This window comes from Capra hircus, chromosome 15 (genome assembly GCF_001704415.2).
Source record: "Capra hircus breed San Clemente chromosome 15, ASM170441v1, whole genome shotgun sequence".
NCBI lineage: Eukaryota > Metazoa > Chordata > Mammalia > Artiodactyla > Bovidae > Capra > Capra hircus.
The window spans coordinates 320587-391147 of NC_030822.1; the positions used below are offsets into that span (position 1 = coordinate 320587).

Here is a 70561-nt window from a genome sequence, read left to right on the forward strand (position 1 = left end):
AGGTCTCCCGCATTGCAGGCAGCTTCTTTACCATCTGAGCCACCAGGGAAGCCCCCTTTTTTATTTTAACTTTTAAAAAATGTTCATTCATTTTCTCACTTTATCTCTGGCTGTGCTGGATCTTTCCTCTGTTGTGGTGAGTGGGAGCTCTCTCTAGCTGCGGTGAATGGGCTTCTCACTGCGATGCTTCTCTTCTTGCGGGGCACCAGCTCTCAAGCCAACAGGCTTCAGCAGCTGCGGCTCCCGGGCTCCGGGGCTGTGGCATGTGGGCTCAGTTGTTCCATGTGGCCCGTGGGATCTTCCTGGATCAGAGATTGAACTCGTGTCTCCTGCTTTGGCAGGTGGATTCTTTACCACTGAGCCACCAGGGAAGGCCTGTTTTCCGTGTTACTCCTTGCTATTCTTATATTTGTTATGATTTTAACAGTTAAACCATAAAGCAAATAGTTTCACAAAACTTCCCTTAATGTTCAAATATTACCTTGAGTGTTTCCTAGTTTGTGGCAACCATGTATGGCAGGGCTCCTTAACCTTGACATTGCTGGCATTCGGGGCCTGAAGACTCTTTCCTTAGAAAGTTGTTCTGTGCATTGTAGCATCTCCTGGGGCTGGAGATCAGAGGATGCCTTCAGCTCCTTGCCTATTCAGCGAGGCTGCTAACTTACTTTGGCAAGGAGACTCTCACTGGAGTTGGCTAAGATCAGAAGGATCCGAGAGTTTGCGATAAGGATCTGAGTGTGTGTGACTCAACCAGTGATTTTGGGTTAAGTTTCTGAGGAACTCGCATTTTTAGAAAATCAGGGCTGAGGACTTGGGCGTCTAATATGTTGACAAGTGTCTGCAGTGTCTTCTTGGGCGTGGCTGAAACCTTTCACCCCTTTTCTTACCACAAGTCTCTTAGATCCTCCCTTCAGTGATTCTTGCTAATTGGTTCCCAAACTGAATGCGGTTATGAAGCAGAAAGTAAGGAGCCAAGACGCACTCCCAAATTTCTGACTTTAGAAACTCAGTGGACGGTCACTCCCGCTCCGAAAGACAACCAGGCTAGGGGTAAGGGTTTGGATGAGAGGTTAGCAATGAAAGGTGAAATGTCCTTACCAATCCTCCCATCGGTTTGCAATATTAACCTAGATCATGCTGAATATAATCCTCCAGATATTCTGAAGAAACTTTCTATTAACAGTAGAAAGTAAACAAATAAGAAATAGATCTGGGATAACATACAATTTTATCGTATTGCTTGGCTTATTGGGTAAAAAGAAATCTAAGTTTCTCCAGCCCCAATGTAAAACATTCACAGATACACACACACACACACACACACACACAGACACACACACATGCACGGAAACATTCTAGTTCACTCTAGTGCACTCAGATCAAGAAAAACAGTATCTCCAGGAACCCATAGGCCTTCTAGGTCCCCTTCCAGTTATTACCTGCAAAGTAACCACTCTCCTAACACCCTCAATTAGTCTTGCTTCTGCTTAAACTGTACCCATGGGCTCATCATTGTGGGAGTCGTCTGTCTGGCATACAATTGTGTGTTCACTTGTGTTGGTTTATCACACCCCATTGTTCGTGTGTGTTAGTTGCTCAGTTGTATCTTTTGTGACCCCCGGGACTGTAGCCCGCCAGGCTCCTCTGTCCGTGGGATTCTCCAGGCCAGAATGCTGGAGTGGGCTGCCATTCCCTTCTCCAGGGGATCTTCCTGACCCAGGCCCTGAACCTGGGTCTCCTGCGTTGCAAGCAGACCTTTACCGTCTGAGCCCCCGGGAAGCCCACCCGTTGTCTGCCGCCGCCGCAGTTTTCATTTCTCTCCTGCTCTTCGGCATTTGGACAGCTTCCTTTGGGGCTGTTATGTGCGTCACTTCTGCAGCCATCTTTGTACACGTCGTTCGGAAAGCATGCTGTGAATTTCTGCTGCACATTCCCCTCTAGGATAAGGCCTAAGGCCTAGACCAGGGGACAACATTAGCAACCTCTTTATTGGGTAGTTCAAGTTGTTCACGCCAGTACAGTAACAAAGTTGATTATATTTCTATGTGTCTAATTTCTTGTTTGGCAGAGCCTTCTGGTTAAATTTGATCTTTGAGTTTAGATATTTAAGAATAAAGTTGTTAAATGAGACAGAGAACAGAGGCATATTTAATTGACAGAAATAGAGCCATAGTATTTTAGAAGTATTTTTTAATTGGAACGTTCTTGGAATCTCTGATGTTTAAAATGTAAGCCATGTGAGCATGAAAACACTGCAGAAGCAGGGCCTGCAAAACCGCACGCCTCAGCCGGCTCACACTGGCTCAAGATCACACGTCCTCTCTTCTTCCTGTTCTTTAGTGGAGCTTAGCTGCTTTGCCGCATTGTGTTAGTCTCTGCTGCTCGGCAGCACAGCAGAGCGAGGCAGCCGTCCGCGCACGCCCCCTCTCCGCCACCCCGGAGGAGCGGAGTCCCTGTGTTATGCAGCAGGTCCTGATTACTCGGCTCACCCATCGGAATGCACGCATGTTGACTCCAGTGCCCCAGCTCTTCCTGTTCGACTGGATGAACGCCGGGCTGTTGCAGTAGACCTTTCCCACCAAAAGACAGACGCGTACGCAGCTGCTAAGAGCTCCAGCACCGTGAAGGTGAGCATCACCACCAGGACACCCTGTGAATCGACCCAGGAATGGTTGGTGCCCCGACTCTTGTTCAGGAGACAAGACCGCGAGTGAAGACTCGAACAGTGGAGAGAAGACGGGGCGGTGAGGACCACGCCATCCTCTTCCCTGCTTTTCTTTTGGGTCTCGGAACCAAAGCAGGGAAGTGAATAGCAAGGGTTTCCCTCAAGACCTCGGTATTCCACATTCAGAGATGAGAGTCATCCTTCATTCACCTGTGTGTGTGCGAAAGTCGCTCAGTCATGTTCGACTCCTGGAGACCCCAAACAGTGTGTGGGATTCTCCAGGCCAGAACACTGGAGTGGGGCGTCGTTCCCTCCTCCAGGGGATCTTCCCGACCCAGGGATCGGACCCAGGTCTCCCGCGTTGCAGGCAGACTCTTTACCAGCTGAGCCACCAGGGAGGTCACTCATTTACCTATAGTTGCTCCTATTAGTTTCTCTTTTTTCTTGAGTGCTTTTGGTTGCCACGCCATTCCTAGGTGTGGGCTTGTCTTTCTTAGCCCTGCAACAATCTCAGTGCAGTCCTTCAGTCTGAAACCTCACATCTTTCTTGCATTCTGGAAATGCTCGCTTATCTCTCGTGCACCCTCCCTGTCTCCCAGGCCATCCCACTGGGGCTCATAGGAGGCGTGTCGAGCCTTCTCCCTTCACTGCGTCCTCCGTCTTTTAACTTCTCACTGATATTTTCTGAATTTTTATCTTAGTGTATTGTGTTCAGTGTGGTTTAATCCGACCTATAGGTTGTATCTCCTATTTAACTGGTGCTACGTTCTTAATTTCAAGTATTTTAATTTTCATTTCTAATCATACTATTTGGCTCTTTTTCAAATCCACTTGTTTTTTTTTTTTGTTGTTGTTGTTCATTGCCATATTCTTTCATTTTGGTTTTAATTCCTTTTTTAATATCTTTAATCGTTTAAAATGTAGTTTCATTACAGCATTTTTTCAAATTATGGTGTCATCTCTAACTCTCAGGTAACTAAATTTCATGTTTGTCCCATTTTCCACAATCCTTCATTTTTTCCCTTATGTTTTTCAAAATATTTTCATTCTTAGATAACTTCAGTGTGTGGGTGGTGATGGTGAAGTGTTCTTTGGTATGTAGGAGACTCATACCTTGGACTTACAGACGTCTCCGTTGATGAAGACTCTTGAGAGTCCTTTAGATTGCAAACAGTCCATCCTAAAGGAAATCAAGCCTGAACGTTCATTGAAAGGACTGTTGTTGAAGCTAAAGCTCCAATAGTTTGGCCACCTGATACAAAGAACTGACTCACTGGAAAAGACTCTGAAGCTGGGAAAGACTGACAGCTTCAAAGGGGACACAGAGGATGAGATGGTTAGACAGCATCACTGACTCAGCGGACATGAATCTGAGCAAACTCCAGGAGACAGTGGAGAACAGAGGAGCTTGGCAGGCTGCAGTCCATGAGGCTGCAAAGAGCTGGACATGCGTTAGTGATGGAGCAACAGTGACTCTTGATGGGAGTTGGGTTTGATTCTGATAGTACCTTAGGAGTTTCACAGATCCAGGGACAATTTTAAGGTAGTCATTTTAAGTTCCTCTATTTTATATGTAATTTTGGATTTGGGTACCCTATCTGCACAAGGCTTGGTGAGATGGTTTCATCCTATAAACCTTATGGAAGAGTTTCTGGAAGCTTCTTGAGACGCAGGACAGAGTGTTTTCCTTGTCTTATTTCTTTTTTTTTTTGTCTTATTTCTTAAATAGGCTAAATATTTAGTCTCAGCTCCTAACATTTTGCAGGGCACTCGGTGTGAGCTTCCTGCATCCGGCGTCCCTGAAGAACCTCAAATCCTATCATGGGAATTAAGATCCCACGAGCCCAGCCTCCAACACCTATGTTCCTGTCCAGGCCACCTGGTCTTCTGATCTCTGCTCTGGCTTCACTACCCTTCTTAGTTTCTAGGATGTGAGATGGCCTTCCTGCCGCCCTCCCTTCTTCCCTTCTTCCATCTCTCAGTATGTGTTTTGACCTGCACTTCTGTTACTTTCCCCAGGTAATCTAAAGAGAGCGGACTTTGAAGTCCGCCTGGTCTGCCGAGTCGTGGCTTCTCTGATGTTGCAGGAAGCTCTCTTTGGCCCTAGCTACCTGAGCGGGGGAGGCAGTTTGAGATGCGTTTTCGCTGAATTAGGCTCTGATTACCCACGGAGGGAGAGCGCCTCTCCCGTTCTCCTTGCTTCGCCTGGCCTTTCCCGTGCGCCAGAGTTGTACTGTCTGCTGGGCTTCCTCAAGCTGAGCCCCAGCCAGATGAGTCTGTACCCTTCCACTTCCTCAAGCTCCTGGATCAAAGCAGATGCTTTCGGCAACCTCTGGGTCCCACAGGCAACCTCACAGAAGGCTGTGAGTTCAGAAACGCACACACATTCTCTGCGATTCAAGAGACAGATCCAAGGGAATGAGAGAGGCTGCCTTGGTCTCCCAGCTCAGACAAGGAGGAGTCACACAGTGAGTAACCCCTCTCCTAAAAGGCCAGAGCTTATGGCTTCCAAACTCAGAGCCTGTTTATAGAGGGCTGACTAGGCCAAGAGGGCCATAGTCAACAGGTGGCAACCATCAGGTTTGGGGGAAGCGTGGCAAGAAGATGGTGCCCAGGGATGCTGGCATTCCTGCTAGGAGTCACATCCCTGGGTAGACTGTCTCTCATTGTCTGCAACCCTGCTGGGCCAGCCTAGTAATTATGTGCTTGGGCTTAAGGTTCAAGTTCCATACCAACTTTCCATATGATGCATTAATCCCAAATCAAATCAAATTCAAATCGAAAGGAAATGTTTCTGTCCGTGCTGGGGGCAGTGGGAATGCTTGTTCAACAAGGGGGCACTTTGAGGGCTAAAGCTATTGAGAATGGGGTATTTATCATTTAGGAAGGACGTTCAAACGGGCCGCAACACACAGCCCTTCTTGATTCCCCGTTTTGACTTCGCACAGTGCTTCACCCGTGTTACGCAGCCTGGTGACCAACCTCTTTCAACCATAATCATTGCCTTTCCTGTTTGCTTCCAGACATTCAAACCAGCAGGGCTGGAGACTGCTGAAAGGGCAGAAACGTCTGCAAAGCAGGGGCACTGAGATGTCACATAACAGGAAGTGCAGTCTACTTACCGTTAGACCGACACTGGCCAGGAGACAGTCCTCGACGTCATATACCGAGTAATAGTAGGTCGAATAAGGCAGTGAGGATAGGTAATCCCTTCCGGAGTCACACTGCTGGGAGGCCGTCCTCAGCGTTACCAGGCTGCCAGTGAGGAGAATGAAGCCCGCTCCAGCAGCCACAGAGCTCACTGCACTGAAGGTGAGGCTGTTTATGGCCTGGAAGAGAAATTCTTCACTGGGACCTCATCACGGACGCAGCACGTGACGCTGTTCACCCTCCATCTACTGCGCTGCAATGGGACCTCCCTGCGTCTATTTCCCTCCAACCTGTGTGCTCCTTGGGGACACAGACTGCGTTTTATTTACTCTGTAGGCCCTTCTCACTACCTGGTTTGTTACCTCATATAATCAGTAAAAGTTTGCTGAATGAGAAAATGCATGAACAGCTCTTTCTTAGGGGAAGAGGTCTGGCTCCTTGACTCTGCAGAGCCGCCAAGACGGAGGAGGAGCTGCTCAGGCAACTGCCAGGGTTCCCTGACTTCCTCAGTGGCTTTAGCATCATTCTTTTGCTCTAAGGGCTTCTGGAATATGGCCTTTGGTCCTCCTGGGAGGACCATTCTATGACTCTCTTCCCATCAAGAAGCAGCTTCAGAGAAAAGGCAGAAACCAGCTGCAGCAGTTGGAATACCCATCTGGAGGCGGATCAGACCAATGAGAACCACGGCCGTCACGCCCTCTCCTGGGGTGTATTCTCCATCTTGGGGAAACGGGCTTCCACAGGGTACGATTCCTCTGCAAAGATGAGCCAGGCTTGGTGTCAGGCTCCCCGCGCACCCTCTTCTGTTTTAACATCACAGTGGGATACCGGCTGTTGGGAGGATGGTTGCCCTGTCCTCTTGTCTCTTGTCCCCGTAGCTGCAGGCCTTTGTGTGCTGAGTCCCTGGAGGAAGAGCAGCCTGAACAGGCAGAGTCTTGGCCCAGAGTTGCCCAGTGTAGGCAGTGGAGCCCACGCACCGTCTTGGGTCCCGCCCGTGAGCCACAATGCATCAGCTCATCCCGGTTGTGGCTTGCCTTCTCAGTGAATTCAGGGCACTTGGGAAACCAGCTCTGAGAGCTACATGTTTCTCTTCCGCATGCTAGAGACGAGAAAACTGGGGGCTGGAGAAGGAAGGAACTCTTTGAAGCACATGGAAGTGTCAGCGACAGAGCTCTGGCCCTGTCCAAGGCTGTGAACTCTTCATTTTTCTGTCCACTGGTTGTGGGGTTAAGACGTTTAGCCTCAAGCATCAGGAGCTTATTCTGGCCTCATTCACCGTCTGATGTGCCCTCACCCATAGCTAACCAGACTGTGGATCTTCCTGAGTCAGGATGTGGCTTCTCCCTAGGTCATCTTTGTGGGTGTGTGGCTGTGGGAAGAGGAGCTTGCTATGGAGAGGATCAAAGACCTCAGCGCCTGCCTCCCCTCGCCCCCTCCTGACCTTGTCAGCAAAGTCTGACGGCTGTTTCTAAGGGGTTGGAGGAGATGGCCACAGGACCTAAGCCCACACACCTCTGCCTCTAGAAAAGGATCTCCCGGTCCTAGAAAGGATCTCTAGGCTCTAGCAAGATGGTTGTCTGTCCCCTTCAGGGCCAAGATAGCAAGTCGTAAAGAGCCCGTGGTATATTCAAAATTTTCTACCATTTAACCAAATGAGGTAAACCTTCTACAAGCTTAGAATATGATGCTGGAGGTCTCTTTAGGGCAAAGAGCACTAGTCTAGGAGGAAAGAGTCCAAATTCCCTCCGAAGAGTTAACCCTGAAGTTTCTTTTATTCCAGTCAGCTAAGAATCGATGGTTCTCATACTTACAAAAGTCTCACTTGACTTTTTTCCAGAGACAATTGAGAGGGTTCCAGTAATGGCAAACTGCTCAAAAAAGAGAGAAATGATCAGTTCAGTTGACTTACAGAAATGTGACCACCATGTTACTCTCAGGCAATCAATGTGTGTGTGAGTTGCTCAGTCATGTCCAACTCCTTGTGACCCCATGGACTATAACTCCCCAGGCTCATCTGCCCATGGAACTTTCCAAGCAAGAATACTGGAGTGAGTTGCCAGTTCCTACTCCGGGGGATCTTCCTGACCAGGAATCAAGCCTGCGTCTCTTGTGTCTTCTGCATTGGCAGGAAGATTCTTTACCACTGAGCCACCTGGGAAGCCCCAGCTCAATCAATCCATTATGTCAATTCGTTGGGATCCATAGGGATAGAGACCCCTGATTTTCGCCCCCAGGGTGCCTCCACTGACTGAAGAATCGGCAGGATGCCCAGAGGAGCTGATTTTATGTAAGTGAAATCACCAGGAGCTGAGGAGGCCTGGGAAGGAGCTACACATGGAGGGAGGCGAGTGGTGCTGATGACGAGGCGGAAAGAGAAGAGACTGAGGAGGACCGTGACCTGAGGGCTCAGAAGGACAGGAGCAGCCACCTAATGCACGCAGGAGACAGGCCCCGCTGGCACAGAGTGCAGAAACACACGGGATCGAGCCGCTGCTGTCAACAGCCTGAGTTAGGCTGGGAGTTGAGGAAAATGGGAAGGCCAGATGTGAAGAGTCTTTTAAAGCCCCCTAAGTCCGCATTTGATCCCAGTGGTATTAAGGGTCCAGTTGGTGGAGGGATAATGTTCTGAGAAGCTGAAACATGGGTTAAGCTTGTGGTTTAAACTTGGGATCGGGTGGTCACAGACAAAGACAGTCAAGCGTGAGTCAATTCTAGCTTTCATTAGAGAATGTAGGTGCCCAGACTGTAGGTTAGATAGAAGAGTCAAGGACAGACAGTGCTCTGGGGGCAGAAGCAGGGCTCCCCTGCCTCGACGCACGGTTTGTCCACACGAGGACTATCCCCACAGAGGAGGCGCCATGGTGAAAGTCTGTCTGCCCAGAACGCGCCTTTTTCTCCTCTGTCAGAATGCTGCACGGAGAAGAAGTGGCCTTTTGTGGGAGGTGTGGGGAGGTCCTGGCTAACCTCCAAGGAAAAGGGTCTGCTGGGCCCTTTTCCATGAGCCACTACGTGGAAGGCCTCAAAAAAACTTTCTACCAGATGCTCGGGATTGCCTCTGACAACGTAGCAAGGGTGTCCCTGGTTCCCGTGAATCTTAACATTGTTAGTTTAATCCTCTGCAGGTCTGTGACATCCACCAGCGGTGCTCATTTTATTTAAGAAAAAATGAGCTTTTCACTTTCTGCCGACAGGTGGATTACTCTTAAACTGGAGGGATTCCAAGGGCCTCACCACAGGGCCAAAGAAGGGTGTGAAAGCCTTCCACTTTCTGGAAGTATGTCATGAGGCCAGGTGAGAAATGCATGCCCACGGTGTCACCATTCGGCCTCCTGCCCCAACCAGCCACTCCCTGGGAGGCTCACACAGCCTGGCCAAGACCCTCTGCCACTTTCCCTGAACCAGAGGCACGTGATGTGCGACAGCAACAGAGGGAAGGTGGCGGAACTCAGTCTTCTCCTGCTTCTTGGGATTGAGTCTTTCCGTGGCTTAGCACCCAGTTGGCATTTATAAAGCATATCCTTTCTTGGAGACCCCACTACTCACACACAGAGCTCCTAAAAACGGGTACCCAGACATCAGAATGGTGGAAATTGCTGGGCTGAGCTGGGGAGAATTGGGAGCATAAACCAAAATGAGCCCCAAACTTGAAATCACCAGGAAACACAGGATCTGGATGGTCTGAAAGAAATAAGAGGGAAAAGTGTAAAAAATTCCGGAGAGCACTGTGAACAGATGAGAGCCATCCCTGCATGCACGCTGCGAATCCTAAAGAGCGCAGAGCATACGTCACCATCTGTCATTAAAGGAGCGTGGGGTGTTTCAAGGTGCTGGTGTTAGAGAGAGTCGTATATAGCTAAACTCTTCTATTTCTGATAGAATTATTAACCAAGCAAATCAGGGAGTGCTATATGCATTTTTAACTTTGTTTTGCAAAAGGTAGTTTACAGGTTTTTGTTTCGTTTGGTTTGGTCTAGGGCAAATAGATAGGGAAAATTTTTCTAGACAATGGTCCAGTTAGATGGCTATAGAAAGCAAATTTATCACGGGAATGTTAATAAAGGGCTCAATTTCAGTTGAAGTGAAGTAGAGCAGAGAGTCTTTACTGCCATAATTCATCTTACTTGTCTTTGGATTTTAATAATTATTAATGCTTTTTAATGACACCAATGGTGGTGACAATAGTCTGTATTTGTTGGACACTTTCTACATTTTAGCTCATCTCGTCTCACATATAGATAAGAAAAATGAGGCACGAGAGCTAAAATAACTTGTAGAAACCCATGCCGATGGCCAAAGGGAAGAACTAGGTGTTTAGCCCTATTCATCCGATAGGGAGCTTCGCTCACTTTGCTCACTGTTTAATAGTTATTAAACACTGTTTTAAAACTCACTGTTTTAATCTTTATTGACTGTCCCAGGCATCGGGGAATAAAGCAAGTGAAAATCACTGTCACCTGATGTGCATCACATCCTTTGCTGATGAATTCCTCGGAAATCAAAATGAGTTAAGGGCAAAGCATTAGGAAATGCGCCCTCAGAAGTACTAAGGGTGTGAGACAAGCTACGTACGGCATCGTTGGCTCCTTTCACCAACCTTGCCTGTCGCTCTCAGTGAAAAGGTCAGCCCACTGCACACTTCTGAGAAAGGATAGCACGTGCTCTAATTCACGGTTTTAAAAGATCATCCGTCTGCTGAGTTGAGAGTAGATCGTAAGGAAACAGAGCAGGGGCGTGAATAAAGAGGCTTTTCCATAATTCATATGGGAGATGATGCCAGCCTGGAGGAAGATGTGGGTAACAGAGGCGGTGAGGAGTTCCGTCACTGGGTTCTGGATGCGCTGTGGAGATTAAACCTATCGGGCTTGCTGATGGTGTGGATGTGGATTATGAAGAAGGGATGAAGGGTGCCTCCAAGGGTCTTGGCTTGAGTATCTGAAGTGATGGTGTCAACACTGGTTTAAATTGGGCCATACTGTATAAGGAGTGGGCTTGGGGGTGGAAGGTCAGGACTTCAGCCTGGGGCAGACTAGGGAGAGGCGTCGAGCAGATATCCAAGTGGAGACGCACAGCGACTTTTAGATATGTCAGTCTTAAGTTGGGAGAAGAGATCCTGGCGACAGATACAGCCTTTTTGTCCCAAGTTGTAAGTGAAGATAATATTTAAACCCCTATTACCAGATGAGTTCTCCATTGTAACAGATATGGAAAGAGAATGGAGTCAAGGACTGAGCTGTAGAGAACCCCAAATTTAGGATCAGCAAAATAGAAACATAAAAAGCAAGACCCAGAAGGAAGGAGGAAACCCAGGAGGACTGATGTCCAAGAATACAAAGTGAAACTCGCTCAGTCGTGTGTGACTCTTTGTGACCCCATGTACTATACGGTCCATGGAATTCTCCAGGCCAGAATATTGGAGTGGGTAGCCTTTCCCTTCTCCAAGGGATCTTCCCGACCCAGGGATCGAGCCCAGGTCTCCCACATTGCAGGTGGATTCTTTACCAGCTGAGCCACACAGGAAACCCAACAAGACTGGAGTGGGTAGCCTGTCCCTTCTCCAGCTGATCTTCTGACCCAGGAACCGAACTGCAGTCTCCTGCATTGCTGGCAAATTCTTTACCAACTGAGCTATCAGGGAAGCCCATCCAAGAATAAATACAGTATTTCAGGTAGGAGAGAGTGATCAGCTGCACCAGACCTTTCATTAGTTTGAGAAAATCAACACCAAAGACCTGGGAACTGGGTTAGCAGCGTGGAGCAAAGGGGACAGACACCACCAGATACGTCTCAAGAGAGAGTATCATCCAACAGTAATCAGAGACACTGGCTTCCCACCACTAGGAAGTGCTCCTGGGAATGCAAGGGGAGAAGGGGGCATTAGCTGGAGGGTGTGTGAAGTTAAAAGTATTTGTTTTTGCTTTTTGTTTGTTTGTTTTCAAGATGGGGAGAAATTGCAGTAAGATTCTGCCCTCATGGAATTGATAAGAAAATTTTCAGAGAATTTCTGGAGCAAGTGATAAGAGTTGGGATCTGCTGCCCCCAGAGAGGAATATCCTAACTAGAAGGTGGGCATTTATCTTATCTTTAGCAATGGGGAGGAGGTAAAGAACATATGGGCACAGATGCGGATAATGATAGATGTGTAGCAGCTTGCAGGCTTTCTCACCAGAGAGGCTCAGTTTTCTCAGCCTTTTAGGAAGCGAGGTGATCAATGGAAAAGGAAGACTCTGGAGGTTTTGGGGGCGGGGGAGGGAAAGAATCTATGAAGCGGTTTTCTGGGGTCATAGGAAAGGGAACAAATGAAATAAATGCATGCGCATTTCAGGCAGCTTTGACAGTCCACGTGGGCTCAGAGTCATAAGAAGAAGTGATGTGTATGTGCGCATGTGAGTGTGTGTGTGTTTTCAGGCATGTGAGTGTGTGTGTGTTTTCACACACTCACAGGCGTTTCACACACTCACAGGCATTTCACACACTCACAGGCGTTTCACACACTCACAGGCATTTCACACACTCACACACATGTGAGTGTGTGTATGTTTTCAGGCGTGAATTCAAGTACAGATTAGGCAAATGGGGCAGCGTTAGAGTTAAAACAATGTCATAGGTTTTTTCCTGGAGAGTGTGCTATGAGGATATGAGGATGAGGTTGTTGAGGGCATCACAAGAGAGAGAACTAAGGGGGTCATGGCTGGGAGAGGAAGGCTCTGTGAAGAAGGGTTATTATCAGTAAGTTTCAGCAAGGTTAAACAAAGAATCAATGGAAGTCGGAGGGAATGACCTTGAGAGATTAGAGTTTGTGGCTGTAGTATGAGATTCTTGAAAAATAGATAATGATTGTGAAAGGTTGTTGCTGAGCCATGAAAGACACCAGGATTCTTGGCCTCCAGACGAGAGGAATTTGATCAGGGCCCAGAGATGAGGTTGATCGCTCAGAGCTTTTGTGTGATAAAGATTTATTAAAGTATAAAAGTGATAGAGAAAGCTTCTTACATAGACATCAGAAGGGGACAGAAAGAGTGTCCCCTACTAGGTTTTAGCAAGAAGCTATATACCTATTAGCAGGTTGCTAATTAGAGAAAGGACATGTCTCAAAACTCAGAGTGGCACCAGGCTGCTCACCCACAACATGCATTCTGAGATAACATTGGCACCAGGTGAGTCATCCCAGGACATAAGACAGTTGACATGAATCTTGAAGAAAGGCAGGTTTCCAAGCAAATACATAGTCTCATTTACACAAGTGAAAGAGGAGAGTGAAAAAGTTGGCTTAAAGCTCAACATTCAGAAAACGAAGATCACGGCATCCAGTCCCATCACTTCATGGGAAATAGATGGGGAAACAGTAGAAACAGTGTCAGACTTTATTTTGGGGGGCTCCAAAATCACTGCAGATGGTGATTGCAGCCATGAAATTAAAAGACACTTACTCCTTGGAAGAAAAGTTATGACCAACCTAGATAGCATATTCAAAAGCAGAGACATTACTTTGCCGACTAAGGTCCGTCTAGTCAAGGCTATGGTTTTCCCTGTGGTCATGTATGGATGTGAGAGTTGGACTGTGAAGAAGGCTGAGCGCCGAAGAATTGATGCTTTTGAACTGTGGTGTTGGAGAAGACTCTTGAGAGTCCCTTGGACTGCAAGGAGATCCAACCAGTCCATTCTGCAGGAGATCAGCCCTGGGATTTCTTTGGAAGGAATGATGCTAAAGCTGAAATTCCAGTACTTTGGCCACCTCATGCGAAGAGTTGACTCACTGGAAAAGACTCTGATGCTGGGAGGGATTGGGGGCAGGAGGAGAAGGGGATGACAGAAGATGGGATGGCTGACTATGGAGAACAGTGTGGAGATTCCTTAAAAAATTGCAAATAGAACTACCTTATGACCCAGCAATCCCACTGCTGGGCATACACACTGAGGAAACCAGAATTGAAAGAGACACATGTACCCCAATGTTCATCGCAGCACTGTTTATAATAGCCAGGACATGGAAACAACCTAGATGTCCATCAGCAGATGAATGGATAAGAAAGCTGTGGTACATATACACAATGGAGTATTACTAAGCCGTTAAAAAGAATTCATTTGAATCAGTTCTGATGAGATGGATGAAACTGGAGCCAATTATACAGAGTGAAGTAAGCCAGAAAGAAAAACACCAATACAGTATACTAACACATATATGGAATTTAGGAAGATGGCAATGACGACCCTGTATGCAAGACAGGAAAAAAGACACAGATGTGTATAACGGACTTTTGGACTCAGAGGGAGAGGGAGAGGGTGGGATGATTTGGGAGAATGGGAATTCTAACATGTATACTGTCATGTAAGAATTGAATCGCCAGTCCATGTCTGACGTAGGGTGCAGCATGCTTGGGGCTGGTGCATGGGGATGACCCAGAGAGATGTTGTGGGGAGGGAGGTGGGAGGGGGGTTCATGTTTGGGAACGCATGTAAGAATTAAAGATTTTAAAATTTAAAAAAAAATGCTAAAAGAAAAATACAAATTAACTTATAAAAAAAATAAAAATAAAAAATAAATAAGAGCAGAAAAAAAAAAAAAAGAAGATGGGATGGCTGGATGGCATCACCGACTTGATGGGCATGAGTCTGAGTGAACTCCGGGAGATGGTGATGGACAGGGAGGCCCGGTGTGCTGCGATTCATGGGGTCACAGAGAGTCGGACGCAAGTGAGCGACTGAGCTGAACTGAGCTGAACTGAAGAGAGCATTTCCGTGAGCAAAACATACTGGTTTGTTGAGCCCTAATCCGTTCTGAGTCTTAGGAAGAATCAACTTGAAGAAAGACAGAGTCTAAGGTAAATACATAGTTCATTGACATAGCTTAAGAAAGACATTTCCATAAGGAAAACCACACTGGCTAGCTCAAGGTTTGAGAAAACCGAAGTTCAGGTGGAACCAGGTGTCATCATTGCAACAGAATTTTAAAAGAAACCTCCTTGTAAATGTGTATGGAGGGAAAAAAATCTTACATTTGTAGCTTGTTTTCTCCTGCTGCTTAGGAGAGAGAGAAACAATCGGCAGATACTTGCAGCCTACTTCCTCCATTTGGGGCCCAGAGGTTTCCTGCCTGTTACCTTCTCAACTGGTTTCCTGCTCTCAGTGTTGATGAGGTACAGGGTGTGACCCAGGGAATGTTTGTCTAAGGACGGCTAGACAAGATCCTTGGGGAGAAGAGGTCAGGGAACTAAGAGGGCACAGCCCTGGGAAAGGTCACAAACACAAACATTGAAATAGCAATGGCTTATGATCGAAACTCTACTGTACGGAGCAACAGCGACTGAACAGTCAAAATCTTAAAGGGAAAGAGTGAATTAGCTGGGAGAGTGAAAGAAGTGGGAACTCACTGAAGTTTGTCTTTGTCTCTCCAATTCCTTCAAGGAATATGGGGATGGGGCTTAAAAAAAAAAAAAAAACAAAACAAAAAAAGAACTCTTAAGTGTAGAGTTTGCTGATTAACTCAAGTGAGTAAAATAGTAGCTGGCACACTGGAGGTGCTCAATAAAAGACAGGTGAATGTATGAATGAAAAACATATCTCTTCTTGATGCCTCTTATTGATTGCTGAAGCAAAGGGTGGAATGTGTTTGTGATTCTAGGCTACCTGTAGGCTGCACGGGCAAAACAAGAAGGAGGAAGGCAAGTCAGCTCAGAACCAGCTATTGAAAGACGTAAATTAAGAGAGTGACTATTGGTAAATGATAGTAGAATACTAAACATTAAGTGGTGTTATTTTCAAGCAATGTATTCATCAGACAGTTGTCCTAAAGACGATCATGTTTCAAACTTTTCAGTATATCATTTACTGTTATTTTCTAAGACACTGATTTTTCTTAGGTTTTTTTTAAACTAAACTCAGACTTCTTAAAATTTTATTCTATCAACTCTTAATTATTCCTAATATTAGAATTACCTTTAACAAATACCTTTTGAAGTTCATGACTGCCTACAACTGCTTGAAATAATTGTTGTCTTCCAGTGTTGAAAACACCGCTAACATTTCAAAAATATCTTTTTTGGGTGAGAGACTGAAATTAGGATTTTTCAATTAATAAATGAAAAGGACAATTGCACTGTCTTTTGTTAAAAGTTGGAGTGAATAACCCACCAGGATGACATGAGATTCTAGAGTAGAAGTTTATAGAAATGAGAGGAAAAGACTGATCTAGAAGTCTCCACGAGAAGCTAGGAAGAAGTTGCCTTCATTTCCATGCCTAGCAGTGAGTGTGTCAGTGGAAGCTGTGCCCTTGGGAACAAGATTTCTGCTTGCACAAGCCCCAGAAGAGGCTCTGAGAAAAGAACTGAGGGGTGAAGAGCACAACGCTGCTGTGCCGTGTGTGAGCTGCGTGGGCGCAGCCACTGGGCGAGTCCGACTGCTTTGCCACCCCGCGGACTGCAGCCTGCCAGGCTCCTCTGTCCATGGAATTTTCTAGGCAAGAGTACTGGAGTGGGTTGCCATTTCCCTCTCCAGAGAACCCTCCCCACCCAGGGATCAACCCGCGCGTCTTGCATCTCCTGCACTGACAGGGCTGCCTGGGAAGCGCCGTAACGCTGTCAGTCCAGTTCAGCCGCTCAGTCGTGTCCGACTCTTTACGACCCCGTGAACTGCAGCACGCCAGGCCTCCCTGTCCATCAGCAGCTCCCGGAGTTCACTCAGACTCATGTCCATCGAGTCGGTGATGCCATCCAGCCATCTCATCCTCTGTCGTTCCCTTCTATAATGCTGTTAACTAACCCTGAATTCTGATTTTTGGCAGATTTCCAAATCTGGGGATGAGTGGGAGTTAGGTCTCTAAAGGCGATATTAAGGAGCATGTGGGAATTCAGTCCTGAATATGAAGGGTGGTGACCTAGGGCACCTGGGCGTCTCATAGTTCCTCCCGTGAACAGGAGAAAATGAGCAGTGAGATTACTCCAGATTGTCTCATTTCAAAATGTTTAAGAAATATGCTCAAAATAAAATCAAGTTGAAACATACTGAGTAATATCAAATGGTTAAATCCTAAGTCTCTACTATACTAATGATAAATTATAAGAGGATTTATCGTATAGATTTCTGGTGGAAAAGATCTAATGGTTTCCGTTAGTTTACAAAAGAGCCTGAGGAAGATGCAGGCTTCCTATAAAGCTCCATTTCATGTCCCAATAAGCCTGGAGTCAGGGGGGTAAAAAGAAAGAGTCTCCCAGGTCCATTGTAGATTGTGGTCTGGATACATTCATAATATTTTTCCCAGGGTTTCCCCTGTAAGGAGATGTACTTACTCCAAGAACTGTGGCTTCTTTTGGCAGACCTTTTGGCAGGTCATCTTCTTTCTGGTAGACCTGTCCAGGCTTCTCTCTTTTGGAAATAACGACGCCCTTTGGAGTGAAGGCATCAAAGGCTCGGTCAGTCATGAGCTTGAGCGGTGATGGCATTGGTGCTGCTGATGCTGGAAAGAGAAGTGAACCCAGTTGGGACCCAAGGTTTGACTTAAAGATAGGAAACCAGACTTTGCGGGAGCTTAAGATTCTTCCCCATTGTCCAAGAGGTGACCTGTCCTTTAGGAACCAAACTGAGCACGGGGAGCAGGAAGTGTTGGCCGGTAGCAAGCCTGCCGCGGTGCTTTCACTGTGGACAGGAAGCGTGTCGTTGGGAGAGAGCTGGAAGCATTTTGAGGAGTCGCCAGTGCGGAGGCAAACAGTCCGCAAGGAGCTCGCTTCGCACCCGCTTCACTCTCCTTCCAGCCACCCCTGCTCTCACCCCTCTTCCTTACCCCTCTGAACCCCGGCTTCACCGTGGAACATTCCCAACCACACCGCCCGGTATGGTGTGGCCAGACCTCGCAGCAACCAGGGGGCAGGTCCAGGCCCTCTGCCGTGGAAGCACAGAGTCGGAAGCACCAGGGTCCCCCTCCCCCGTATTGTAACTTTGTGCTCCATCTATCCTTCCCAGTCTTCCGTCATAGTCTTATTTTCTTTCCTTTAAGATGTTGATCAATCCTATTCCACATCCTTTTCAGCAAATGACTTATCTCACCTAGAACGGGGGCGTCCCAGGTGGTGCTGGTGGTAAGAAATCTGTGCATTCAATCGCTGGGTGGGGATGATCCCCTGGAGGAGAAATTGGCACCCCGTCCAGCTATTCTTGCCAGAAAGAAATCCCATGAACAGAGGAGCCTGGCAAGCTACATACAGTCCACGGGGTCGAAAAGAACCAGACAGGACAGCGGCGGCAGCACCTAGAACAACCCCCTTGTCTCTATTAGTTTAATGACTGTCAATGTGAACACTTTTAGTTAACTCCCGCTGAATTCTAGGCACTGGGCCGTAGTAGCTGCAATCCTTATAACAACTTAGATGTTATCAAATTCACTTCATACATTTAGAAACTTAGGGATAGTAAGTTCAAGCGGTTGTCATTAAATGAAAGTGTCATGCAAAGTATTTAGCCTGCCATCGTATAGCCAACATAACTAGCGCAAACTTGTATTCGCATAGCTGGAGAGTGTCTGCACCGAGGCCGTCTGACCTGTGATTTTCCTCTCAGCGCCACGTTCATCCGATCTTTCCCTTTCTTTCATCCTAACACTGGCAGCTTCAGTGTAGACTCAAGGAGAGAGCTGTCTGCTGTCCACCAGCTCAGCAGGACTGCTGCCCCTGGGGTGCTCCCAGATCTGTTCTCCGAACAACATTCTCTTTCTTTCAGGTCACACTTTCAATAAAGTCCCATGATTATCTGCTGGCGCCACTCTTACGAACCATTCTCTCAAGGTTCATTCATATTGACACAGAGTGCAGAATTTCCTTCTTTTTTAAGACTGTTCTTAGGGAAGGCTAAGTGTAGTAAGCCAGTCACAGAGGACAAAAACTGCATGATTCAACTTATATACGGTATCTAAAATAGTCAGACTCATAAAAGCCAGGACTAGAATGGAACGGTGGTTTCCAGGAAATGAGGAGTTGATGTAAAATATGTATGAAGTTTCAGTTATGCAAGATAAGCTCTGGAGATCTGCTGTACAACATCTTGCCTATAGATAACAATACTGTATTGTACATTTAAAATTCTCTTACAAAGAGCTCATGTTCTATGCTCTTACCACAATAAAAATTAAAAAATTAAATTCGAAAGAAATAAAAAAAATTGACCTTCAACTTAAAGATTTTTTTAAAAAAAGTCTTTGTGGTTCTGGATTCCTTCCTATATTTGTCAGTTCTCGTAGCCAAGGGCTGTAGTCTCTGCTTGGCTCTAAGCCTGAGACTAGGGCTGGAATCCGTTGGTGCCTCTGCCTCACTGTACTCTCATATACCATCTCTGTTTATTATCTGTTACCACTTAAACCTTTTAGTTTTATTTAGGTGTACCGTTGATTTATAATGTTGCATTCATTTTGGGTGTAGGCTGCTGGAGACTCCTGGACACTCACAGGCAAGCCTGGGCCAGTCTCCCGTGGGGTCGCTGCTCCTTTCTCCTGGGTCCTGGTGCACAAGGTTCCGTTTGTGCCCTCCAAGAGTCTGTTTCCAAGTCCTGTCTAAGTTCTGTCGGCTCTATGTTGGGGTTAATGGTGACCTCCTCCAAGAGGGTTTATGCCACACCCAGGTCTGATGCACCCAGAGCCCCTGCCCCGTGGCCGGCCACTGCTGACCCGGACCTCCTCAGGAGACACTCAGACACAGTTCTGGTTCAGTCCCATCACTTCATGACAAATAGATGGGGAAACAGTGGAAACAGCGACAGTCTTTATTTTCTTGGGCTCCCAAATCACTGCAGATGGTGACTGCAGCCATGAAATTAAAAGACGCTTGCTCCTTGGTAAAAAAGCGATGGCAAACCTAGGCAGCATATTAAAAGCAGAGACATTACTTTGCCAACAAACATCCATACAGTCAAAGCTATGGTTTTCCAGTGGTCATGTATGGGTGTGAGAGTTGGACTACAAAGAAGGCTGAGCGCCAAAGAATTGCTGCTTTGAACTGTGGTGTTGGAGAAGACTCTTCAGAGGCCCTTGGACTGCAAGGAGATCCAACCAGTCCATCCTAAGGGCGACTAGTCCTCAATGTTCATTGGAAGGACTGATGCTAAAGCTGAGACTCCAACACTGTGCTGTGCTTAGCCGCTCAGTCGTGTCTGACTCTGTGACCCCATGGACTGCAGCCTGCCAGGCTCCTCTGCCCATGGGATTCTCCAGGCCAGAACACTGGAGTGGGGTGCCATGCCCTGCTCCAGGGGGTCTTCCCAAAGCAGGGCTGGAACCCAGGCCTCCCGCATTGCAGGCCGATTCTTTACCAGCTGAGCTGCCTGGGACGCCCATTATGGACAATTACCATTATGAGCAATGCCACAGTGAATATCTTTGCCCCTCTGTGGTGCCACGTCTATTCAATTACCTTCTGAGAGTAACATTTAGAAGTGTTTTTAAGGAGTTTAAGGCTACACCACCTGAATTTTGACACATATGGCTGGTTTTTAGGAAGAATTCTGTATCACCAAGATTCCCTATGACTTTGCAAGAAGGCTCCAGACAGGGTGCCATCGTCTCCAAGCTCCACTGTCTGAGAGAGCTCCTTTTCCCTCCACATTCATCAAGGGGAGATAAAGATATGGTAGCTCCCAACTTTGCAAAACACTTCTAAAACTCCAACTTTGAAGACAAGTCACCACTTGGAGGCCACCTGCTCTGCAACGAGCAATTTTCTCTCTTACAGAATTAGAGCAGAGCAGTGGGGCTCGGTGCTGAGGGTTCAATCTAACTGCACAGAGTTTATTGAGAGCGCGCTCTGTATAAGACTGACACACCAGGAAATGCAGAGAATTATAGAAAATCATCCCCTCAACATCTTGAAGGAGACCTAAGGATCGTTTCACTCCATTCTCTGATTTGGAAAGTAAATAAACAGAAGCCTGGGAAGTCTTAGCAAGCCAAGCAGGGGGTCAGAGACAGAACGAGAATCCTATTCCTGGCTGCCCACTTAAAGGACGGTCCTCGCCCTGCAAATTCATGATCCAAGTCAAAAGAAAAAGTGAAAGTGTTAGTTGCTCAGTTGTGTCCAATTCATTGCGACCCCATGGACTGCAGCCTTCCAGGCTCATCTCTCCATTGAACTCCCCAGGCAAGAATACAGAGTGGGTTGCCATTCCCTTCTCCAGAGGAGCTTCCCGACCAGGAACCCAGGTCTCCTGCATTGCAGGCGGATTCTTTACCATCCAAGCCACCTGGGAAGCCCAAACCACGGTGCCTACCTGCTCCTGCAGCCCAGTCCTGTGTGCTGTGGCTGGCGCGGCAGCTCTGCCGGAGGAGCTCAGCCAGAACCTCCCACTGCTGTTCCTGCTGCAGCGACCTTGCTCCTCTGCCCTCCCACTTCTGACACTTCCCATCCCTTCTTCAGAACAGCAGTACTTCCAATTACACAAGAAATGATTTGCTCTATTTACAGACAATTGATGTGTGAAAAAATACGTCTCCTTCCTCTTTCTGAATTTCAAGGTCTGGGAAATAACACAAAGGAGAAGTAACAGATAAGAGAAAGAGCTTGTGGAGATACGTGAGATGCATACCCCAGTTAGAGTCCATTTCCCTTCTCCTTGGGTACATTCAGCTGACTCCTTTAAGCCTGAGTTTTCTTATCCGCTAAACTTTGGCCACCTGCTGTGAAGAGCTGACTCAGTTGAAAAGACCCTGATGCTGGGAAAGGTTGAAGGCAGGAGGAGAAGGGGACGACAGAGGATGAGATGGTTGGATGGCGTCACTGACTCAATGGACATGAGTTTGAATAAACTCTGGGAGTTGGTGATGGACAGGGAGGGCTGGCGTGCTGCAATCCATGGGGTCGCAAAGAGTAGGACATGACTGAGTGACTGAACTGAAGTGAAATGAAGCTTGTTGTTTAGCCATTAAATCATGTCCAACTCTTTTGCAACCCCATAACTGTAGCCCCCCAGGCTCCTCTGTCCATGGGATTTCCCAGGCAATAGTACTGGAGTGGGTTGCCATTTCCTTCTCCAGGGGATCTTCCCGACCCAGGAATTGAACCTGTGTCCCCTGCATTGCAGGCAGATTCTTTACCACTGAGCCGCCTGGGAAGGTAGACAATAATAATGTGGGTGCTGCTACTGCTGCTGCTAAGCCGCTTCAGTTGTGTCTGACTCTGTGCGACCCCATAGACGGCAGCCCCCCAGGCTCCTGTCCCTGGGATTCTCCAGGCAAGAACACTGGAGTGTGTTGCCATTTCCTTCTCCAATGCATGAAAGTGAAAAGTGAAAGTGAAGTCGCTCAGTCGTGTCCGACTGTTAGTGACCCCATGGACTGCAGCCCACCAGGCTCCTCCATCCATGGGATTTTCCAAGCAAGAGCACTGGAGTGGGACGCTAGTTCCACTCTAGGGCTGTTGGGAAAATTAGAGGGAGAGGACAGAAAGAGTTTATAGAATGTAGGCATTCCATAACTTGTGATAATAACGATATTAACTTTGAACTTGGGAGAACTGATATATTTCCCCATTGTCCTGGCTGCTGGCAAAGTGAAAGTGACCTACGGCATCTCTCACTGCCCACTTGTTGCTTCCTCTGGATGTCTCTTCATTTCCTGGCTTCCTAAGTTCAGGCTCAGAAAAGTGCAGGCACATCTCAGGAAGCAGGTCAGTAGACTGGAGTCAAAGACAAAGCCATCAGGGCTGAAAGCAAGCTCATTTTCCAGGAGGTGTGCATTGCCAGCGGCGTCCCCGGTTGCTCAGTGGGTAAAGAATCCACTCGCAATGTGGGCACCTGGGTTTGATCCCCAGGTTGGGAAGATCCCCTGGAGGAGGGCATGGCAAGCTGCTCCAGTCTTCTTACCTGGAGATTCCCATGGACAGAGGAGCCTGGGGGGCTGCAGCCCATGGGGTCCCAGAGTCGGACACGACTGAGAGACGGACACATGTGCCTTGCTGGGGACGTTGTTGCCGCTTTCACCTCCTTTTAAGGCTGCTTGGAGAACAGGAAGGGAGAGGTTAGGATGACTCTGGGACACGCAGCCGGTGACCACAGCTGAAAGGGGGACATGCTTCATGCTTCTCAACTTCCCCAGGGCTGACAAGGCTGTGCCTGAGAGAGGAAGAGGTCTCAGCCAGGAGGGCTGTAGGAAACTTGTAAAATGCTTGGGGAAATTTTTAGTCCAATTTTTTAATCACTTTAGTCCATTTTTTTAAATCACTCCGAAGCAGGTGATACTGCTGAGGGAACTCAGCCCAGATCCCAGGTCAGGCTGGTGAAGAAGAACAAGTCTTGGCCTTGGTGACAGTCTGCCATTTTGTCAGCATGGTCTTCATCCCCATGACCCATGTCTTCTTCATCTAAGAAAACCCTCACGGCCCAGGCCTCTCTCCAGGTCTGTGATCGGCTTTGAGTGATTTGCCAAAGAAGAATCTCAGTCATCTGGGATACTCTCATCCTCCTTCGGGTCTAAGTAGGAGTTTATAGGAAGGTCAGTTGACTATCTCGTCAGTTTCCTCAAATATTAAATTATATTAAAGTCTCCAGGGCTTGTACGATTGCTGTCCATAAAGCCACGTTCACCCCTTCGTCTGCCTGTCGTCTCCGGCTGCGCTGAGCCTTTGCTGTGGGCGCAGGCTGTTCCTGGAGGCAGCTCGCGGGGTTCTCTTGTTGCAGCATCTCTAGTCGCGGTCTGTGGGTTCTGGAGTGGCAGTTGTGGCTCACAGGCTTAGCTGCTCCGTGGCAGGTGGAATCTTCCCCGACCAGGAATCGAATCCAGGCCCACTGCTTCGGTAGGTAGACTCCTAAGCTTTAGACTGCCAGGGAAGTCCTGTAAAGTCACGTGTAAAGTGCCCAGCATCGAATCCGACATAGAGTAACACTGAGAAAAATCTGTGTTCCGTGTCCAGTATCTTGTCCCACCCCCTTGGTAGAAAAGTGTATTTTGTCCCTAGATTGATCTCTGGTCTCTATGGGATTTTTTTCGCACTTACTCTCTGACGCTCTTCTGCATTGACTGGGACATACTCAGTCCTTTCGATGTTTCCTGGTGCTCTGCGCTGGCAAGCACCTCCTGGTGTTTAGTTTGCTCTAAGCTTGCAGCCTAGGGCTGGACACGACTGAGCAACTGAGCTGACTGCCTAGGGCTTTACCAGTTTCCCACTCACCCCCTCCCTCGAACCGGCAGTGAACCTAGTAAAGCTGACGTGCATCTCAGACTTCTACTGACCTTGAACGTAGGTGACTGAGATTTGTTTTCTCTCTAGAAATAGGGAATGCAGAGCCTACTGTCCAGGAGTGATTCCTCGGGGCATAGCTCACTGACCTCTTTGCAGTCTGACTTCGGTTACTGTCTCTGGGTGTGTGCTAAGTCGTTTCAGTCTTGTCCGACACTCTGCGACCCCATGGATTCTAGCCCAGCCGGCTCCTCTGTCCGTGGGATTCTCTAGGCAAGAAGACTGGAGTGGGGTGCCAGGCCTTATCCAGGGGATCTTCCCCACCCAGGGACTGAACTTGAGTCTCTTACGTCTCCTGCGTTGGCAGACGGGCTCTTAACCAGTCGCACCACCTGGGAAGCCCGGATATTGACGCTCCTCATGGGTTTTCCTCTGCTGCTTCTTAGAATCTCACATCATGACGGCAGAAGGAAAGCTAAAGGATCTTTACCCCAGCCTCATATTGGGAGATTTTTTTCCTCCTGACTGTTAGCCTAAGTTATATCAGATATGTAACTTACTACCAGGTGTGCGGCAGTTTGTAGAGTCTAAATTTGAGTTCAGGTGATCAGATGTCAGGGGCCAAACTCTAACTAGTCTGCTGTGCCCTCACTGCTGGGAACTTGCTTTCCCGATCCTCTTTCTTACATGTATATCTTTATTAGGCACTGTATTTCTTTTTTAATTTTTATTTTATGTTGACGTGTGGTTGATTAACAATGTTTGTTAGTGTCAGGTGAACAGCAAAGTGCCTCAGTGACACCCAGGCACACACCTGTCCTCGCTGATTCTTTTCTCATTTAGGTTACTACAGAGTATTCAGTAGAGCTCCCTGTGGAGGTCCTTGTTGGCTATCTGTCTTAAATACAGTAGCATGTATATCTTGACTTGGACAGCTGAACTCAGTTCTTTTGTGAAAACTTTCCTTCCGAGTGAGATGTGAGCAAATTGTTACTCGGTAATGGCCTGGATCAACACAGCCTCTGGGACTGAGCATTCCCTGGTGCAAAATGGACAAAGGGTGAGATTGCCCCCGATGGCGACAAGGCTGAGCACCTGTATCTTTGTCCACTCGAGGCCAGACAGAACGGAGGCGGGGAAACCACGGAAGTGGAGTCTCACTTCACACCCCTCTCAGCAGCCCTGTCAGGCCATGGAACTTCACAGAAAATCTTCCTGAAGAGGTGTAGGGACACAGTAACCCTTCCAAGAAATTTCCAAATGGAGAAATAATGGACCTTGCTTTTCATGCCACTCACTGTTTTTGAGTGCCTTTTCTGTGCCAGGCTGTGTTCTACAGATTGAATGTTTGTGCTCCCCCAATTTGTATGGTATTAGGAGGTGGAAGCTTTGGAAGGCCATCGGTTTTAAACGAAGCGATTAGTGTCCTTATAAACAAGAAGAGGCCAGAACCCTCTATCTCTCTGCTGTAGGGAGACTCAAGAAGCTGGCACCTGCAAACCCAGAGGAGAGCTCTCTCCAGACACTAAGCCTGCCAGCACCCTGACCTTGCGCCTCCCAGCGTCCAGAGGCGTGGGAAACCTACACCTCTTGTTAATAGCCCACTGTCTGCAGCATTTGAGAATGACTGGGTGCATCAATGGACTGAAACTGACAAAATCACCTGCCTTTGAAGATTTAGTTGAAAATGTTTGAAAAATTATGAAATGAAACATTGAAGACTTAATAAGTCTACTTCCTAAGTATTTTCTTGAACAAGCTAGTAGCAGTGAATAGATATGGGGCCCTTTTGCCATCACTTTGCAGATAATTATTAAAATACACTTGGAAAAATTTTATCTTTCATTTTTAAATATACGACACCTGTGTTATGTCAGATTTTAATGGTATTTTAAAGCCCAAAATTTGTTTGTCAGTGTTTCCCATCATTTTGGCTAGCAATTAATTTTGAGTATAAAAGGTAAATATCTCTAGGAAATAAAGCTGAGTATGTCTCATTACAACTGATTCAACCTCCTGAAGCTGATAAATGATGATCAACTATGCACAACAGGACTTGTTCTAAGCGACTCACATTTCTCACCATAGTTTTACTTTTCAGCCTCTTTACCCGGCATCAGTTCAGTTCAGTTATTCAGTCGTGTCCAACTCCTTGTGACCCCATGAATTGCAGCATGCCAGGCCTCCCTGTCCATCACCAACTCCCAGAGTTCACTCAGACTCACATCCATCGAGTCAGTGATGCCATCCAGCCATCACTGCATAAACAGGATGAAACGTCCTTCTTAGGCCCAGTTGACAAACTCCTGACTTCCCCTTCGCTGAGTAATGAATTTCCTCTCTGCTTTGTTTCCTCTCTGGGCACGTGTATAAACACACAAACTCAGCTTTATTTATTTCTTTATTTTGGGTGCCCTGTAGTGATATTTGACCCTTTGAACACATGTCAAATCTTATTAGATAACAGGATTAAAATGTTTTGAGGCTTCTAATTCCACATGTGATTTGAGATTTTCAGTATTGATTAAGGGTCTCCTGCACTGCAGGCCAATTTTTTTTTTTTTTTTTTTACCATCTGAGCCACCAAGGAAAAGTGGGCAAATTTTTGAAGACATTGTTATGAAATGTCACCTTCATTTTAAGTAAGTAATATTCAGACAAAATCACTTCACCTCTAACCAATTATAACCACATTTATTCTTGTCATTTGTCAGCTAGGTGTAGTGTTACAGATATTTATTTACTTAAAATACAATGATTTTTTCATTTAAATTACATTTATTTGTGGTTACCTTTTATTGTTAAAAAAAAAACTGCATAAAAATGTGCCATGGTGGTATTTGGTTTATTTTTAAATGTATGTATTTAAATAGAGAAAATGGGTTACTTAAAGTAAGTAAATAATATTATAACTGGTTCAAAATTATGGCCCTTTAAGTATGGAATTTAGGGGTACAACACTTTTTCTAAGACAGAACCCCTGAAAAATCCCATTTTATTTTTAAGGAGTATCACACAGTGTTAAGGAATTTAGTAGCTGAATTCCTAAAGCATGAATATAGGCAATATGAAGAACAGAAAAATAATATACTGCTTTCTCTCCTATTTGGGTTTTCAGAATCTTTGCAACTTGTAATTCAATAAGCTGGGCTCACAGAATCCAAAGAAAACAACCTCATTCTTTCCCTACAACTGTCCTTCATAAACACCCTCAGTGTAGTAGTTCCCTTCAGCTTTCTGTTTAAAATCTAAGATAAGTTACTGTCAGCAAGTGGAGAATTCTTGTCACTTCAGCATTAAAATGTACTATCTTATGCAAGAATAGAAACTCGGCTATTTACAGGGAAGCTGGAGCTGCTTGAGACAGCAGTCCCAACAGGGAAGGAGGAGAGCGTGGTTTTGTTTTTAAGCGTCGTCTCTAGCTTGCTGAGAGGACTTTCCGGCCCTTGCAGAGGGCAGGGTGGGAGGAGGGCAGCTGGGGGCAGGAAGTGTCTCCTGGGCGGCTGCTTCCCCAGCTCGCTGTCCAGCTGGTAGAGCTGGCGGCTTCGCGGCTCCGCTGCTGAGACTCCTTTTATTCTAATCCGCGTGCTCAGAGCTCACAACTCCTCCCACACCCCACCCTGAGTGTCCATCAGCCTTTTCCAGGCTCCTTCTCTTCGAGGTCTTCTCCTCCTGATGTCCTTTTGAGGCAAGGTCTAAGACCACCCAGGTGCTGTCTCTCTCCAGTGGCTTACCTGCAGCGGGAGGCTCTCCCACGACGACCTTCCTCTCCTGCTCAGTGGAGGCAGACCGCGCCTGGGGTGGCTCTGACGACTCCTGCCTCTGGGCGCTCGGGCCCTTTGGTGAAAGCTTCCCCTTGACTATGGACCGCAAGACCCGTGCCTTGCTCTGAGTAAGTACAGCATGGCGAAGGGGGCGAGACGCGCGCGTGGCCGAGATGCGCGCGTGGGAGTGCCTTATGATAGTACAGAGCACAGCAGCACCTGCCTTCCTGGTTTCTCTGTTTTTATTTTTTAATCCTTTATTATTCTTAAATAATTATTTAATTAATAGTTTTAACGTTATCTTTATTTTTAGTGTATCTTTGAGTGTGCCGAGTCTTCGTGGCTGTGCCCCAGCCTCCGCTCGTGGCAGCTGATGGGGATCCTCACTCGTTGCGGTTCTCCGTCTTCTCACTGTGCTAAAGTCTCCTGTTGCAGTCGCCGCGGCTTGCGGGCTCAGTTGCCCTGTGGCGTCTGGAACTTTCCAGACCAGGGGTCCGCCAGTCACCTGCATTAGTACGCAGTTTCTTAACCCCTGAACCCCAAGAGAAGCCCTCTGGGGTCACTTTCTCTCCACGGCCAGCTCTGAGGAAGCAGGCAGCCATGCTGGGGACCTCCAGGTAGCAGGGAACTGGGAAGCCTTTAGGTGTTGAGGGCGGCCTTAGCCAACAGCCTGCATAGACCGCCAGCTAACACCCAGCAGGAACACGGGGCCCTTGGTCCTACAGCTACAAGGAATTGGATTCTGCCAACAACAGGGGAAGCCTGAGCATGAGTCCGTCTCCAGCCGAGCCTCAGTTGAGATCGAAGCCTTGCCAGCACCGTGTCTGCAGCCTTGTGAGGCCTGAACGCACAGGAGCCTGTCAAGCCGCAGCCAGTTTCTTGTGCTGTTTCAACCTCTGAGGCTGTGGCAATGGGTCCTGCAGCGATAGGAACAGACGCTGGCCATCAAAGTCAGAAGCCCCGGCCGGGGCCGGTTTGGGTTCTTCCCAGTGGGCTAGACTCAAGTCTACGGTGACGATCGTGGTCCCACTGCAGCCTGCCTCGCTGAGCTTAGCCTTGAGGAGGGGTAAAGCCCCACAGAACTCCAGTAAGTTTCTTCCAGTGGAATTCTGCAGCAAATTTTTCAAATGATATGTGTGTGTGTGCTAAGTCGCTTCAGTGGTGTCTGACTCTGCGGCCCCATGGACTGCGGCCCGCCAGGCTCCTCTGTCCATGGGATTCTGCAGGCAAGAACACTGGAGTGGGCTGCCATGCCCTCCTCCAGGGGATCTTCCCGACCCAGGGATCCAACCTGGTCTCCTGTCTCTCCTCATTTGGCAGGCAGGTTCTTTACCACTAGCTCCACCTGGGAAGCCCTTTCAAATAATAGACTGTTATGACATTCTCTGGGTTCCTTCTCAGTCTTCAAATTTATTTTCTGAGCAAGTTCTGAGAAAACCACCTGGCTATTCTTTTGTAGATTTTTCTTGGGTGAATGCATAAATTCATGTTGTAAATCGGGGGTGATTGTCAGTGGCAAGAACGGGGTGATGGAGGTGGCCTGTCCAGGTGCAGGCCATAAGGAAGAACACGGTCTGGAGAAGCTTTCAAACAATGACTGAACTGTCATCTACCCTTTATCATCTATGTATAAGCAATTCTAAATACTGATAATAAAATACTGCTCCAGAAAAGTCTAATCGGAAAACGGCCTGTTCCCGGGGCACATCCTTCCCACTGCCTGTCTTTGGTATGACGCTGTGTTATCTGCTGTCTCTGGGTCTCAGGTGAACTGGACAGAGCGTCCTTCCTGCTTAAGCCCGGTTGCCCCCGGATGGACGATCAGTCCCCAGCTTCACAGTGCCTTCCGGGGCTGGATCAGAGAAAACGGCCCTTCCTTTGCTGCCATCTGCTGGGCAGTAGTTGCAAAACTCAATGGGTGGGGCCTCCTAGATCAGTGTATTGTTCCGCCTGCACCCTGATTTGTGATGGTACTGTGTGTGTGTGTGTGTGTGTGTGTGTGTGTGTGTGTGTGTGTGCATGTATGCCCATGTGCATGACACAAGCGTGTTCATGCGGCTGTCAGAAAGCAGACGGGACATTTATTGTTATCTAAGATCGAAAGCGGCTTCCTCAGTGGCTCAGTGGTAAAGAATCCACCTGCCAATGCAGGAGACGCAGGTTCGATTCCGGGTGGGGAAGATCCCCTGGAGAAGGAAGTGGCAGCCCACGCCAGCATTCCTGCCTGGGAAATCCATGGACAGAGGAGCCTGGTGGCCATGACTTGGCGCCTAAACGAGATGAAAAGAACCAAGGCGCACACTTCGCAGCATATACAGGAACTCCCCTGTGGATGAGCTCCGTTCCGAGAGCGCTCTCAGGAGTACAGTTTGCTCACAAGTCCAACGAGGTGAGCCTCGGCACCCAAAACACAGTCGGCTGCGTAGTGCGGTGACAGAAAGTGGACGCCGCTCAGTCCTGTCTGACTCTTTGTGACCCCACGGACTAGTCCATGGGATTCTCCAGGCCAGAGTACTGGAGTGGGCAGCGTTTCCCTTCTCCAGGGGATCTTCCCAACCCAGGAATCGAACCAGGTCTCCCGCATTGCAGGTAGATTCTTCACCAGCTCAGCTATCAGGGAAGACCGTGATATACACTGCTGTATGGTAATGAATTTATAATACTTTTCTCACAAACAATACATGGAAAACAAACACAAAAATAAAACGTTTAACCTTGCCATAGAGTACCTTGGAAATTGCAACAGTACAGAAAACAACAGCTGGCACACAGGGGACTGGCATCCAGCGAACAGGCGGGAAGCATCACTGACACAGGAGGGAGACGAGGGGGGAGAAGGCAGAGCTGAAGGGTGGGCAGCAGCAGGAGTCGGGGGGCGAGCTGCAAGCGTGTTCACGCCTGACCTTGACAGCACGGGTCCTGGTTCCTCGCTGGATGCAGTTCCATGTCTACCTCTTGAGAACAATCCAGGGCTGCGGGGGGCTCTCTTCCCCGTCTTAGATGACGCGATTGCATTCTGCGTGGCTGCGGCAGCCTTCGTGCACCGCTCTACGTTCAGGTCCTGAGCCTCGTAAACCAACGGTGCCTCCTCCAACAGAACTGACTTCGTGACTGGATGAGTGAACACACGTGCTCACCTTGTACAAGTCCGCGATGTGAAGGTTCGTGTGTAGGGGGCTCACTGTACTGCTTTTCCTTTGCTTGGTCTTGCAGGAGTTGTACCAGAAACTCACTTGAGTGGGGCTGGTTAGGGCGTAGTGGAGAGGGCTAAGTTCTCTGGAGAAAATGGAGGAGTCAGGCGGCGGAAGCAGGGAACTAGCTTTGCCATCTAGGAACAAGGCAGCAAACATGGCGGAAGGGGAGGGAAGGGCGAGGAGAGCTCGGTGAAACGCCTGCCAGGCACTGTTCCAAGGGGTCCGTGTTTTCTCATCCTTTCCACGTGGCCGCTCTTCAGCCGGTAAGTCATGTCTGACTCTTTGCCGCCCCATGGACTGCAGCACGCCAGGCTTCTCTGTCCTCCACTGTCTCTAGGAGTCTGCTCAAACTCATGCCCATTGAGTCAGGGATGCCATCCAAACATCTCATCCTCTGTTGTCCCCTTCTCCTCCTGCTCTCAATTTCCCCCAGTATTAGGATTTTTTCCAGTGAGGTGGCTCTTCACATCAGGAAGCCAAAGTATTGGAGCTTCAGCATCAGTCCTTCCCATGAATATTCAAGGTTGATTTCCTTTAGCGTTTTATGCTTTGATCTCTTTGCTGTCCAAGGGACTCTCAAGAGTCTTCTCCAGCACCACAGTTCAAAGCATCCTTGTGTTGTTCAAGAATGATCTATATATTCAAAGAAAAAGGAACACAATATCTCAAAGAAACATCTTCATTTCCATGTTTATTAAAGCATAATTCACAAAGCTAATGTATGGAAACAAGCTAAGTGTCCACCCAGATGAATGGATAAAAATATAAGAAAAATATACATATATATCTGAGAAAAGAGGCAGTTTTTTGGCTCATTAAACGCATGGTTATTTTATTTACTGTCTCCTATTGTTTATAAAGAGCTAGTTAGATCAGTTTTGAGTTCTTGGAAAAAATAAGAACATGATTCTTATATATATAAGATTACAAGATCCTGGTACGCTCCAAGTGTGGTTCTTCCGTTGCCACGGGGGCAGGTTTTCTGAAACACTTTCCTGTTGCTCTGTTGGTGGCACCAAACCTCTTGTCAACGGTGCAGGAGATGCTGTCTCCACTGTGTGAGGATTTGATGGCAGAATGAGCACACCCTGTGGAAACAACAGAAACGCCATAGGCGAGTCAACCAAATAACCTCAGGGCTTCTCTTTCCTATCTACACAGTCTCATCATTAGTAGAGCCAATGCTTTCTTTGAATTCAGTCTTGAGGTCTATTTAGTTTGTTAGGGGCCAAATCCCGGCTATGACAAGCTCAGCGAGGTACACTAAGCCCAGGGCCTGAATTATGTTTCCTTAACAGAACATTCCTTGACCAAATTAGGAAGACTTCCCGTACACACCAACCAGAAAGAGACAGGACGTGCGCTCATCCTGCCTGGCCAATCATGTAACGCCAGCTACTCCTGTAACTGAGACAAAGAGCTGCCTGTATATAAGCCGCCATACTCCTTTGTTCGGGGCTCTTGTCAGATTCCACTGTGCTGGATGAGACTTGGGCCCTAGCGTGCTAGAAATAAACTCCCTTCTTGCCTTTGCATTACTGTGGTGGACTTCTCTCGGTCAGTTCAGAGATACAGGCTCGGTGTATAACAAGTTGAGTCTCTCAAGTATTGCTTAATCAGGCTAGCGTGAAGAAGAACCTCCGGTGATGGCTTTGGCATGAGATGCAGCCGCTGCTGCTGTGGGCTTCCAGGTGGACCCATGTTACACATGGACGACGATGCCCAACACGCTGGGTAAAGCAGAGCTTTGCTGGAAAACGCAGAGCGCCTCTTCCAAGCCAGGATGGTGCTCACGCTATGGCATCAACACACCCAAATCCCTGGTCTGCTTGCCATGACCACAGCGCTGCGAAAGCCTACTGACCCAGGATGGCAGGAATCATCAGAAGCTAAGGCAAATGCTGGTCCTTCTGCCACAAACTCAGTGTGAACTGGAGTGTTTGAGGGGGAGGGAGGGGGGACCAGAATGGGACAAGGACCAGGCATTACACGCCCAAAGCCACTGCTCCTCGGGGTGCACACTCCCCAGCTCTGCCCCCAGCGGGTTAGTGGGGGCAACACTTCTCACTGTGAAATGACTCTAGGAGCAGAAGGAAGCCCAGGCTCAGATATCACGATAAGAGCGCAACAAAGAATCTGTTCCCGTGTGCAGACGCTTCACTTCATGAAAATGAAATGCTTCACGTAACAAAATCACAAAATCGTTAGAAATTGCTGAGAAACACTGCCTTCTAGGGTCTTAAAATGCAAAAGTTCACTCACAAAGTTGACATAATTAGTCAGTCTCTCTTCTATGAGGAAACGCTGTGGGGTTGAAGGTTGAGGTGCAGCATGGAAACCCCAAAAGGAAGTAAAGATGAGCAGAATGCTGTAGGAAAGGAACAGAAAATGCTCTCACCAGGCGATTACTGATTTGCCGTTTGACTTCGGGCAGCCCAGGTCTACACCTGGGCTTTTGGGTAAGGAAATTAAGGAACATGTCTTGGGGCTTTAATGCCCATCTTCTCCCGGTGGAGCCCCTAATTCTTGGGAGTAATACTTTCCTGCCCCTCCTAGTGCCTGCGTACTCCCTCCTACCATTCCCTAACCCTCACGATCTCACATTCTTTCTGCTCAGCAGTCAGGAGGAGCTGAGCAGGTCTCAAGGTAAGAGCGGTGTGCCCGCGCTGACAGAGGAGTCTGAAACCCTGACTTTTTTCAGAGGCCCAGGGAAGGGTCCTCTCATCAGATGACGGAGTCACATCTGGCAGTCTCCAGGACCTCTGCACTGTGAACTATTCTCCAATCGGGACCAAGAGGGGATGCCCTTTGAGGTAACAAGGATGGAGAAAAACAGCCTTTCTTTATCTATCGTGGTCAGCAGAATTCTAAGATAACACGAGTGATCCATGCCCCTGTATGACGCCCTCCTCTTGAGTTCCAGGTGGGACCTGTGTATAGGATGGGCTATCCCTCCTGTGAGTAGGTTACTCACCAGTTGCTTTTGAGTTGATCAAAAGTGGCATGTTCCTGGATGAGCATGACCCAATCACGTGAACTCTGCAGAAGAGCCTTAAAACTTCAGAGACGTTAGCTCTCCTGCTGTCTCAAAGTAGAAGTAAGTTTTCCTGATTCTATTGTGGAGAGGAAATCAATTATGTTACATGAGCTTGGAGAGGAGTTACCCCACATCCAAGGTCAGGGGCGGCAGCCGAGAGGAGCTGCCCCATGTCCAAGGTAACGAGCAGCAGCTGCACTTTGCTAGAGCAGCAAAGCTGCTGGAAGTGAAGAGATACCCCACATCCAAGGTAAGAGAAACCCAAGTGAGACAGCAGGTGTTGCGAGAGGCATCAGAGGGCAGACAGAGTAACACCACAATCACAGCCAACTAGCCAATCCGATCGCACGGGCCACAGCCTTGTCTAACTCAATGATACTAAGCCATGCCGGGTGGGGCAACCTAAGACAGACGGGTCATGCTGGAGAGGTCTGACAGAATGTGGTCACTGGAGAAGGGAATGGCAAACCACTTCAGTATTCTTGCCCTGAAAACCCCATGAACAGCATGAAAAGGCAAAATGGTAGGATACTGAAAGAAGAACTCCCCAGCAGTAGATGCCCAATATGCTACTGGAGATCAGTGGAGAAATAACTTCAGAAAGAATGAAGGGATGGAGCCAAAGCAAAACCAACACCCAGTAGTGGATGTGACTGGTGATAGAAGCAAGGTCCGATGCTGTAAAGAGCAATATTGCGTAGGAACCTGGAATGTTAGGTCCGTGAATCAAGGCAAATTGGAAGTGGTCAAACGGGAGATGGCAAGAGTGAACATTGACATTCTAGGAATCAGCGAACTAAGATGGACTGGAATGGGTGAATTTAACTCAGATGACCATTATATCAACTACTGTGGGCAGGAATCCCTCAGAAGAAATGGAGTAGCCATCATGGTCAACAAAAGAATCCAAAACGCAGTACTTGGATGCAATCTCAAAAACGACAGAATGATCTCTGTTCATTTCCATTCAATATCACGGTAATCCAAGTCTATGCCCCAACCAGTAATGCTGAAGAAGCTGAACAGTTCTATGAAGACCTAGGAGACCTTCTAGAACTAACACCCAAAAAAGATGTCCTTTTCATTATAGGGGACTGGAATGCAAAAGTAGGAAGTCAAGAAACACCTGGAGTAACAGGCAAATTTGGCCCTGGCATACAGAATGAAGCAGGGCAAAGACTAATAGAGTTCTGCCAAGGGAACACACTGGTCATAACAAACATCCTCTTCCAACGACACAAGAGAAGACACTACACATGGACATCACCAGACGGTCAACACCGAAATCAGATTGATTATATCCTTTGCAGCCAAAGATGGAGAAGCTCTATACAGTCAGAAAAAGCAAGACCAGGAGCTCATTGTGGCTCAGATCATGAACTCCTTATTACCAAATTCAGTCTCAAATTGAAGAAAGTAGGGAAAACCGCTAGACCATTCAGGTATGACCTAAATCAAATACCTATGACTATACAGTGGAAGTGAGAAACAGATTTAAGGGACTAGATCTGACAGAGTGCCTGATGAACTTTGTGACATTGTACAGGAGATGGGAATCAAGACTATCCCTAAGAAAAATGCAAAAAAGCAAAATGGCTGTCTGAGGAGGCCTTACAAACAGCTGTGAAAACAAGAGAAGTGAAAAGCAAAGGAGAAAAGGAAAGATGTAAGTATCTGAATGCAGAGTTCCAAAGAATAGCAAGAAGAGATAAGAAAGCCTTCCTCAGCGATAGTGATCAGTGCAAAGAAACAGAGGGAAAGAACAGAATGGGAAAGACTAGAGATCTCTTCAAGAAAACTAGAGATACCAAGGAACATTTCATGCAAAGATGGGCTCGATAAAGGACAGAAATGGTGTGGACCTAACAGAAGCAGAAGATATTAAGAAGAGGTGGCAAGAATACACAGAAGAACTGTACAAAAAAGATCTTCACGACCCGGATAATCACGATGGTGTGATCACTCACCTAGAGCCAGACATCCTGGAATGTGAAGTCCAGTGGACCTTAGGAAGCATCACTACGAACAAAGCTAGTGGAGGTGATGGAATTCCAGTTGAGCTATTTCAAATCCTGAAAGATGATGCTGTGAAAGTGCTGCACTCAATATGCCAGCAAATTTGGAAAACTCAGCAGTGGCCACAGGACTGGAAAAGGTCAGTTTTCATTCCAATCCCAAAGAAAGGTGATGCCAAAGAATGCTCAAACTACTGCACAATTGCACTCATCTCACACACTAGTAAAGTAATGCTCAAAATTCTCCAAGCCAGGCTTCAGCAATACGGGAACCGTGAACTTCCAGATGTTCAAGCTGGTTTTAGAAAAGGCAGAGGAACCAGAGATCAAATTGCCAGCATCCGCTGGATCATGGAAAAAGCAAGAGAGTTCCAGAAAAACATCGATTTCTGGTTTATTGACTATGCCAAAGCCTTTGATTGTGTGGATCACAACAAACTGTGAAAAATTCTGAAAGAGATGGGAATACCAGACCACCTGACCTGCCTCTTGAGAAACCTGTATGCAGGTCAGGAAGCAACAGTTAGAACTGGACATGGAACAACAGACTGGTTCCAAATAGGAAAAGGAGTACATCGAGGCTGTATATTGTCACCCTGCTTATTCAACTTATATACAGAGTACATCATGAGAAATGCTGGGCTGGAAGAAGCACAAGCTGGAATTAAGATTGCCAGGAGAAATATCAATAACCTCAGATATGCAGATGACACCACCCTTATGGCAGAAAGTGAAGAGGAACTAAAAAGCCTCTTGATGAAAGTGAAAGAGAAGAGTGAAAAAGTTGGCTTAAAGCTCAACATTCAGAAAATGAAAATCATGGCATCTGGTCCCATCATTTCATGGGAAATAGATGGGGAAACAGTGGAAACAGTGTCAGACTTTATCTTTGGGGGCTCCAAAATTATTGCAGATGGTGATTGCAGCCATGAAATTAAAAGACGCTTACTCCTTGGAAGGAGGGTTATGACCAACCTAGAGAGCATATTGAAAAGCAGAGACATTACTTAGCCAACAAAGGTCCGTCTAGTCAAGGCTATGGTTTTTCTAGTGGTCATGTATGGATGTGAGAGTTGGACTGTGAAGAAAGCTGAGCACTGAAGAATTAATGCTTTTGAAGTGTGGTGTTGGAGAAGACTCTTGAGAGTCCCTTGGACTGCAAGGACATCCAACCAGTCCATTCTAAAGGAGATCAGCCCTTTGGAAGGAATGATGTTAAAGCTGAAGCTCCAGTACTTTGGCCACCTCATGAGAAGAGTTGACTCATTGGAAAAGACTCTGATGCTGGGAGGGATTGGGGGCAGGAGGAGAAGGAGACGACCGAGGATAAGATGGCTGGATGGCATCACTGACTCGATGGACGTGAGTCTGAGTGAACTCCGGGAGATGGTGATGGACAGGGAGGCCTGGTGTGCTGCGATTCATGGGGTCGCAAAGAGTCGGACATGACTGAGTGACTGAACTGAGCTGAACTGAGCTTCTACAATTTGCTTCTGGGTGTATTTCATGCAGCGCTTCCCAGTTGGCACTAATGGCAAAGAACCTGCCTGCCAATGCAAGAGATAGAAAAGATGCGGGTTCAGTCCCTGGGTTGGGAAGATCCCCTGGAGGAGGGCGTGGCAATGCACTCCAGTATTCTTGCCTGGAGAATCCCATGGCTAGAGTAGGTTGGTGGGCTACAGTCCATAAGGGTCACAAAGAGAGGTGACTTAGCACAGCCTGCTGCTGCTGCTGCTAAGCCGCTTCAGTCGTGTCCGATTCTGTGCGACCCCATAGACGGCAGCCCCCCAGGCTCCTGTCCCTGGGATTCTCCGTTAAGACAGCACATTTCCTGCGGCGTTCAGATTCTAAACAGTCTCTGCTCCTCCGTGCTGTTCAGCATAACACTATGCAGGGATTCCCAGACAGAAGTTGTTTGCGAGACGTAAGCTGAGCCCTGTTGATGGTTTGTGGAGGGGCAGAGGTTTTTCCAGTGGAGGGATGCACTCGTGTCGCACAGGTGCTGACTACCAACAGCCTGTCACACTCTTGTACATGTAAATTCACCTCAGTGGTCTAAACCAAGCTGAAAGCGTGAAAACGGTACTCTGTTTTATTAGTGCTTCATAAGTAGAGCTGTACATCATAGAACGAGAATTATTTGTGAAAAAAGTTTTAATATTCATTTATTATTTGGCTGTGCTGGGTCTCAGCATGCATGCAGGATCTTCCGTTGCAGCCTGTGAGGTCTAGCTCTCTTAGCAGGGACTGAACCCGATCCCTGCATTGGGAGTGGGGTATTTTAACCTCTGGACCACCAGGGAAGTCCTGGGGAGAATTTTTTCTAAGACAGTTTTTAAAGAGAGAGGTTTGATTAGCTTTTGTCCCAGGAGTTTAGAATGAATGTTGCTGTCCCAGATGTCTTGCTGGACCATACATCAAATAGCATTAAACAGCTCTGATTGCAGCTGCTGTCCCAGTCACAAGCTTATGATCACCAGCCATCCGAACTGTCTAAAAGCAGGGAATGTGAAACAGGAAGTTCAGCTGGGGTTTTTTGGTCCAAAGTGCTCATTGTCAGGTGGAAAAACTGAAGTCCTCAAAGGGAAAAGACTGACCCGTAGCAAAACAAATAGGAGTCAGGACTAACTTGTAAAATGCAACTCACAGTTCAGGTTCCTTTTAACTTTATCCCACCATTTATTGGCAAGAAGGCCAGTGATTGTGGCTCTAGTCCATTTTCTGTTTGTGGGGTTGTTTACAGATTGTCCCATTTGATCAAGCATTATTTAAAATGCGGACTCCGGAAACTGTTCTTGGTCCTTAGCATCACTGAACTGATATTTTGATTCCCAATTATCCCTGATCAATCTCCTCCCCACTGTACACACACACACACACACACACACACACACACACACACAGATACACACACACATACACACACGCAGACAAGAAATCAAGTTAAATGATTCTGATTTATTGAACAAATACTAGTGATTAAGGATATATCAAGGAGATCAAAAATACACTGATAATACATGATTATCCATTGCATCTTGGGGTAAAGTGATTATGAAGCAGGCTGGATGGATACATGTACATTAGGCAATCTCAATAGAGAGAATAACCTTTAAGTTGATGTTTTAAAAAAGATAAATTGAGACACTAAATATGTGAAGAGCATTCCCGTTGCATTCTCAGTGTATGCCCAGAGTAGGTGCATGATAAAGGGCAGGAAGGTAAAGAGCAACTATCAGAATGACCTTAAGACAAAAGAAAAAGTGTGGTGTATATAGAGATACACAGTCAATATGTGGTTGAATATTAACTGAGCGGAGGAAAGAGCAGGGTAAAATATTATACAATAAAGAGGTAGACCAGAGTCACTGCTGGAGGTCCTGGTGGGCCAGGTTTGGATGTGAACATATTTTCCTCGAAAGTGTGTGATTATATCTATGAATGATTAAGAACAGTGAATCAGGTTGGCAAGCTACGCAGTAAAAAAAGAGTATATTTTTAAGCTGCTGTCAAGTTTGGGGAAACAAATCTTAATTTCAGAAAGAATGAAAATGGGAAATCTAGGCTCCTAAGGTCAGAGAAGCGTGAAAGCTGGCGTCATCACTGGCTGCATGGTTACGCGGTCTCCTTCATAGCCTGGGGAAATTAACACCTACTTACCAGTTTTTAATTTTGGCAATCCAAATAAATTAAATGTACTTAATTATTTCACTAATTAATTTGTGAATAATACCCCCAGCTGATTCCTTCAGTCTCTCCCCAGGACTCTTCTATCGAGATTTAGGCTAAAAGTGTGAACTGTTTTTGGCTTCTCTTTAAAAATGTCAAAGCACGCTCATCTGGACAGCTTTGTTCTCCTTTGCCATCTTCTGCTCACAGTCCCGTCTCTCCTGGCACCACACGTGCCCCGAAGTCTCTCTACCTGTTTCTGCAGGTGTCTTGCTCCCTCGTGCCTCACCATAGCCCTGTTCTGAGTTTCTCTGCACCTTCTTCGTTCATTCACTATTGCTGTTTTCTCTGTCCCATGTCTACATCTTACGTGGATTTATCCCTATTTACGTGATTTGTCTCTTCCTCGAGTCAGCAGACACTATCTCTGACAGTTACTTATTCTTTGTCTAACCTCTGTCTACTGCGGGCTACCTGTCGGCTGCAGCTTCACAGTGCATTTTCCTGCCTAATTCTCTTATTTTCTGCCCTAGGTATTTTCTCTCCTTCCCCCCACCCCCATCCCACCACCTCGTGGTGTGTATGTCCCCACTGGTTACAGGCATGTAAAGGCTAACTTGGCTTTGCTTTTATCTCAATATAATTCTCTTAGAGTGTTAATTTTCTTCATTTAATACTGATCTCTCTTACAAGAATACTAAACCTCTGTCACCAAAATCCATCCTTACCAGCACTCTGCCCTGAGTACTACCAGGCAATCTGAAACTGCATTTCCCTTCAATCTCCTAAAATGACCATCTAAAACTGAACTTAGTCTGGGTCTGTCTGTACTCCTCACGCGTCAGTTTGTATTTCTCACTTCCTATGACCTTTAACGTTACCCGATGCTCTTCGATCTTAGATTCGAATGCAGAACGTGGTAAGCAACCGGCTGCCTCTCTGATTTCACTCTTTCTTTTTTTTTTTGTAATTTTTTTTCAGTATTGTTAAGTAAAATAAAGTAAAAATAAAAATTCTAAAAAAAAATTACAAAAAAATTGGTTTCATTCTTTAATTCAGCTCATTAGTGGGAAGACCAATAACTCTTTCTTCATTTTTTAGAAACTATCATTTCTCTTCATTTCCACTGACTTCATTTTAGCTCAGGTCTTAATTGATTCTTCTTTCATTTCAGATTCTTCATTAAGTGATTTTTCCTTTATGGTTTACAGCTCACCAGATACAGTGAGTAACTTAATAAAACTCCCTACTGTTTATTCATCAGTCTGCAAATAATTCTGAGCAATATTGTATCAGTGAATGTGCTGCTGATTCAGGCAAAATATAGATTTTTATGAGATTTTGTGTCTCTGAAAAAATATATTATCATTGAGGGGACATAAAATATTTGCCTATAGAAAACCATATAGAGTGTAAGGTGTGTGTGTGTGTGTGTGTGTGTGTGTCTGATTCGAAAAACATCCTCTAGAGAGAGAAGCAATCAACTAGAAAAACTTAGAGAATCAGATGGGATTTAAGATAGACTTCATGGAAAGGAGAGACTCAACCAGAAACGGAAAGGAGGAAAGAATGTTTCAACCCCGGATGCTGACATGAGGAGGTCGAGCAGGACGCATGTTAAAGAGAAAGTTGAAGCGGGACCAGGAAGTGGGACTTTCACGATAAAATGGACTTAGATTTTGTATCATTAGAGACTGCTAAGACTCGGAGGTTTCTATGTGTGAGCATGAATGAATATCCATGATTAATACGAATGAATGGATTCCACAGTAATTTCTTTTTTAGAGCACTTTTAATTCATACTGTGGCACTTGCTTTGGCAGCACTTAGACCAATTTATCCTGTGTTCGCATGTGTTTCTACACACACTTTTAGAGCTGGCAGGTAAATTAAGGTAAATTATTCCTAATATCTTAATGTCACAGATGAAAAAACCCTGATTAAGTAAAACGTCAAAGGATGTGCCGCAGCTCACTCGATAAATAAGCAATAGGCCTGGTATTCCAGTGCACTTTATAAGATCAGCGATCCTTCTAACACACTGTGTTGTTTTGTTCATATAAGAACAAACACAATGAGGAAATATCTATTGCTAATTTGATATGTTTCCACCAAAATGGTTAATACACATATGTCCATCTAACAAAGTCTTTCTGACTCTATTCTTAATTTATGTCAATTTGGTCATCATCTCCAAACTTTCTCCTTCCCTATGTGACTTCTGACTCGACCTGGTGACGCGCCTTCTCTGAACCTTCGCCCTGCACCCCGTACACCCACGCTGAGCGCCCAGCATGGGTCAAATACTGGAATGCCCAATGTGAAGGAGACAAGTGTGGCCAGTCTCACTGAGCTGGCTCTCAGTGCGAGTTTGCTGAATGGGCTTTGCCCTCAAGGTGCTTGCAGTGGAAAAGGGGTCACAGATCACACACATCTGCAGCTCTAAAAAAGGCTAAGAGCAAATATCATCAAACTGTTAAGCTTAACTCAGCTCTCAGCCAGTCTTCCTCTTGTTTTCCCGATTTGCAGTTATGCTTACTTATTACAGGTGGACATCCCAGAAGGGATGGGCGTGACACAGTGACAGAAAACAAGAAACACAGGAGTCTATCTTATCTACAAATGGGAGGGGGTGGATTTAGGTGAACAGAGACAACAAAAGTAGAACATTGCCATCTGGAGAATAAACCATAATATAAACTTGCCAAGTCATAGAAAGAATTGAAATGTTGTTACACAACATGCAAATGAATGGATTCCACAGTAATTTCAGTAATGTTGTTACACAAATCTCTGTTGTTACACAGAGATCATGGCTTTCTAAGCTTTTTGCTGTGAATCAGAATGTTCTGGACACATGATTCTTACGAATCAGCAGGAGAAGCTGTCTCCTCTCTTTCTTCCAACTCACTGTAAATCGGTGAATATATATTTACTTCTTCATAAAGACGATCTTCTGGAATCTGATGAGTTGAGGGGAAAAAAACATTATCAATCACCAAGAATTTGCCATTAGAATACTTGTGTAAGAGGCATATCTCATCTTTTTTTGTATCTCACAGCCTGCCATTATACTGTGATATTTTAGCCACCTGATGTGAACAGCTGACTCGTTGGAAAGACCGTGATGCTGAGAAAGACTGAAGGCAGGAGGAGAAGGTGATGACAAAGGATGAGATGGTTGGATGGCATCACCGACTCAATGGACACAAGTCTGAGTAAGCTCCAGGAGATGGTGAAGGACAGGGAACCCTGGCGTGCTGCAGGTATATCTCTTATCTTATCTCTGAAGGAAAGTGATCAGAAAAGGCAGGCAGACTTGAATGCTTCAGGCAAGTGGAAAGATGGAGGGAGTGTGTTTTACCTGGAAGATCTGAGTAAATGTATATGCATTGGGTCTTTCTAACTCTCATTCGTCACAGGTATAAAAATGGGGAAGACACGTGGAAGCGCAGTTGTAGTCATGACTCAGAGAGGAAAAAAAAGACAGGCTTCAGAGCACGTGGGGAGATGAGATCCAAGAACAAGAGGGCAGGAACAAATTTTTAAAAGCCCAGATATTTAAATGATTCCAACATTCTACCTGAATATTTGTCTCTTCTGCTCAACATATGCTTAATACTTTGAAGCAGCTACATTTCCTAAAATGATGAAGATCTTACTTTCCCAAACTTCAGCCAAAGGAATTACATGAATACTATGACGTTTGTGAATGGAAAATTTGATTCAAAACATGAGATTTGGTTCCCATTTCTTCACACCCTCTCCAGCATGTATTGTTTGTTGACTTTTAATGATGGCCATTCTGACTGGTGGGAGATGATACCTCATTGTGGTTTTGATTTGCATTTCTCTAATAATGAGTGAGGTTAAAATAAATTAATTCATTCAAAATATGAGATTTGGAAACCAAAATACTGAAACTTGGAGAAATGGAATATTGAAACTGGAAGCAATGTTTCAGGAAACCCAGGCCATACTTTTAAGCAACAACACCCAAGTTCTTTATCATTTAGGATATACTATCAGGCCTCCGCTTACCTGATTCCCTTCAATTATTTCACCAATTCCATAAGCTATGAGTGACACTGCGCTGCCAAAGCCCAGGATGGTGAGAAGCAGGATTATCGCCACAACCTCCTGTTGAGCAACAGCCAACAACAACCGAAAGGACAAGTGGAGTCACAGGGTAGGAAAGCGCATTCCCTTACAGCAGCCCGTTTTCATCACCCACGCCCACTCAGCACACGGCCAGTTCCTACAGAATGACACGTGCGAACACCAGGAGGCGGTTACTCAAAGCCCCTGGCACCGCCCTTGCGGGATTCAGGTCGAGGTGGGGGAAAGAGGCTGGCACGACCCTGGGCACGAGCCTCCAGCACACTGCATCACGTGATGCGGTGGCAGAAAAGGGTGGTGTTCATAGAGAGGGAAAGAAGGCGTCCCGCTTAGATCAGGACCGGGGTCTCAGCCTTCCCGTGAGCGACACGCACAGTGGAGAAGCAGGCCAGGGAGCAGTAGTCATTCTCATAGACCTCCTTGCAGCGGAAGACGTAAGTGGAGCTCTGCTTGAGGTTACTGATGAGGGTGCCGGCGCCTGTCCCCGCGGCTACGCTGCTAACCGCATTTGCTCCCAGGCATCCTCGGATCTGACGGCAAAGAGGAACATTTAGACTGGGTCCCGCACCTGCCGCAGTGTTCAATCGACCTACCTGCATTTCAGGGCTGGATACATCCAATAAACTCCTCACTTATGCCAAGAGAAAACAGTGAAGTCACTCAGTCGTGTCCAACTCTTTGCGACCCCATGGACTGTAGCCCACCAGGCTCCTCCGTCCATGGGATTCTCCAGGCAAGAGTGCTGGAGTGGGGTGCCGTTTCCTTCTCCAGAAGATCTTCCTGCCCCAGGGACTGAGCCCGGGTCTCCCGCATTGTAGGCAGACGCTTTACCATCTGAGCCACCAGGGAAGCCCATTTATTCAAAATACAGATCACAAAGGGACATGTAGAAAATGCACTTGTATAATAAGGGCCCACAACTTCCCCTCTAAGACTGCGTGCAGGGAGACCAACAGGAACACTCATATTGTCGCTGCTGTTCAGTTGCCGAGTCGCGTCCAACTCTGTGCGACCCCATGGACTGTAGCCCCCAGGCCCCCCTGTCTTTCACTGTCTCCCAGAGTGTGCTCAGAGTCATGTCCACTGAGTCTAACCATCTGTCCCCTGCCGTCCCCTTCTCCTCCTGCCTTCAATCTTTCCCAGCACTAGGGTTTTGTCTAATGAGTGGGCTCTTCACATCAGGTGGCCAGAGCTTCAGCTTCAGCATCAGTCCTTCCAATGAATTATTCAGGGTTGATTTCCTTTAGGAAATGGAGAAGGAAACGGCAACCCACTCCGGTACTCTTGCCTGGAGAATCCCAGGGACAGAGGAGCTTGGTGGGCTACAGTCCACGGGTCACAAAGAGTCGGCCACGACTAAGCGACTTCACTTTCACTTTCTTTAGGATGGACTGGTTTGATCTCTGAGCTGTCCAGTGGACTCTCGAGAGTCTTCCCCAACACCACAGTTCAAAAGCATCAGTTCTTCAGAACTCAGCCTCCTTTATGATCCAACTCTCACATCTGACATGACTACTGGGAAAACCAAAGCTTTGACTAGACAAACGATACTCATAGCCTCTCATCAATAGACTCCTCAACTGGAAACGAGTCATTTGTTGGATCACAGGACGATAGTGTGAGGACATAGCTGGTGTGAGAGTATTTTTTCAACAAATATCAAATTAATACATTCATTGTTTATAAGTGATACAATTGGTATTTTAATGATTACATGTTTAGTGACTGTATCCAAGACAAAAGTGGATTGGAAGAAAATCACATATCCACATTCACTCAGAAGAGATAACAGCGCGTCTCCTTCAAGACCCTTAAAATTAAATTTTTCTTACCGTCTCAAGGATAAAGGCAGAATGCAACTCACCAGATACGCTGAAGGTTTCTTTTCAGACATGACTGACAAAATTCCAGAAATAGCAAACTGTTCCAAAGGAAGGAGGGGAAAAAAGCTCAGTGAACATTAAGATATTAGGAATAGTTTACCTTAATTTACCTGCCAGCTCTAAAAGTGTGTGTAGAAACACTTGCGAACGCAGGATAAATTAGTCTGTGTCAGCGGTTCTTCTCTGTGTTTCTTCTGTCTTCGCCTTCCACATAGAAGGTGAAGCTGTGGGCATTCTATAAGGTGTCCTTTAGTTTTTAGTTTTATTATTTTATTTTTCTAATTTCCTATAGAAAGCTTCTCAAAATTAAATGTCCATGTGAATTATCTTGTTAAAATGCAAACTGTAAGTCCTAGACGTGGTCTGAGATTCTCCGTCTGTGCCAGGCTGCCAGGTCATGCTGACTCTGAGAGTGCATGGGTCCCCACTAAGTGCTGTGAAGCCCAGCAGCCCTGGGGCATGACTCTGCTATAACACGACTCGCATTTTATTTGATCGTTTGCTCGTATGAGCATCTTGTGTGTTACAGTGTCAGTTCCTCTGGGCAAGAAACATGTGTCTGTCTCCAGAGTCTGCCATCTATCTTGTCGACATATAGCCGTTATGAAACTACACATGGTGAAGGATTTAGTGAAATTATCAACCAGGAGCACATATTCAAAACATTTCACAGACTCAGATTGTATGGCGAGTTGAGAGACATCTAATGAACGAAATGATCGGAATGAAAAGACAGAAAGGAAGTTTCAAATTAGGTACAGCAAAGTTTAGGGAGAGTTTTGAACAAGGGACCTGAGACCTGCGTATTTAGCACAGGGCCAAGCCAGTGCAGTATTTTAGGGTTGGAATACATCCTCGTGAATGAAAATGTTGACGCAGAAAGCAACAGGGATTAATCAGAAACAAGCATGCTGAGTGCGAGAAGCTAGGTGTCAGAGAGAAGATGGCGTTATCATTCATTTATATAAAACTCCAGAAAATGCAAACTAATCTGTAGTGACAGAAAGCAAGTGGCTGCCTGAGGATGGTAGGACAGGGCGTGAGGGACGGGTCACCAAGGGGAACAGGGAATTTTGGGCCGTGATGAGTATCTTCATTATATTGATGTGGAAAGCTTCTCATGTGTCGTCAAAGTTGATCACATTATCCACCTTAAATAGGTGCTGTTTATTATACATCAGTTATATTTCAATAAAAACTATATATTTTTATGAGCTCATTCAGCCATCTAGTTTCCAACTAGTACAATGACGGAAAGGGATTCAGTGAGAAAGTACCTAACAGAGTTTCTAGGGCTCCGTCGAAGCTCATCAAATGTCAGCCTTTCAACAATCTCTCCCCACTACCTTTGCTAAGATAGCTCTACTGGTGAATGGTGTTACGCAAATTTTTCTCAAGTTGGATTCTGAAAGTTTAGGTTCGATTCTTACTAGTTAAATGCCCTTTGAGCAATACATAAACATGTATTAGCTAATTTAACCCAAAGTGCTTTGTAAACTGTAAATATGCCTCTATATCTCTATATATATCCATATACACATTAGAATACATTCATATATTCTCAACACTTGTTAGAATAAACAATTGTTAGATCTGATCTGGGTAAAAGAAAAGCCACATGCAGTATTATTTCAGACAACTGTAGGCGTATACTCACAAATAGGGCTCCCCAGAATGGGTAGCCAGCTTTAAATGATGAAAAAAAGTTTTCAGTAAACTCTGAATCATTGATCTTGGAGCTCACAATTATTCCAAAATAAAGGTATATCAAACCAATCAGAATTTGTGTTACCTGTGGAAAAATGCATAGATTTTGTGAAATCAGAAGGTATTTTTCTAAGATTACATCAATTTCCTTATAATTGAGGCCAAATGTGAGAAATTGCTTTGGTGTCTTGGGCAGTCCTCTGGCCACTCTAAGAATTTACACTTGGCACGACCTTGTGCAAGCACAGCCATCTCCTGTGCCTTTATTCACATACTCAGGGTGGGCAGCAATCATGGCTCTTTCTGTCTATGAGAAGACAAAGATCGTAAATCATTCACAGAATGATATTGGTCCATTGGCAACTGGCCAGAGCTGGCAGACCCTGTTTGCTGGTCTGGCCCTAGTCTTCACGAGGAAATGCTTCTTTCTACCCAACAGGGTGCCTGGAGGTGGTGGATCAGTTGCTAAGTCGTGTTCGACCCTGGTAACCCCATGGACTTCAGTCCACCAGGATCTTCTGGTGAGATTTCCCAGGTAAGAATACTGGAGCGGGCTGCCATTTCCCTCTCCAGGGAGTCTTCCCATCCAGGGACTGAATCCGGGCCTCCTGCACTGCAGGCAGATTCTTTGCCAACTGAACCACTGTCGGGACTCTGCCTAACAGTGTGCGGTGAGGGTCAATAATTTTCTACTAGGTTTTCCCCCCATGAGTCTGAGTAGGGAAGCTATGTTGATGCCACCAAATACTCTTTCTTAGAGCCAGTCTTTAGTCTAGTTGAGGTTGGAGGAGCCTCACTCACCCCCAGGAATTCCAGCTCTCTCTTCAAAACAGTCAGCCACGTTTGGCGTGGTGCGGTTGGGGCAGGCTTTTCCAGTAAGACGCTTTCCTGGAGAGACACTTCTGCAAGTTCAATTTCAGATGCACTGCGGAGTTCACACAGAAATGCAGCTGTGAGAAAACCCTCTAAGTCTCCATGCAAAGATTGCAACTGAGAGAAAGGAGAGTTTTGCTTATTTTTCAAAATAATTCTGTAATTAAAATCTTCACCGTAAAAGTACAGGAAACTCGGAGGCTCAGAGGGTCCAAGTTAGTGGCCAGGATCACTATCTGATCATGGTTAGATGGAACAAAACCCAGACCAAGCCTTCTTATTCTTGTGCTTCTGTGTACTTAATCACTCAGGCATGTCCGATTCTTTGCAACCCCAAGGACTGCAATGTAGCCCACCAGGCTCCTCTGTCCGTGGAATTCTCTAGGCAAGAATATGGAGTGGGTAGTCATTCCCCTCTCCAGGTGACCTTCCCGACCCAGAGATCAAACCCAGGTCTCCTGACCTCAAGTGGATGCTCTACCATCTGAGCCAGCAGGGAAGCAGGGAAGCCCCTTCTCATTCTTAATCCAGAGCTGTTAACAGGTTCTTTCTCATTAATCCATGCTGGTGAGTAAAAGTAAAAACTGCCAAACATGTTTACCTGCACATCTCTCAGTCTTTTTAACATAGAAATGCATCTGAAAAGACGTTGTCAGTGACACAGTCAACTTCATGGGCATAAAGGAGTGACTTTGAAAGCTCTGTTGGTCTCTGTTCCTATTTTCATCCTTAGAGGAGGCTCACTGGCAACACTATGTCTTCCCAGGCATTGGAGTATACTCAGCATTTTACAATGGCTTTCTGTCTGTCACTGATTTCTGAAGCTCTGTCTTCAGTTTCTCCTCAAACCTTTAAAAGGAAGTTTTAATGTGTGTTGGGCTTCCCTGGTGGCTCAGACGGGAAAGAATCCGCCTGCGATGCAGGAAACCTGGGTTTGATCCTTGGGTCGGGAAGATCTCCTGGAGGAGGGCATGGCAACCCACTGCAGTGTTCTTGCCTGGAGAATTCCGTGGACAGAGGAGCCTGGCGGGCTGCAGTCCATGGGGTTGCAAAGAGTTGGACAGACTGAGCGACTAACACACATCCCGTATGTGCTGATCTTCGGTATCCAGAGGGAGACTAAACTATTCACACCTCCACCAGATTTCACCCTGCGAACATTTCCCTCTAAACAGGGGGGCAGGACCCGCAGCTTGAGAGTCACAGACAGTCACACGTCAGACACAGAGGCAGGGGGGTACAAAGCCCCTACTTCAAGCCTAGAATATGAGCCTCTTTTGTTAGAAAACTTCAGCTGTTCCCAACTTACAGGCTAAATAAAAACCTTCTTCTCCCATTGACCAGAGAGAACTACTGGGAAAGTATAGCAAATAACTACTTTATACTCGGTATTTTCAATAAGCCCAGTGGGCCCACGCCCAAGTTCACAACCCGGCATCCAGCACTGCGACTGTCTCCAGTTCGTTAAATGACGGGGAGTAGAAACAACTAACAGCTTGCGCCTACCTGGCGGGCTCCCGTGGAGTGGGGAGAGCGAGCTCTGTCCTGCTCCTGCCTTCTGCCTCCATTGTCTCGCTAGCAGAGCTCTCCAGGGATGAAGAGCAATGTCACCACGAGCCCTGCTGGGCTCCCTCTCAGAGTCTCCGGACGGTCAGTGAAGAGGGGTGACTCATGACGTGGATAACTATCTTCACACTTTAAGACACTGGTCAGAGAGATAAGTTTCCTGGCTGATTACGATCAACAGGGCTTTTCTTGTTATCATAAAGAACAAAATTGAATGGGCTACTGAATTGGGATGAGTGTGAACTGGGGAGACTTGAGACTCTTGGAGGATAATTCTTTCTGAAATCAGCAGGATTTACAAAACCCCAAAATGAGAGGGTTTAGTTGGAATTGCGAAGGTGAGAGAGAACTGCAGGGCAAAAAGAGACTGTGCTTCTCTCCTGGTGTTTCCTCTGTTTGTGACCCAGGTCAGCCATCCCTATGTCGGAAGTCCTCCAGTTGTCTTCAGAGGATGGGGCTGCACAGGTCGCCCAGGGCTGAAGCACTGTTTGCGAACAGGAGGGTTTCTGACACCTGTCTTTCTCTAGACTCATCCGTGTTGCTGCAAGCGGCGTTCTTCCGCTCTTTTTATGGCCGAGTAATATCCCATCGTATATGTGTGCCACAGCTCCTTTATCAAGTCATCTGTTGGTGGGTGTTTAGGCTGCTTCCACATTCTGGATATTGTAAATAGTGCTGAAGTGAACATTAGGGTGCATGTATCTTGTCAAATTATTATTTTCTCCAGATATATGCCCAGGAGTGGGATTGTTGGATCAGAAGGTGGCTCTATTTTTAGTTTAAATAGAGCCTCGGGATTTTTCATTCTCTCACATCTCCCTTAGAGAAGTTACACCATATTTGCTAGAAAAGACCTCAAAGAAATGTCTCCTTATGGTGCTTTCTGGAAGCAGTCTATAATACTTCATTATGTTTGCAGAGAATAATCAGAAACTAAACTTGAGGTTTAGAGAGGAAAGAGATTGAGGATGGTCTTTGGTGTTTGGACACAAGCCTATTTTGTGAGAATTTTCAACAGAAACTTGCAAAATGCAAATCAGTAACTGAGATGCATCTTGTGAGTTTCAGTGAGTTTCACGCCCCAGCTTTCGCCAGCTCCTTCCAGGGCTGAGATGCTTATCATCTTCTGTGTCCTCACTTTGGGTCTTTGTATAAACACACTCCTCGATCTTTCGCAACAGTAGGCACTGAAACATATACCAAAGTGCCTTTTTTTTTGGTGTGGGCAAACTTATCAAGATGAGTTTTGACCATGCCTCTGCCTGAAGGAGGAGATAACAGTGCCGACATTCCTCCCATGGCAGGCGTTTCCTTCTCCTGGAGCACATCTGCCCACACTGTTCACCCACTCATCATCCGGCTTCCTCTTTGACAAGCAACGTTTCTTCTCTTTGATATACACTGGGTTTATTTCCCCAAACTCCAAAGAAATTTGCTTTCAGATCCCATCTGGCCAATTGTTTCCTCAAACTGAATGTTCAGGTCACTTAAATGTGCACGCGGTTACATGTTGCGAATTGAAAATAGCTATCTCTTCAGGGTATTTTCTGAAACTCCCAAAGGAATCCCAGTCTTTCTCTCTCTCTGACACACACACACACACACACACACACACACACATACACACACACACATATGGTCTAGAGCAAAGAAGCATAGAGGTCAGAGAGCAAATTCCTTCCTCTTTTCAATGCTATAGCAGTTATCCACGCCAATTCAATGAGAGAAAAAAGTGTAGAGGATAGATGCTGAGCTTTTTTATAATTTTATTTATTTTTGGCTATGCTGGGTCTCTGATGCTTAGGGGCTCCTCTCCAGCTGCGGTGCACGCGGATCCCTCTGCAGCTGCAGTGCGTGGGTCGGTCACTGCAGTGGCATCTCTTGTTGCAGAGCACGGCACTTGTCCTTCTGTAGTTGTGGTCTGTGGGCTGTTTGTGGCTCACAGGCTCTAGAGCACAGCCTCAGTAGTTGTGAAACATGGGCTTAGTTGCTTTGTGGCATGTGGGATCGTCCGGGACCAGGGATCAGTGTCTCCTACACTGGCAGGTGGATTCTTTACCATTGAGCCGCCAGGCAGGCCCTATACTGATCTTTAAAAAAGAAATGAAATTGCTTTCACTTGTAGATGTAAATAAGAGCAAGATGTAAAGATGAACAAGATAAAGGAAAACATTATATAGTTAAAAAGAAGACCTGATTGAAGAGAAGAGACCTGATTAAAAAAAGACCTAATTAAAAAGATCTTATTAAAATAAGACCTGAAGAGCAAAATATAAATGATACCATTTAATATATTGATATTAATACTATTTCAATTCCCACAAATTGGTCTATGATTTTTAAATCAAAGCTGCAAAATATTTCAGAGCTTTATATAGGAAAAGCAGAATTAATGAAAAATGACAATACGAATGTTACTGCAAATACCTTTCCTTCCCCTGAAGTCTATTCACCAATGGTTTGGTTCACTGTATCAGACTCCTGACCACCCTTCTTCTCTTCACTCTTTCCAAACCACTCTGCCTTGCAACTGCGATGACAGTCCTAAATTCCAAGTACATGATCTGACCTGTTCATTGTTGTGTGGGTAGATATTTAATAGCTGGCTTTCTAGGGTTGGAGGGTGGAACTTGGCCCTGGACAGTAAGGAATCCACCTGCAATGCAGGGTCTTCAGTCCCTGGGTCGGGAAGATCCCCTGGAGGAGGGCGTGGCAACCTTCTCCAGGGTTCTTGGCTGGAGAATGCCATGGACAGAGGAGCCTGGCGGGCCTCAGTCCACTGGATTGCTAACGGGCAGACGTGACTGAACGCCTAAGCACGCACGCGGTGTGAACAGTTTCACCATCGCCTGCTTCAAGCTAACAAACTTATGTTCAGTCATCCTCACTGAAAATTAAAGTCACCACTCTCAGGGCAATCTAAGCCAGTCCAACAGCACCGTCTGTTTCTTTCAGGCAAGGCTTTCGTGGGGCCCGGGGCCGCAGAGGGGAGTGAGAACGGAGGTCCCTGCCTGCTCACACCCTGAGGAAGGGGCACGCTCATTCCTTACACGGGTTGGAGGCAGCCTGGAGAGATGCTTAGGGGGTTGGCCCTCCCTTAGACGGTGCTGTGTGCGGGGGCACGCACACTGCCTTGCTCGCTCTTCTGTCTCGTCTCCTGCGAGGCATACACGTCCCTCTCCAAACTGAGGTCTCGCCATCCGCCCCTCACGCATCAAAGTCAGACACACTAAAGCCTCTGGTGTGTTCCCTGAATATCCCCAGTTCTCTCCTGCTTAGAGGCTTTTGCATATGTCCGGCTTCTTCCTTTTCCCCTTCATCATGCTAACTCGCAATCATCTTTAGGATCTCAGTTTAGGGGGCTTCCCTGGAGGCCCAGTGGCCAACACTCCACACTCCCAATGCAGGGGACCTGGGAGCTAGATCCTGTGAGCCAAGACTTACTGTGCCACAACTAAAGATCTCATGTGCTGTAACGAATACCCAGTGCAACCAAATAAATACACAAATAAAATTGCTAATGTTTTTGAAAAAAAAAATCTCAGTTTAGGAGAAAAGTCTTCTCCCCAAAATTGTTATTTTCATCTCTTTAACCTGGTTTAGAAACTCTTTCTATGAGCTTCCAAAGATTCCTACACCCTTCCGATCACAGCCCTTATTGCTCCACGTTATAACGGTATGTTCCTGTGGGCCTGAATCTCCCACAAAGAGCAACCAGAGAACAGGGACTGGCTCACTGGCTACTGCATGCAGAGCGCACGGCACGTAGTAGGCACTTTCTGAATAGCTGTTCAATGGATTGAAAAAGAAACAAATTATATTTAATGCGCATGTATGCATTTCTTCATAAATTACGTATATTTTACATATATGTATTATCTGGAGAGGCGAGAATTGTTAGTAGAGAAAACTACAGAAAAATCTTTGCACGTATGGCAAACAGGGAGCTAAGAGAACCGTATAGGTGTGAATTTATGGACACCGTGGATGGCTCAAGAGAGGGAAATTAATTCACAAAGCAGAAATATAAGTCCGTCAGCGGTAGATATACAAATCAGGAGCCAGAGATATCAAAAAGAACAGCAAATTGCTACCTGAGAAGATGGTGGTAGATGTCACTGGAGGGGATGGGAGGAGCCACATGGAAGCGTGAGGGTTTCTGCCGTCTTTAATGCACACCTATCTGACCACCATCTCACCTCAGCCTTACCAGCACAAAAAGGCCACCACCAGCAGCAGCAGCATTATCAGACAGCTGATTCTATTTTCACATCTGCTTTATTTTTACTTACTCTGCATAACAATGAATAAGATAGTTGGTACTGTAATACCTATTTTACAGATGAGAAAAAAATAGATTAAGTTCACACAGACAGTATCAGAATTTGCACTCAGGTTTGTAAGATTCTAAAGCTTTAATTCTTTCTTCTCTGCATTACAGATTCTCACTGTCCTTTGAAGGACAAATATTGATTTTGCTCTCAAAGACCCCCATCTAAGGCATCATTTTTGTATCTGGACATGTGTGAATTTCAGCAGTTCACTGAAAAAAAGACTTCAAGACTTGACCCTCCTACCTCAAATATAGTAAAAATTTATCTTAATGTTATTTCGGTTATTTTTTGGACAGTTTTTGCAATGTTGGTGTCAACTAAAGTCAAGAAGCATTTTTCTGTAATGGGAAATGTCTCACTTATTTTTCCTTCTCACTGGGGTTGGAAGCTGGAGTTTAGAAAGAATACATGAAATAAGAAGTAGTCTCTCTGCCTTTTTTAAACCTTAGAAGACAATGAAGCAGGCAGGTAAGAAGAAAGAGAACTGATTTCTGGGAACAATTTTAGCGTGGTGATCATAGCAGGTACAAAAGAAAGGGCGCCTAGAGAAGCTCATTCGTCCTTCTATTCCCAGGACTTATGAGGGAGTTTACAGTCAGGACAGAAAGGATTGAGCCCAAGTTTCTCTCGATGGGCACCACGATGGCAGAGACGTGGTTCACAGGCTCGTGTTCTCTGGAGTTCCTGGATGGAGCACTGACTCACTGGAGATTCAAGACTGAATTTCCTTGCTTTCATTTGGAGGCATTCTTGATTCCCCAGGATTAGAAAGGGAGGAAACTGCCTGGAAAATAAAACAACATCAAACTCCAGGAACAGGATCAACACGGCCCTCTCCTTCCAATTATCATCATGATCAACGCCAACAATACTCATTCACTGATTATCACTGCGCTCAAATATTATATACATAGTCCTTACAGCAAGCATTAGAAATGAACAAAAGCAGTATATGTCTGGCTGAGTCCTTTTGTTGTTCACCTGAAACTATCACAATATTGTTAACTGGCTATATGCCAACACAAAATAAAAGGTGTAAAGAAACAAAATGGACAAGGACATTTTCAGTTTAAAATTAAGGTAGCCCAAATCCAGAAAGAATTTGTGGGTTTCCCTGGAAGTATGACTAGAAAGTGACAACTTTAAAAAATAATAATTAAATTCTATCCATGTGAAAAATGTATGCTCCTATTTAGAAATGATATGACCAATAAGGAATTAATATCCAACATATATAAATAGCTCATACAACTCAACATCAAAAGAAAAGAAAATTAAGAAATGGTTAGAAGAACTGTGTAGACATTTTTCCAAACAGGAAAAACAAATGACCAACAGGTACATGGAAAGATACTCAACGTCACTAATCCTCAGGGACATACGAATCCTAACCACAGCCAGATACCACCTCATGCCTGTCAGAATGACTGTTATCAAAAAGTCTCCAAGTAAGACATGTGGGTGAGGATGTGGAGAAAGGGGAACCCTCCTACAGCCTGCGCTGTCGATGGGAAGGTAAATCGGTACAGCCACCGCGGAAACCAGTATGGAGGTTTCTCAAAGAAATAAAAACAGACCCACCATGACTGAGCAGTTCTGCTCCTGCGTATACAGCCCCCAAAACCCCAAATGCTAACTCAAAGAGATACACGCACTTCAACGTCCATAGTAGCGTCATTTACAGTCGCCAAGAAATGGAAGCAACACACGTGTCCATCAACAGATGAACGGAGAAAGAACACAGAGCTACATCCCTAGAGATACACGCACATCCGTAGACATTCACATACAGTATAGACACATTCACCGGAAATACCAGCAAACCACGAAAAGGAACAAAAGGGTGCCGTTTCGCAGCAGCAGCAGCAGCATGGATGGGTTGGGAAGACATTGTGCTGAGCGCGAGAAGCTAGACAGAGGCGGATAAATGCTGCACGATATCACTCATGCGGACTCTAGAAAATGCAACAAGCAAATGAAATTAATAAAAAAAGAAGCAGACTCACAGACGTAGAGAACAAACTGGTGGTTATCAGTGGGGAGGGAAGGGCAGGTTATATAGAGGGGAGGGAGGGGAGGGAGGGGAGGGAGGGGAGGGCGGGTTATACAAAGGTGAGGGAGGGGAGGGAGGGGAGGGCAGGTTATATAGAGGGGAGGGAGGGGAGGGAGGGAAGGGCAGGTTATATAGAGGGGAGGGAGGAGAAGGAGGGGAGGGAAGGTTATATAGAGGGGAGGGAGGGGAGGGAGGGGAGGGAAGGTTATATAGAGGGGGAGGGAGGGGAGGGAGGGAGGAGAAGGAGGGGAGGGAAGGTTATATAGAGGTGAAGGAGGGGAGGGAGGGAGGGAAGGTTATATAGAGGGGAGGGAGGGGAGGGAGGGGAGGGAGGGGAGGGAAGGTTATATAGGGAGGGGAGGGAGGGAGGGAGGGGAGGGAAGGTTATATAGAGGTGAAGGAGGGGAGGGAGGGAGGGAAGGTTATATAGAGGGGAGGGAGGAGAGGGAGGGGAGGGCAGGTTATATAGAGGTGAAGGAGGGGAGGGAGGGAGGGAAGGTTATATAGAGGTGAAGGAGGGGAGGGAGGGGAGGGCAGGTTATATAGAGGTGAAGGAGGGGAGGGAGGGAGGGAAGGTTATATAGAGGTGAAGGAGGGGAGGGAGGGAGGGAAGGTTATATAGAGGGGAGGGAGGGGAGGGCAGGTTATATAGAGGGGAGGGAGGGGAGGGAGGGGAGGGAGGGGAGGGAAGGTTATATAGAGGGGAGGGAGGGGAGGGAGGGAGGGGAGGGAGGGGAGGGAGGGGAGGGAGGGAGGGCAGGTTATATAGAGGGGAGGGAGTGGGAGGTACCAACTATTGGGTATAATACAGGCTCAAAGATGAATTACACAGCTCAGGGAATATAGCCAACATTTTGCAATAATTATAAAATGAAGGTCATCTTTAAACATTGTATAAAAAGTAAAAATTAATTTTTTAAAATGCTCTTAAAGATGAAATACACTGCTTCCTCTTGTATTTTTAGGTTAGAATTCTTTTCCAACCTTCATGCCAAGTCTAACATTTGTACGAGCTATAACTCCAGGAACCCCACAAATCATTATCGTATGAAAGTTTCTATCCAGTTCCAAAAGTCAGGGACAATCTTAAACCCTAGAGGGAAGGTGCAGATCATGTGAATTTTAAGTCATTTAAACAAACCCACCTTTCTTAAATGGCAGCAATTTGCTCTGAGCCACAGGGCTATGGCAGAGCAGGCTACGCACAGTTCCAGCAAGGTGAGGACCAGCACCAGCGATATGAGACCCTGGAGGGTGTGATGCCGCAGATCAGATCCAGTAGAAGCGCTCAGAGGAGACAGAAAGGCCGGCAGGAAACCAAACTATAACCCCTACCCTCCATAAAACAGGGCAGAGTGAGGCACAGTTAGATTTAATACACAGCCACACACCAACACACTACATGAGGCACAAGGCCCATCTAAAAGCCTATAAACCTTTTTCCTGGAAAGAGAGACACAGGTACTTCTGTATCAACCTATGTGAAACAGCTATAGCGGGGAAAGTGCTGACATTACCGTTAACATCCACCAGCTGGAATAGCAGTAAACCCAGGAGACGTACAGGCAGCTTAGGAAAAGGGGCAAAAGGGACCCTTTCATCAGTTCTTTTCTTGTACTTCCTAGAGGTTTAGGCATTTACAGTATGCCTACAAACTAAAGAGTAAGCTGAAGAGTGAAACACAAAATTACTGGCTCCTTCTACATCGGTGAGGCACCTAGAAGAAACAAATGCTAATCCCTCTGGAGAGAAATGCTTCCAAAATATACACACACACACACAAAATCAAACCCATATAAATACTAACTTAGATTATTAAAAATAAAATGGAGAACATTAGGACTCAGACTTCCATGAGTAGTATCAGCAAACAGGAAGATTAAGTCAGTAAAAAAACAGTTCACAAATCATGGGAAAATAAACAATTTGGAGGAAAATATTAATTTCTCAGTTGACTGTAGAAGAGGGAGAACACGTAAACACAAGCCAAAAAAATACTTTGGAAAGGCTATTAAAGATTTTCCCTTTTAAAATACCACACTCAGATAAATTCAAAAGAAAAGCCGTTCAAAGCTTCAGTGAGTCACTATTTGAAAATCCCAGACCACAGAGAAAACTGTAAATCTCCCAAGTTAGTTTCATTAAGAAAACTGTGAAATCAAACTTTTTAAATGTAATCTCTCTGGGGAATGTAACAGTATCAGTAGCAGTGCGTGCTGCATGCTAATTCGCTTCAGTCCTGTCTGAATCTTTGCAACCCCATGGACTGCAGCCCACCAGGCTCCTCTGTTCATGGGATTCTCTAGGCAAGAACACTGGAGTGAGTTGACATGCCCTCCTCCAGGGGGTCCTCCCCACCCAGGGACCAAACCTGCATCTCATATCTCCTGCATTGACTGGTGGGTTCTTTACCACAGGTACCGCCTGGGAAGCCCATTAGCAGTAGCAGCAGTATGTAATAATCATCTAATACAGTATGCATTGTGTTAGTTACTTATCAAATATTAATTTACATAATCTTTACATACAATAATTCAATCTATTACTATCCTCATTTCAGTGATGATAAAATTGAAACACAAAGAGGTTATCTTATTTGCTCCTTCAAAGCAAAGCTACTCAGTGGTAGAACCAAGATTCAAATCAAGGCAGCAGGGTGCCTGGTATATTGGTTCCTCTGTACTTTGGATTGTTGAAGTACTTCATAATTATACATAATTTTATAAGACATACGTTTGAAGAGGCTGCCATGTAAATGCACAGGGCAGGTGGCTGGGAAGACTGACAGCCCTTGAGTAATGGGTCGTTAGCGAATAAATTCATTGAGAGAAAAACAATCCCGACTACTGCGACGGAGGCACTGGCACAGTGCATCCCCAAACTGCTCTCCAGCTGCAAGAGAAGAAGAGGTCATCGCTTCAGACAGGCAGCGCGTGCTGCGTTCCTAGGGCTCCAGTTCATCTAGGTAAACAGCCATTGAAAGGGGTTTACACGCCCAGCTACAGCCTAGGTCCTAGAGAAACAGCAGTGAACCAAAACGCTCCACCCCAACTCACCAACCCCTACTCTCCTACCGCTAATGGATGAGTTGTTTCTGCTCCTGTGATCACAGAGAAAGAGGGCGAATGGCCACTTACCAGTGTTTTTGTGGGTTTTATCCCGGCTAAGACAGATAAAATTCCCGAAACAAGAAACTGTTCGAAAATAGGAAGTGAAGCAGAGAAAGGCATATGTAGTCTTAATTAGCAGATAATGACCAGCAGTTGTACAAAACTTCTCAAATTCACCTTCTAGAACACAAAATAACACTTGATTCTACTCTATTTAATACAAGCACAATCTTAAATGGCTTTAAATTTTGCATAAGTGTGTAAGACTTTCACTTTGCTTTGTATCTGGCCTTTTATAGGTTATATGGATATGCCCAGTTTGACATATAACAATACACATATTCCATGTAATATAATTATCTTTATGCTTGTGTTTACATTAAATATAAATAATAGTCACTTATATTTAATATCATTCTCATATTCTTACCCAAGCTTCAGATAATGTGTTTCATTTATTGGACCAGGTGTTCTAAAAATCTTTTATACATCTAAATGTCTATATGGACATACAAATGTCTATTTTGATGTAATATTAGTTCCACGAGTCTAATTTTGATAAATGGAATTCTTTACATGTTCATGGTATTCTCAAAACTCCAGTCCATTCTTTGCCTCAAAAATCTCACATTTACCAAGCCACTCCTAAAATGTGAGGGAAATTTGCCCAAGTACATTTCTAGTAGTGGCAGCTAAGAAACGATATTCAGTCAGTGGAATTTGACTACTCACAAATATAGCCCCCCATGTGGAATAACCTGTGTAAACAACGGAGAAAAAGAAGTAACTGGAGGGATGGGACAAGTTCTGTACGGAATGCATGAAGCCACCCAGAGCCAGAATTACTGCTGCATTCAGGATCTGGACCGCCTGCAAAAGGAGGGAAAAGAGAGAGCGGAATGACCACGTGCTGGTCCACACTGGCGAGAGGTCGCTTTACTTGTTTTTTCTTTCCCTTCGCGGTTTACTGCAGGATACTGAATACAGTTCCTCTGCTCCACAGCGGGACCACGTTTACCCACCGACACGCGTGTTAACCTCACGGTTCGCGCCTGCTCACCCCGGCTCCCAGCTCACCCCTCCCCGCCCCCCACCCCTGTCAATCACGAGTCTGTCTGTATCCGCTTCTGTTTCCTAGCAGGCTCGATAGTGTCATGGTTTAGACTCCACACATAAGTGACATCACATGGTATTTGGAGAAGAGATCACTTCAATTTTCCTCAAAAAGGAGATATCAGTGCTTGAAATGGTCAAAAATCAAGCCTAGATTAACGGGGCGAGAGTCTGCTCTGGAAGGCTTGTGCCCCTGCGATGCCCACTGATTCCGACGGCGGCGCTCACCGTCCCCTCTGCCGCCCCTCCGAGTCCGTCCTCACAGACTCCCTTCGGAAAAGCACAGAGTGAGGGACACGGCTGAGCACAGCCTGGCGCACTGGCCTCCCCGCCTGCCTCGGGCCGCAGCTCGGTGACGCCCGTTCTCCAGCCCCGGCAGGGTGTCTCCCACCGTGAGGTTATGCCTCCGCGTGTCTCCTCTTCAGGGGCAAAATCTGCCCCCGTCTTCTTAAACCACATGACCGATCCAGTGATGAGTAACTCAGAAATCCCCGTGGAGGCATCAACAAGGTTTCCCATGGGATGGTCATCGCCCTCCCTCTTGAAGAAGTGTACCAACGGAGCCTGACTTACCCCGAGGACTTGCAGCACCTCCGGGTGGTTCTCCGACCCGGGGTCGGCGGAGCTGCCCCCCGCCGCCGCTTCCCCGGGGCGCCCGGGGGCCTCACCCGCGCGGGCTGCCCGCAGCTCTGCACCATCAGCTTCTTGGGAGGCCATCTGGGGTCTCGATGGCTGTCAGAGGAAAGAAACCCAAAATGTTGATGCTTTCCCTTTTATTGCTAACTAATAATGGCTTTTTGTTTCCAGCGCAACGAAAGGGTTCCACTTTGTCTAGATATCAAAACAACTCTCCACCAACGGGGCAGAGGTTTTACACCGCTTACTCCCTTCTGATGTTGGAGTAGTAGGCATCGTCAGACCACTATACGAGGCCTGGGAACAGCCCCTCACTCTGTAGCAGTGCAGACGGCCCCTTTCTCTCTTTTACGTGCACGCATGTATTATGCGGTCCTCTTCAGTCCTGGACATCCACGTTCTAGATGGAGCACCGATCTCTCATGGGAGGAGGATAACATTAGTCACATTCTAGGATAATAACACATGTCATTTATTGAATATTCACAGCTATGTGCCAAGCACTGTCTACTTTCTGTGAATTTATTAACATACTTAATCCTGCCAACAACTTCGTGGTACAATACTATTATCCCTATTTTAAAAATGAGAAAACTGAGGCATAGACACCTTACACAGCTTTCTCAAACTAATACAGCTTGTGAGTTCAGATTCTACTTGGGATATCTACTTTAATGTTCAACATTTTTTAAGTCATTGATTTACATAGCGATATATGGAATAAATCACAATGGAGAGAGTTTAAGTACCATGGGGAAGCCAGGTGTAAATCCAGATTTGACCACTTACTAGTTGTATGACCTAGTAGTGGGAATCTCAGTCTTAGCAACTCTAAAATGGACATAATTTTAATTTCATATTAACATTGCAAAGTCCAGGCTAAGAAAAATATCCAATAGGTCTCTACTTTAGATAGAATATTCGACTTGCTAACATGTATGTGCTGTGGCTTCCCACATGGCGCAGTGGTGGAGTCTACCTGCCAATGCGAGAGGCTCAGGAGATGTGGGCTTGATCAGGTCAGGAAGATCCCCTGGAGTAGGAGACGACAACCCACTCCAGTGTTTGCTTGAAAACTCCCATGGACAGAGGAGCCTGGCGCGTTGTATTCCCTGGGGTTGCCAAGGGCTGGACACAGCTGATCACAAACACACACAAGGCAAGTGTGTCTGCATGTGTGTGTGTCCATGAGTACATTTTCCCAAAGAAATAACTGCGTGATTGTGTCCAGCACTTTCTCACTATGGCATCAGAGTAACAGTCAAATTCTAAGGGGAGGCATCCTCATAGTTAAATGTTCAGCAACTGAACAAAAAACCCTGAAGACATTCTGAGCATCCCACTGGCTGGCAACTTTGACAGACAACAAGAAAAGTGGGCTTTCTGTGGAGAGCGAATCTGTTTTCTTAATTAACTTTCATTGGAGTAGAGTTGCTTTGCAATGCTGTTAGTTTCTGCTGTACAGCACAGAGAATCAGCTATTTGTGGACATATACCCCCTCTTTTCTGATTTCCTTCACCACAGAGCACTGAGTTCCCTGGGCTAAAAGTAGATTCTTATGAGCTATCTCTTTGCAAAACATTTACAGAGACACAGACGCAGAGAACAAACACATGGACACCCAGGAGAGCGGATCTGTAGTATTTACCTTGGAGGCTTCAGACCTTGGTTGAATTATTTTCTCTTAAGCCCACCTCATTACAAGCAGGAGACACTCAATAATGATCGCTTATGGTACCCTTCCCGGAAAACAGTAGCCTCTTTTAACTCAGGCTTGATGCAAGATTTTGCCTTACACCACACTTTAAAGGAGTCAATGCCAATATTTTGCTGGTGGCCTGCAGAGCATGCAAACCACATCTGGGTCTGTGGCCCCTCGGGTTTCACTGTGCTTTCCTGAAGGGTAACTGTTGATTAGGTCACTGGTGTCAGGAGTAACTGTCTTCCAGCTTTGAGATGTTGCTTAATACGTTAATAGAACCAGAAATACCGGCAGAAACATGGGAAGATGGATGGGAAGGCTTGAGGACTGCAGGTAGAAGTTATTTGCATAGTAAGAAGAGACATCACCGACCCAGTGGACATGAATTTGAGCAAACTCTGGGAGATGGTGAAGGACAGAGAAGCCTGGCGTGCTGTGGTCCATAGGGTCTCAGAGTTGGACATGGCTTAGCAACTGAACAAGAGCCAAAATCAGATTATAAGAGCAGTGTTGATGGGGGAGGTGATTCAATACTTAACCCCACGAGGGGACTGCAAATAGAAAATATAAGGGAGACCCGCAAGGTAACGATTACTCAAGAAAGTAGGTTTGCTTAACCACAGAACCAAGCTGGTTTGCTTGACAACAAAACCCTGAAACAGAACCCTAAGACGTGCCCCAAACACTAAAGCAGTGGTGGCAGAGGCCCACACCCTGCCCCAGTGAGCTCGGCAAGTTAAGGGTCCCGAGGACAAGCTCCCTGCACACATAAAAAACAATAATGTATGGAAAGGCGGCGTTCCAAAGCGACAGAGGCTCACTGTACCGAGACCTGAAATAATTTCCCCACGGTGCCACGACCATCCTAGCCTGACCATGTAGGGACAAGGAAAGGCCGCGGCCCAGCCTGGAGGGGGAGCCGACGATGCAAGTGTGGCGTTGACTCAGGAATGAGGAAGAAAGAGGCTCTTTTGCCCTCTCCATGTGCCCTTTGATGATAAAATCGTAGCCCATTCAAGTTCTCAGGGGGCAGCCCCCTGTCGCTCACCTGCTTTCAGCCTCATACGCATCCTATTCTAATAAACCACTTCCTATCTGTCACTTTGGGCTCGCTGAATTCTGTGTTGAGACAGAAAGCACTAGAGCTCCTCGGAGGCCCCTCAAAACGCCACGGAGCAGTTTCAGTGTCTGGAGTGGGGAGGGTGGTCGTGTTCATCCTCACATTCAATTCACGCAGGCTTAGAACGGTTAATTAGTTCACAAACATAGAAGTAAAATGGATGCCGATTGTACTTGAAATGCATTTGACGAGTACTAGGAAGCAGACACTGCTCTCAGTGCTCAGCATTGATTCACTTGTTTCCGTCTCACAAGGCCCGGGTGCTCCAGGTTACCATTAACCCAGTTTTATACGGAAGAATGGCATAGAAGGGGGCTGGAGGTGTGCGTTCGACCCCCAGGTCGGGCAGAATATCCCCTGGAGGAGGAAACGGCACCGCACCCCAGTGTGCTCGCCTGGAGAATCCCCATGGACGGAGGAGCCTGGCGGGCTACAGTCCGTGGGGTCGCAAAGAGAGTCAGACATGGCTGAGCGACTAAACAACCGAAAACTGGCACAGAATTGTCAGCCAGCTTTCCCAGCAGCCCACGGGAGCCAGTCAAACTACGCGCAGAACTCAGGCTCTGGGTCCAGTGAGGCCATGGCCCTGCCTGTTCTCCCCGCGGGACTGCTTTCACCTCCTTTCCCTTTCAGAGGTGTCCCCGTCTAGAAGACAGATTGTCACCCTACATGAATAAATGTCCTGACGCCGGTGATGGGCAGATTAGAGCAAAGAGAGAGGGCGGAAGGGAAGATCCCAAACACGATCCCTAGGGAGGCCCCAGGACCCGAGGGGACGGTGCAGGACTGATCCCCGGGTCAGGGCAGGAAGGCCTGCGAGGAAGAGAAAGCTCCCAGCCACCGAGGCGAGGTCCTGGTTCTAGAAACCGGAGCCAAGTGGGGAGTTGGTCACAGGTAAGAGCAAGAGGGCCTGATGCCATGACCGAGGGGACAGCTTGGGAAGGGGCTTGCGACCCTGGGATACAGGGTATAATGGGAACAGGGACCCCCACCAGGAAAGCGCGCTGTTCAGGAGCTCTGCGGCCAGGGCTGTGAGAGGCAGACCACTCCCTGCCACGGCGGCAGGCCAAGGGTGCCGCGGAGGCTGCAGCCCCCGCTGACAGCGAGCCGGGAGGCCCGGGGCATGCAGGCCCGGAAAACCCAGGATGGTGGCCCCAGACAGGTGAGGGGCACTCCGAAGCGATGTTTGTAGTGAGCCCAGACTCTTGCACCTTCTCACACGTGGAAAAGCACCAAATGCCTTGACTTGACATATCTGGCTCTCCTTTAATTAACACCCGTCTTCGGGCGTGCAGACGACTGCCTCTGCTGCAGAACTTCTGTGTAACGTGGCTTCCCCTCCCCGCTTGCCTCCTTGGAGCAGTTCTCTCAGGGTTTCTTGAGACACTGCCTCTCAGGCTTGAAGTCCTAAATATTCCCATCAAACAGAACATGACCCTCAACTTTTAGGCTGTGAGTATTTTTCAAGTTGCCAGCTGCCAGTGGAGGCTGGAGCAGCGGTTCTGAAGGAAATCCCTGGACCGAAGGAAGAGACTGAACATCGAGAAGACCAAACGGGAATCGTAAAGAAATGCGAAGCGATGGCAGGAAAAGCTGTGGCCACTGCGAATGGAATACTGAAGAAAAAAGAAGGAGCAGAAAGTGCCAGGAAGGAGGGAAAGGAAGAGTCATGAGGAAGCAAACTCCCAAAAGCAGTTCCTTCCATGCACTTGTTTAAATTCGGAGCTGTAGAAAGAGCTCAGAAAGGAAGTTACATAAACAGTGGGAGCTCGGTTATCTCACCTGTGCGTTTCAGACCCTAGTGCCCACCTCAGAGAACAGTGATCAGGATTAGAGACAGAATGCACACAGAGGTCTCAGCAACTAAGCTCTTCATGTGCACACAAAATAACTGATGAAAATGAGAACTTCTTCACTTCCTTAGAGAGGACTACGGGGAACTGCTTCCCAAAGAAGATCCATAGAGATTTCTTCCCCTGGGGTGCAACTTCCCCTAAGTACAAGAGGAAGTGTTTTCAAGGAGGCTGGCTGGATTTTGGTGCTGAAGTATCATAATAAATAAACAAGTTCAAAATTCAAGTTGCTAATTTCCGAAATGAAAAAATAAATGTTTGTGTGAGTAAAGCCAAGACTCTAGTTGTTCATTTACAAGGGACCTTAGCAGACTGTTTGGAAATAGGTGTATTTCTCAAGGCTTATCTGTCTTAATCCAGTTGCTTAACAGCAACACTTGCATTGTTGGTTTTACCCCTGTACCCACCCATGCTGAGGTGTGCACACACTTACTAAAATTATGCTCTTCTGGAGACAGTACCTCCATGTTATCTTAACACCTCTGTAAACTCTCCTTGAGAAAAACAATCAGTTAACCATCTAAGGTCTCTGACTTTTGGAATCTGTTAAATGTGTTTGCTTCTAATTTATAATTCCGAGAGTTTTTAAGTCATTGCTTGGAAACCGTGCCTTTCTAGAAGTGACATTATTTAGTATAATTTTAAGACAATGAAAGGCTTCCCAGGTGGCTCAGTGGCAAAGAATCAACCTGCTAAAAGAAATTAACCTAAATGAACTTCAGGTTCATGTGAACTGGGAAATATTCAGCATTAAATATCTAGTATTAATGTTTGCTTGTTGATCTAACTAATATAGACATGTCTAAGAGTCATTAACATTAAGCATTATGCCTAGGTTTAATATATAACACATCTGTTACAAAGTTTTCAGCGAGGAAAGTAACTTGAGTGAAGAAACTTCTAAGGAAAGAAAAGGTAAATGAGACAGGAGATTTTAGATAAACTCTATTAAGAATAATTTTGGGGAGTAATGATAATTTGGGAATGTCTGATATGCTTTAGGAATGTCTGTCTAAAATAGTCTCTCCACATTTGGGTACCTTGAATTTCTAGGGTTGTGCTAAGCCAAGTGTTGAAAGTTTATTGAATAGATAGGTCATTTCCAAATAAAATAAGATTCATTTCCAAGTAAAATAAGATTCACAATGACCTTCAACCCTATCTGACTGAGTGTTCTAAACCCTTTTGATATTTATTGACAAATCTTATTAAATCAAATTCCAATGAAGCACTTTTGACTTATAGCTGACTTCGGGGTGCTTCAGAGGACCCCTGATCGGGTTCATTTGGTGTATGGAATCACATGGGAAGTGTTGTCAAATGAGTGATGAATCTCGGGTTATGCTACACGGCAAATGTTGCTAATATAGATATCCTAGAAATCACATAGAATTCTTAAAATTCTTGTATGTCCTGGTATTCTAATGAGAAACCAGATGGCTTCACAAAGATTAATAAAAGGACTGAATAACTGGTGAGTATGCTTATAACTTTTAGGCTTTCTATCTGAAAAAATTAGGGGTCTGAATCAGTTTCCAGGTGGAAGGAAAACTTCTATCTTATATCCATATAATATCCAATATTATACTAGACAGAAGTGGTTAGATTTGACAAAATTCAACACCCTTTCATGATAAAAACTCAATCATTAGACAAGAAAGGAACGTGTGTGTGTGTGTGTGTGCGTGTGTGTGTGTGCGTGTGTGTGTGTGTGTGGCTTCCCAGGCAGCTGAGTGGTAAAGAATCCACCTGCCAATGCAGAAGCTGCAGGCCACACACACACACACGTTTACGCCAAAGGTAGGGCCCCATCATGTAAACAACTACACACAACATTTTACTGGCAATAAGATAGCAGCACTTTAAAAGAGATCCAAATGAAAAATACCTTGGCAAAATCTATTTTCACAAGGATATTGCGTCCAAAATGTACATTCAATAAGCAGTCGACACACAGGAAACCATGCTCAATACTGTAGTAATCTGTATGGGAAAAGAATCTAAAAAACCAGAGGATGTATGTATCTGGATAACTGATTCTCTTTGTGGTATAGAAGAAAGTAACACAACACTGTAAATCAACTCAGATAAAAAATAAATACATGAATTGTAAAGTGGAAGTGAATAACGGATGGCGCATTTCACCCTTGTAACTGATACAAAAACTGCCCTGAAATCAGAGTGACCTTTGTTATTGTATTGGTAGACTCTCTCTTTTAGGAAAAAGAAGACAGCATCAGAAATGGTGATAAATATTCATCTATTTTAGCAAATTGCTCTAAAGTGGCAGGATGATTCCATGTTGTCCACTTCAATTATTTCAAGTGTGGAAGAGTCATGTCAGAAATAAAGGAAAATAAGACCTTCAATTTCAGTTAAGGAGGTGGTTACTTAAATTCTAGACTATAAATCTAATTTCCTTCTTTAATAATAAAATACTTTTAGGACTCAACTTTACTGAATAATAAAAAGAAAGCCCCCTCAAGTTAAAGTATCCTCCAGGGAATTAATATGTTAAATTTTAGTCTCTGGCACATTCACAGAGACTATACATTCACATATATTCCTATTTTTTATTAAAAAAAATAGATTTAGAAAATATTTATTAGAAGTTTATATCAATTAAATCCTATTATTATCACTGAAGACCTATCGCTGAAACTACTCTGTAAAACTAAAAATTTTAAATGGGTAATAGAATTATCTAATAGTTAAGTTAAACATTAAATTAATAAGACATCCCTAAAATTGTCTAAAAAATATAACTTCACTGAATCAGGACCTTCACTGAGTTAGGAGTTTTAGTGATCAGATATCTAAGAAAAGGTTTATATCAATTTTTTTGTCTGTAAAACCATTGTTTTTCCAACACAATTCATGGCACCAATTTCAAGTTAAGTATGGAGTCAGTCTGACTAGAATTTAATAATCCTAGCTCTTCTGGTGTTGTCTTAAAGTCAGCAATGAAGGGACTGGGATCCAATTTTGTTTCATTTTCTGTAGAAACTGGCACCAGCCACACTGACTTCCTAAAGAGAAGAGAAACAAGAGCAGGTAGGCTTGGCATCCTTGGTACCGGTTCTTCCTGAATCTGAACCTGGGCCGAGGTGCTCTTCCTGCTGTTTAATATCATGATCACTTTCAATACGGGGATTTATGGGTGCAGCATAGGGTCTTTACCCTCTAGGAAACAGATGACTTGTAATGCTTGCCTTAGCCGAGTATCAAAGTCCCCAGTAAAACAGACTTAGATAAATGGATCCTAAGAACAATAAAAGTTGTCAAAAGCTTATCTGACCCAGTGTACTGGTGTTGGAGGTGGGGTGTGTGTGTGTGTGTGTGTGTGTGTGTGTGTAGCAGTAAGATTCATGCACCAAAAATCGAATCATATGCCTTTGTTATCCTAGTCTTCATTCTTTCAAGAACAGGAGGTGCCGACAGTGTAATAATTAGGATCAAAAGAGAAATGCTGTAGTCGTCGCCATTAATCTGGGCGCATACGGAGAAGCAAGAGCCCCATGGGATTAGGTGAAACATTTTTACACTATTCTAAGCATTGGCCAACATAGAGGAATAAAAGTGTGTGTGCGTACACAAAATCAAACCTTATTTTCTATTTAAGGGTCGGTACTTCCCATAATATCACTAAATCCCTTAGCGTTGGTTTTTCCATGTGAAGATAAGTTAAAGGGAAGCTCTACAGTGTTCAACAATGTGGTTGTACTTAATGCCACTGAATTATACCCTAAAAATGGTAAATTTCATCTTACATACATTTTACCACAATAAAAAATACCAGTTCTCCACCACTTCTAAAAAAGGGACCCTGACGATGTTAAAATATGCTGCACATTGCTCTAAGCGCAATTCTTTTTTCATGTCAGCTGTTGTTGTTTAGCCACTAAGTCGTGCTCAACTCTCTGTGACCCCATGGACTATAGCCCACGAGACCCGTCTGTCTATGAGATTTCCCAGGAAATAATACTGGAGTGGGGTTGCCATTTCCTTCTCTAAGGGATCTTCCCAGCCCAGGGATTCAACCTGCATCTCCTGCTTGGCCAGCAGATTCTTTACCACTAAGCCACCTGAGAAGCCCACGTCAGCTATTTCCACATATTAAACAACAATAGGACGGGATAAACTAGAAATCTCTTCAAGAAAATTGGAGATACCAAGAGAAAATTTCCTGCAAAATGGGCACAGTAAAGGACAGAAACAGCAAGGACCTAGCAAAAGCATTAGATATTAAGAAGAGGTGGCAAGAATACACAGAAGAACTATATAAAACAGGTCTTCATGACCTGGGTAACCACGATGGTGTGGTCACTCACCTAGAGTCATGAGTGTGAGGTCAAGTGGGACTTACGAAGCATTACTACAAAGCCAGTAGAGGTGATGGAATTCCAGTTGAGCTATTTAAAATCCTAAAAGATGATGCTGATAAAGTGATGCACTCAGTATGCCAGCAAATTAGGAGAACTCAGCAGTGGCCACAGGACTGGAAAAGGTCAGTTTTCATTTCAATCCCAAAGAAGGGCAATGCCAAAGAATGTTCAGACAAGTGTATAATTGCATTCGTTTCTCATGCTAGCAAGGTAATGCTCAAAATCCTTCAAGCTAGGCATCAACACCACGTGAACTGAGAACTTCCAGATGTACAAGCTGGATTTGGAAGAGGCAGAGGAACCAGAAATCAAATCGATTACACCTGTCGGATCATAGAGAAAGCAAGGGAATTCCAAAAAAAAATCTACTTCTGCTTCAGTGACTACAGTAAAACCTTTGACTGTGTGGATCACAGCAAACTATGGAAAATTCTTAAAGAGATGGGACTCTCAGACCACTTTACCTGTC

At 45.9% G+C, this 70561-nt stretch overlaps 4 protein-coding genes across 5 annotated transcripts in view; all 4 read right to left on the reverse strand.

Annotated features, from left to right (window-relative positions):
- LOC102171899 (membrane-spanning 4-domains subfamily A member 7) lies at window positions 2176–21177 on the reverse strand. Of its 2 annotated transcripts, XM_013969987.2 has the most exons (6): window positions 21056–21177; window positions 17098–17264; window positions 9359–9493; window positions 7627–7683; window positions 5788–5994; window positions 2176–2650 (listed from the first exon to the last, which is right to left on the reverse strand). In XM_013969987.2, exons 2-6 carry the CDS (start codon window positions 17248–17250, stop codon window positions 2486–2488), a joined length of 717 nt encoding a protein of 238 aa, XP_013825441.2. In that variant the 5' UTR covers window positions 17251–17264; window positions 21056–21177; the 3' UTR covers window positions 2176–2485. The 2 variants fall into 2 exon arrangements, with proteins under 2 accessions (XP_013825441.2, XP_013825442.2); XM_013969988.2 differs by lacking the exon at window positions 9359–9493.
- MS4A2 (membrane spanning 4-domains A2) lies at window positions 40751–49835 on the reverse strand. The gene is made up of 7 exons (XM_013969989.2): window positions 49726–49835; window positions 48148–48271; window positions 47297–47431; window positions 45621–45677; window positions 44131–44286; window positions 43679–43777; window positions 40751–42600 (listed from the first exon to the last, which is right to left on the reverse strand). The coding sequence occupies exons 1-7, from the start codon at window positions 49785–49787 to the stop codon at window positions 42502–42504; spliced, it is 732 nt and encodes a 243-aa protein (XP_013825443.2). The 5' UTR covers window positions 49788–49835; the 3' UTR covers window positions 40751–42501.
- MS4A3 (membrane spanning 4-domains A3) lies at window positions 57300–61112 on the reverse strand. Its single transcript, XM_013969976.2, has 5 exons — window positions 60969–61112; window positions 60015–60152; window positions 59310–59366; window positions 58906–59064; window positions 57300–57419 (listed from the first exon to the last, which is right to left on the reverse strand). Exons 1-5 carry the CDS (start codon window positions 61110–61112, stop codon window positions 57300–57302), a joined length of 618 nt encoding a protein of 205 aa, XP_013825430.2.
- The window catches only part of OOSP2 (oocyte secreted protein 2), a 4859-nt gene continuing 2880 nt past the window's right edge, over window positions 68583–70561 (reverse strand). Inside the window, exon 3 of the mRNA XM_005690355.2 lies at window positions 68583–68736. Within this exon, the coding sequence (XP_005690412.1) occupies window positions 68583–68736 (154 nt within the window). The remainder of the gene's footprint in view (window positions 68737–70561) is intronic.

Bases quoted from the DNA above. Each gene is read 5' to 3' on its own strand.
- LOC102171899 (XM_013969987.2), bottom strand. From the start codon at position 17,250: ATGCCATCACCGCTCAAGCTCATGACTGACCGAGCCTTTGATGCCTTC. The intron at 9,494-17,097 runs GTAAGTACATCT...TATTTCTTTCAG, and splicing joins AAGAAGCCACAGTTCTTGGA to ACCATCCAGATCCTGTGTTT. The intron at 2,651-5,787 runs GTAAGTAGACTG...GTCGATTCACAG, and splicing joins TGGCCAGTGTCGGTCTAACG to GGTGTCCTGGTGGTGATGCT.
- MS4A2 (XM_013969989.2), bottom strand. From the start codon at position 49,787: ATGGAGGCAGAAGGCAGGAGCAGGACAGAGCTCGCTCTCCCCACTCCA. The intron at 48,272-49,725 runs GTAGGCGCAAGC...TGAACTCCGCAG, and splicing joins ACTCCACGGGAGCCCGCCAG to TGCATCTGAAATTGAACTTG. The intron at 43,778-44,130 runs GTGCGTGTCGCT...GTTGCTCAACAG, and splicing joins CCCTGGCCTGCTTCTCCACT to GAGGTTGTGGCGATAATCCT.
- MS4A3 (XM_013969976.2), bottom strand. From the start codon at position 61,112: ATGGCCTCCCAAGAAGCTGATGGTGCAGAGCTGCGGGCAGCCCGCGCG. The intron at 60,153-60,968 runs GTAAGTCAGGCT...CTCCTTTTGCAG, and splicing joins AGGTGCTGCAAGTCCTCGGG to GCGGTCCAGATCCTGAATGC. The intron at 59,367-60,014 runs GTGAGTAGTCAA...ATTTTCGAACAG, and splicing joins CCACATGGGGGGCTATATTT to TTTCTTGTTTCGGGAATTTT.